Source organism: Histomonas meleagridis (assembly GCF_020186115.1).
Source record: "Histomonas meleagridis strain 2922-C6/04-10x chromosome Unknown contig_48, whole genome shotgun sequence".
In the NCBI taxonomy this organism is placed as follows: Eukaryota; Parabasalia; order Tritrichomonadida; family Dientamoebidae; genus Histomonas; species Histomonas meleagridis.
In genome coordinates, this window is record NW_027150891.1 from 31,577 (window position 1) to 100,633 (window position 69,057).

Genomic DNA, 69,057 nt, shown 5'->3' on the forward strand with positions numbered 1-69,057 from the left:
TATTTTGATTTTGATTCTGTTTTTGTGTTGTTATTATTTCAATAAATGTATCTAATATATCTCTTTCATATTTTATTAGTTCGATTCGTTGAAAGATTTCGATTTTTCTCATGTTTAAAAGATTTGGTATTATTTCAGGATTAATGTTCTTTAAAAATGAGTTTTGTATAAAACCAAATTCTGTTTCAAGTGAAGAAGAATTTGTATTAATTATATTAACTCTTGAATATAAATTCATTGGAATTAATTTAATATTATTAATTTGTGATACTAATATTAACTTAAAATTAGGATTCCAATGAATTATTTTTGTTCCAATTTTCACATCTTTCGAATTATTCGTATCAAATGTTACTAAACTTAAAGGTAAAAATGATGATATTAATGGATGTAAATAATCAACATCTAAAAGTATTAATATTTTACCTCCTGTTATTGCATTTAAAAATATTTTATCAAAATCGATTACATTTTGTGATGTAATAATTAATCGTTTAGGTTGAAATGATGAAATTAAATAATTTAATAATATTCCATCAGTATCAATTAACAAAGGTGTTCTAATTGATGATAATAAATGATAAAAATCTATAACAGTATATAATGAATAAATTTCATCATTAGGTATAACATAATCATCAAAATTATATGAAATTAATTTATCCGAAATATATTGTAAAGGATCTTCAAATTCACATTTAATATTATTTTCATTAAACTCATTTATAATTGTATCTAAACAAATACATCTGTTTTTAATTGACATAGAACCACAAAAATTCAAATAAAAAGCAAATAAAAATGAGTTAATAATCACCTTATCAAGTTTGGATTGGATTTCCTTAGAAAAAGTTTGCCACTTTTCAATAAATGTCCCAAGTCCTTTAAATAATGAATCAATAGTTCTTTTACATGAATCTATTTCTTTAAACTCATTTTCCATTTGTTCTTTAGAAGATATTGAATTATCGACTGCTTTTTTCTCAACTTCTAATTCAGATTTAATTTGTTCGATTGATGATTTTTCAATATTCATCTCTTCAATAAAATCATTTAAATATGATTGTTTATCTTTAAGTTCCAATTTCTTTTCTTCTAATTGTTGTAAAACGCTTTCTTTTAAACATGTGTTATAAATCCAATCATAAAAATATTTTAATGAAGGAGAAATAGAATTAAGTTCATTTAAATCTAATTCATTAGTTTGAAATATTGGTAAAATAATTTTTGTTATATTTGGTTTTAATCTTTTTGATAATTTTTCATTTAATAATTGTATTAAATTTGGATCCATTATTAGTCTTTTACCAGACTTTTCATAATCTATAGGTCTTTCTAATATAATACAAAATATTTTTATTAACAAACGTAATGAATCTAATGGATCTACAGCAGTAATACGAATAGCTTCGATATCATTTATTTCTTCAATGTTTTTATGTGCTTGATTAATTTTTGGTATATAAGTTTCAACTTCTTGTTCAAGTTGAGTTATTAATTCTTTTATTTCATTAATTTCATTTGTTTTCGATTTATAAGTTTCTTCAAGTGTTGATAATCTTAATTCGATTGTTTCTTTCCTAGAGTTATAAGATGTTAATAATGTTTCTGTATCAGTAGTAATTCTTTGTAATGCAGGTGCTAAAGAATCCAATTTATTATCAATTTGATGTGATTCCACTTCAATTTTCTTAATAAATTTTAGTGCGACTTTAATATCTTTATTAAATGATGTAATTTCTTCGATTTCATTATTAATAAAATGTATAAAAGTTTCAATAAAATCATAAAAATAATTAATATGGAAAATTGGTGAATATTGTTTAACTATATCAATCGATTTAATTAAAAGACTTGGTAAACATTTATATTTATCACTATTAATTTTATTATTAGTAACAATTTCATTAAATGTTTTATTAGATAAAGAAGTAATTATTTGTTTATCAATATTATTAAAGTAAATTCTTTCGAATTTTGTTGATGAAATTAAATCGTCATTAAATTCAATATCATCAATTGATATTATTAAATGTATATTTAATCGTAACATATTTGTAATTTGATTATAAGTGTTTAATCTTTCATCATATGTTAATTTAGTTAAGCCCGAAAATTTCATATATAAATCTTCTAAATCTATTGGATCGAAATATATAGTAAAATCATTATTTATTGAAAGATTTATAAGTTGTTCAGTTTCAACTTTTGTAGATTTATTATATCGTATAAAAATAATTGACTTCTTTTGATGTATTAATGCATTAATGATTACGTCATGAATAATTTTAAAGAAATTTGATATTCTTTCATCAAAACTTGAGATTTCTTCAGGTGTAGGCTTATCAATATAAACAAAATCACGTTCAAGAATATAACAAATTAATCGACTCATCGTATATTTACCACTTCCTGAAGGACCTAATAATATTAAATTACTTTGAGGAAATGTTATCGTTGTACATATAAAAGAAAATTGTTGTAAAACATTTAAAGGTAAATGTAATGTAATTTTTTCTTGTAAATTCATATTAAAATTATATATTTTTTCTTGAATAAATTCTCGAATTTCATTTTCATTCTTTTGTTTATAATGAATATTAAATGATTTGAAATCCTTTGAAAACTCAAATTGTGGAAATGGTATACTTTGTAATAATAAATAATCATTAATAATATTCTTTTCTTCATCTTCATTAAACATTGATTTCCATAAAAAGTTTAATTTTTCATTACAATCAGAAATATTTAACTTTTGTAATGAACGAAAATATAATTCATAAAATATTATCCGAAGATTTAATAATTTATCATTCTTCTGACTTAATCTACAAAACATATCAACTGATTTAATTAAATCAATCGATGGATTTAATGGTTGAAATTGATTATATAAAACTTTTAATGTTTTAATAATTTCTTTTGAGTTTTGTAGATCATTTCCATAATATAATAATTTTTGTAACGAAATGTAATTTGCTGATGCTTGTGTAATTTTACCTAATGATACTGGTATTAAATTAGATAAAAATCGATTCGGTAAATTTTGATAATTTCGAGTTGTAATAATGATAATGAAATTATTAATTGTATGTATTTCACATACTTTTTGATCAGCTTTAGAGAAAGTGATAATTTGATGTGTAGTGATAATCATTCGAATGAATTCTAATAATTCGCTATGTTTTTCATTAACATTTTCAAATATTAAAGCAAATTTATTATTATTTTTTACTTTTGACATTAAATTTGTATGAGATAAAAGAAATGAATAAATTTTTTCCGTTGATTTAAACTTATTAGAAGGTATAAAAATAGGAATAAAATTCTTATTCATATTAAACAAAACCTTTAAAAACGTTGTTTTACCACTTTCTATAGAACCATGAACAATAAAATGTGTTAAATTACCTAGAAGTAAATTACATAAATTAAGTGTTGGTAACATTTGTGCAGTAATAACTAATAAATCTTCTTGTAAAAGTGGAAATTGTTGATCATTAATTGGATTTATATTTATTGGATTATTATCCAAAAGTTTAAAATTAAGTGGAATAAGTTTATCATCAGAAATATACATTGATAAAAGTGATGGAAATGAAAACGTTTCCCAAAATTGATCATTCACAGATAATCCAACCCAATCACAAGGAACTTGAATTTTATAAGTTTTTCTTAACCATATTTCAAAATTAGATATTTCAGATTGATCTAAAATACCTATAATTACATCGAAAAATGATTTTACGACAATTAAAGTTGCAGTTTCTTTGTTTACTTCAGTTGTTATAGTTTGAAGTGTTTCTAAACATATAATAGCTGAAAATGTTGTAATATTTTCTGTTATCATTATATGGCCATTTTTCATTATTTTATTTGATTCAGAATAATTTATTATATTATTAGAATGATAAAGTCTTTTAATAATTGTTGGTGAAATTTCACAAAATATTTTTTTACATAATTCTAATGATGAAGAATTTTGCGAATTTTTAATATTCACTAAATTAATTGCATTAGTAAAAGGTATTAATGGATTTATTAATTCACAAATTGGGTTTTGTATAGGTATAGTATTAATATATTGAGCATTTTCCATTATTAAAATTCCACATCTTGATAATAAATAAGGAGAAATATTTGCAAGTGAATCAGTTTCAAAAATTATCTTAAAATCATTATGATTATATGAAGATAATGATATTAATTGTGATCTTTTAATACTTAATGATCCAATAAATTCCGATAAAAAATTATCAAAATATTTTGTAATTGGCGAATCAAATATTAATAAATTTGTTTGATGAGAACTTTTAGTAAAAAGTTCATATAAAATTGATTGGATTTGTCCATTTGATGTAATTAAACCAACAGATGAATCATTATTTAAAGATCCATAAATTATAGGATATTTATCAGATGACGGAAATATTTTCCTAATGAAAAATGGTAAAAGTTGGAATTTAATTTCTGGTTTTTGTAAAACTTTATTTAATACTTCAACAATTAATGATTTTCCTGATTTAGATGGACCACAAATAATTACACAATGGTATTTTAATAACATATTATATAAAGAATAAACTTTTTCAGTAAAATATTTTGTAGGTAATTCATAAGATAAAGAATTTATTTCTTCTTTAATTGCATTTATTAATATTTCATCTTCAATTTTATTTAATTTTGTTTTTAGTTCTTCAATTGAAGTTTCAGATATTTTAAATGATGAAAACAATAAAATTATTAATGAATTCTTTCGTTCATTATTAATAAAATCTTTAAAATATAAATATGAAGCTTTACATAATATATCATCATTTAAATTTTTATTATCATTTTTAATTATTTCAGAAATTAAATCACAAATTTTTAATAAATAAAATAAAGTTAATTCTTTTCTTAAATATTCGAAAAATATTTTTATTGCAGAATTTACAAAGTTTATAAGTTTAGTTGCATTTTCATTTGATTTATTATCAAAACCATTTGAAATTAATTTGTTTTGAATTATTTGATTATAATTATAATTTATTATATTTATTGGTCTTAAAAATGTTTTTAATTGTGAAGGAAAATTCTCTTTTTCTTTGTCATTATAATTATTAAAAGATTTTGAAGTAAATAATATTTGACAACCTTTTTGTAGCTCAACTAATTTAGATGATATCATAATTCGAGGATTACCTGAATTTTGTGCGTTTGATAAATTTCTTAAATTATCATAAATGAAACATAAGTTTTGATGTGATAAATTATTAATATCATTAAATATTAACCATGAACCAGATGTAACAGTTCCAATCAAAATCCTTTGAATAAAATATTCAGATGTATTCATAAATGATCTAAAATTAAATACAAATTTACCAAATAATGAACTTAAATATCGTAAAAATGTTTGTTTACCAATAGATATATCACCTAATAAAATTGGTGCAATTTGATTATGAAAAGAATTTGTGATTTCATTTATTAAATTAGTTTGTTTAATGGTTGGAATATAATTAGGAATTGATCCCCAATATTCATAACCATATTCAAAAACACTATTATTATATTCAATTAAAATTTGATTTGTTTCAGTATTAATTTTAAATTTAATTGTATTATACCATTCAGTTTCTATCGAATAATCTTTTTTCTTTTTGTTTATTATATTTAATCTATCTCTTAATGAAATAAAAGTCATTAAAATTGTTGATAATTTTTGAGATATTTCATTTTTATTATTTAAAATTATATTAATTCTTTTGTTTAACGTTTTTTCATAATCATTAAAAACATTTTGTTTTATATTACAATTCTTAAAACATTCATCAATTTCTTTTGTAAATATTATTTGTAATGTTATAAATAATATATACGGAGGATATTTATTTAACCAATCCATAAAATTATAATCACTAAAACCTCTAACACAAGAGAAAATTGTTGTATAAGTTGAATTTTTCATTACATTTATTATTTGATTAATAATATCAAATTTACCAAATGAAGTAATTAATTTAGAAAAATGAAAATTATATCCATCTTCACCAATCATTCCAATAATTTTTTTGTTATGAAACTCAAAATTTTCTTCACTTTTACCTAATTCAAATGAAGAAATATTCATGAAAATTTTTATGATAATTTTTTCGAAAGTTTCAAAATTTTCAGTAATTATTAAATTTAAAATATCATCATTCGATAAAAAATAAAGTCGAGGAACTTCATTCCGTTTAACATCGAAATATTTATTAAATGTAATAAAGATATTTTCGATTGAAGAAATATTATTATTTAACATTTCGAATAAAGAAGGAAATGAACAAACATTAAATAATCGAGTATCTTTAAATCCATATCTTGAAAATGTTAACCATTTTCTTTTAATAGTAGAAAATCTATTTGATTGATGAGGTAAAATTGATTTAACTTCTTCGGAGTTAAAAAGTGATGGAAGTATCACCCAATTATCTTGAAATCTTTTCCAAGATATTAAAATTAATGAAATATTTTCTAATGTTGTGGATAATGTAATAACAGATTCTTGAATACTTCTAACATAAGGCAAAGATAACATATTTTGTAATTTTGTAAGTGTATCATAAATTTCATTTAATAATGGTTCAATTGAACCTAAATAAATATATTTTTCATCATTATTTTGTTGTTTAAGTTTAGTTTCATTTATCGGTAATTGAACTTTATTCCAATAACTTGTTATATTTTGGAAATCTTTTTCAAGTTCATATTCTCCTTTTGAGATCATTGTTATCTTAGATATACTATCTTTCATATTTAATATTCCTAAATCAATTAATCCTTCAATAGTAATGTTTTGATTATAAGTTGTAGGCTGTTCACAATCTTGAAATAATGCATTCCAATGACGATTTTGTAATTTACCATTAGAAAGTAATTCTAACTCAGATAGATATGGAACAATAGCATTAACTTTATTAGATAACTCAGTAAGTATTGGATAATTTGTATGTGTAGAGTTTTGTAATTCAATTATATTATTATTAATTTTCTCCATATCTGATTTAAAGGTTTCAATATCAATGTTATTAAATGGATTCGAAGTTATTTGTTTTAAAATTATATTCCATTGATTAATAGTGTTAAATAATTTATGCATAAATTTTGTTGCGGTATAAACATCATCAAATATATTAAAGTTTCTAATATCAATTCCGATAACTTTTTGATATTTTTTAATTGCTTCGATTTTAGGTACTAATTTTTCTACTTTTACAATAAGTTTATTAGCTAATGATAATAATGAATTATCAAAATCTTTTAATGATGCAGGAATTGTTATAGCTCTTTCATAATAATATTCGATTTTCCTTTGAACTTTATATACTAAAGTCTTTAATGATTGAATAAACATTCCACTTGTAGATTCTTTAACTTGTAAAGCGGATTTTTGATCAGCCTTAAATATCTCAAATGAATTAATTAATGGATTTAAATTATGTTGTATTTTAAACTTATCAAAAAGATCAAACATTTTATTAACGAATTTTATTTCTTCTTCAATTTTATTTGATACATCGAAAGTTCTTTGTAATAATTCGCAAAAATTCACATAATTTTCTAATAAAAAAGATTTTTGTCTTAAATTACTTGTATAATATTGTAAAACATTACTTATTAATTCTATTTTCATATTAACCAATTTTTGAAGCATTTCTTTAAGTTCATTTATACATTTTGTAGGTATTGGTACAAGTATTGATCTTAAATTACGTGAATCAATATGAATTGCACCTCGAATTGTACCTAATCTAATTCCAGAAACTTTAAGTTCATCATCTTTAAGTTTTTCAAAGATATTTTCAACAACATCAAAATCTATAATTGGTTCTTCATCATTATTTATTAAAAATGAATCAATTTCTTCATTTCTTTCAGATGTAATTTTTCCTTTAAATTTTTCTCCTTTTCGATTAATAATATAATCATTAACATCCCAATTCATTCCAAGTTTATAAATCGGATAAAATATCGTAAAAAATTGGGAATTAGATAATGCCATTTCATAAGATTTTGATATTATTTCACAAATATTTTTCTTAATATTATTTAAATTAGGAAATGATTTAATAATATCAATAAATTTAGGCCCAACTTTCATTAACTCATCAATATCAATTTCATTTTCTTTTAAAAGAGGTCTAACAATAGGTGTTAATAAAATTCGAGGTAAAGAATTTAAAATATTTTCAGAATCAACAAAATTATTTTCAAATGTTTCAAGTAACTCATTTAAAACTGGAGTTAATTTAACTTCTCCATTTTCAGTATAAGAAACATCAACTTGAAAAATAGAAGACATTTCTTGTGATATATTTTCATAAGCATTTTCCCAACATTCCACAAAAGATTTGGAATTTTTTTCTAAAATGGAATAATCAATCATTCTAATAAAAGAGCCAATAGAAATAATTTGTCGATTTAATTCTTTTGTTTTCTCTATACGTGCAAAAGCTTTTTTTCTTTCGAGATTCATTAATTGATCTAAATTTGGGTTTCTTCTTGTTGCACCAGGAAAATCAGAATCATTAACTTGTACAAGTTTCGGATCAGAAATTGATTTATATAATTCTAAAACATTATTTTGTACTTCTTCAATAAATTTATAATATTCACTTCTTAATGTTAAATTATTTTGTTTGTTTTGTTCTTCGAAATCTTTTAATGTATATTTTCGTTGTGGTATAAATGCTAATAAATATTGTTTTAAAAGAATATCAGTGTTATTAATAAGGCGATTTAATTCAATCGAATGTTTATAAAAATTAGGATTCTCATAAAACGAATGTGCTGTTATTGCCTTTTCAAGTTGTTGATGTCTTTGGCTTGTAACAAATCGTCGCCATTGTCTAAATGGTTTCCAATATAAAAACTTTGATATCACTGGTAATTTGCGTAATGTCGAAAAAATGGTTTTTTCTTTTGACCATTGATCAAGAGTAATGTTCTCCGAATTACCATCACTACTTACAAATGTAATACCTTTTGCTGACATAGTGAAATGTTCGCCTTTAACTTCAGCAAATGGAACTTTTTTAAGTTCATATGGTGAAAAAAATGGATCGTTCTTATCTTGTGAATAAATTAAATAGATAAAACAATGACCGCGACCATCTCTTCGTTTGGAAAAATAGGAAAGAACATCTTCATGAAAATCAAGTGCTGATGCTTCTTCTTCTACTTCTTTCATGGCGGTTTTCAAAGCTGGGATATCATGTGGATCACGAAGCTTGCCAAGAGGCTTACGTCCAATGATTGTGGGAATATGGGGATGTGGGTTTTTTGAATGTCGTGGTGAAATGGGTGTTGTTGTTCGATTTCGTAGGGTAATTAAAGCAGGTTGAGAATATCCAATTAATTTTGAATTGCTTTTTTCTGGTGTTGGAATAATATCGAAGTTTGATGTTTGCGCTTCAAGTTCCCTAGATTTGAATAAAGAAGAATTTGGATTAGAAAAATTATTTTTGAAACAATGTTTAATTTTTGGTTTTTCATTTGAAATTTGATTTTCTTCTACTTTTTCTATTTTTTGGACCTGTATATTTCCTTTTTTATTTTTCATGAAGAACACTTAATAACGTATGCGTATGACTTTTTGTGTATTTTACAAATTTCATATCAAAAATTCCATTGCATATTGTGTTGCATCACGCCTCCAAAAATTGTAGCTTCCCTTACTTCTTGTTAGAACATTAATTCAGGAGCATCAAGCAGTAGTTCAATTCATCAAGCTTTAAATCAAAAGAAAAAAGCTTTTTTGATGAGTAATTCAATGATTTATTTTGACTTTTTAATGAGTTTACTTGGTTGACGTTAAATGTAAATAAACTATTGAATTTCTTTCAAATCAAAGAAGAACCATTTAATTCGAATTTTTTGTTCAATGGAAATAAAAAGTTCATCTAAAAATAAACCAATTAGTATTTTATTCAATTGTATCACAAAAGTGAGACTTTGATTCTGTTATAAGATTTTTGAAAATCTTCAAGAAAAAATGAAACACATATTATAATCAATTATACAAAAAATAGATTATTTTTAATGTTAAATTTTTCATATAAACCACAAGAATCATATTATATCATAGAAAAAATGATAGAACATCGAAGGCGTATAAATAACTGCCGAAATGATTCTTTTGAATATACGACTAAATAAAGAACATATTATAATCTAAATTAAAACATTATACAACTCAATTTCTCAAATCATATAAATCCAAACAATAATATATATTATAACAAATTGTGATTGGATGTTGTTACAATGTGCAAAACGATTAGATTTGTCAAACAAGAAGTTGGAGAAATTATTATCGGATTCCGTATTGAATTATTCAATTTGTCGGTTTGGCTTTTGACAGTAATTTTCTCCAAATGCTTTTCATCTTTTCATGGTGCTTATTAAGAAATCCAGTACAAAGCAAATATGGCACAATACCAAACAGTGCCAGCAAAAAATCAGTCCCAAATACTTGTATTTGTACTGAAAAATATTGCGTATATGGAGAAAATTATCTAGATGCCATCATTAAATACATCCAAATGCAAATTTCTAATGCTAATGACAAAAGTGAAGAGCGTATTGTCAAAGATTTCATTGATGTATACACAAAAATTCTAATGCTGAAAAACGAATTACCCAATAGCAATTCTCTTGCGATTTTAACACCTATAAATACTGGCAAAATAATTGAAATAATTAAGTCTTACATTTTTAACTCACCAGAAAATCTTAATCAACACAATGAAGAACCAACAACTTCAGACGTTGAAGATACGAGCGGCAAGAATCACAGGATAAAATTGGATTTGAGTAAAATTCCAAAATTTTATCGCCGTGTAATTGACATCATCACACAAGAAGATAATTCAGTTTCCCACAAACACACTCCAAAATTTAAAAAGGGAGCTATCCGCACTGAAAAAAAATTGATTATCTATCCAATATATGATAAAATCCTCGGTCAAGAGTCTCACAAAGTTGATATTGTCAAGAAAATCGCTCCCTTGAAGTCATATGGAGAAATATTAAAGAAAGCAACAAATGCCAATGAAGAACATGAAGATCGAATTGTCAAAGATTTCATATATGTTTACACAAGTCTTCTGAATCTCAAAAACAATTTAGAAACTTCGAATACCGTCTTTCATACCATAACAATTCTATCGACTGATAAAATTATGGGTGTTATTAAGAAGTACTTCAATAAAAATGAAAACTCACCAGAAGAAACAAACGACACCAACAGCGCGGTGAAGTTGGACTTAAGTAAAATCTCAAAATTTTACCGCCGCGTCGTTGACGTCATCACCAAAGTTAAGGAACAAGAAGAAAATTCAGATATCATCGAATGGGGAAAGATAATAACTGATTGGTATGAATATAAATACCAAGCTACACGTATTGAACATGACACAGAAGTAATTTGTTCAATAGATGAACTCTTGGACCCAAAATTGCGCGAAAAATGTTCCGGCATTAATCGTTCCGACAACTCAAAAGGAAACACAATCGTAAAAAGCATTAAAAAGAAAGAAACTGTGCGAGGATACTCTGGCTTTTTAACTCCCAGGAACAACGAAATGAGCGAAGAAGCAAATAGAGTAGTTATCGCCGTCATCTGAAGTCATGTAACAGTCGTAAACAATAAGTGATTTGCAATGATTTTTTGTGGAAATAATTCATTACAACATCGAAGAAGTGAAATAGGTGAAAACCTGAGTTGAAATGAATGGAATGAATTCGAATCAGAAAAACATTCTGTCGCTTGAATATGTATTTGAGTCTTGACGAATTTGTTGGTACTATTTACCATAAAATCGACTTATTTTCGAAAGTCTTTAAATGTTCTTTTTAGGATTAATTTTATGATCTTATTTCTTCAGCATAAATTGAATTTATTCCAGTGAATATTTAATTTGCTTAAATCAATAAGCGTTCTATGAAATATAACATCAAAAATGTGTGGAGTCCTTATCAAATTAGTTGAATAATGAATTATCGATTTTTTTCTTTGAAACTGTATCAATAATGTATTTCAATTTAAATTTGGTGTTAATAGATTTTTTAGGAAATGCATTATGTGTTTATGGATTTTCTGAATTTAATTATTATGAATCATGCCCAATACAAATTTTCAATAAAGGATAGATCGATATAGTTTTTTGGAGTAAAAAGGAATGAAAATAAATGATGCCCTTATTAATAAATCAGCAAAAATTGGAAATATATATTTCGTGAAACATTTCATAGAAACATATGTCAGATTTCCAACGAATATTTTATATTGTTCCATTACATTAGAAAACATTGAACATGTAAAACACATTGTTGAAGAAAAAAAATTTGAAATATATACCAAAAGTATTTAATTTCATTTTTTTTACTGTTTATATCATTCAAAATATTTTTCATTTTTATTATGGTTTCGGAGAAGCAATTATTACGGCTTATATGAATAATAGTGTTGAAATATCTGAGAATAATAAATTTAATCAATATGAATGTAAAATATATTTTATTGGTTTGATTAATATTCATCTAGATGTTTTAATACAGGCGTTGTTTAATTAGTTTTTGAAATGAGGACAAATTGATCTAAATGCAAAAGATATTTTTTTGTATAATTCAATGATCAATTCATTAATATGATGATATAAAAATATATTTGAAAATTATTCGAATTATCTAATACAGTACTTATTTATGCATAAATCTGTAAATGGTTACATATTTACATTTGAAATCGTGGAATAATTTTCTGATGAATAAAAACTTATTAATACAATAAATGTTGATTTGTTTCGTTCGAAGTTAATTTTGATGATTTTACGATTAAAATATCACAAATTTGCTTTGAATGAGTTGTGGAGAAATAACCGTGTGATATTATTTGAATGAATTGACAAACTCACGAATTTATGCTTTGAATGTATTTTTAATTAGCAAATAATTGAACACAGAATTAACGTATTTTTTATGACGGTTTTTGCTCAGAAAATAACTGTTGTGTTTTCGGGAAAATATTCATATATTAATGTGTTGTTATTTATGGATTATAACAATGCAAGTGACAACTAAAAATTGTTGTTTTATTGTAAATTCGAATTTTAACCATTTTTTGCAAAATAAAAACAATAAATTTCATATAAGCAAAAAATGCAATTTCTTCTTCGATTTTCAAAATAAAACTTCTGTAAATTATATTAATATTATTAATAAATCTATCAAACAAATTGTTTTGAAGAAAAACAATGAAAACATTTGAATATAATTAATTCTATATCAAATTTTAATTTTTCATTTCTTTTTCATAATTTAAATAATTTTACTCATTTTTTATATTTTAGTTCCATCAAATTTTTAATCAATTTCAGACAAATTAATAAATATTTATTCTTTCTTTTTGATTCATTCCAAATAATTTCAAAAATCTATTATTATTTAATTTTATTAATTTTTATTTATTCTTTAATAAAACATAACTTAATTCACATTCGAATCAAAGAAAAAATAAATTACAAATTTATTTTAACAATATTTGTTTTCTTTTTTTCTCATTCGTTACAAACATTTAGTGATGAAACAGGTACATTAATAATAACTAATTCAAGTGAATTTACAAGTGAATATCAAAACTATACGATGCATGTCATCATTACGAATGAAATAACCGAAATTCCAAATGAAGCTTTCTCTGATTGGAAATCATTGATTACTGTTGAAATTGGTAATTCAGTTACTTCAATTGGAGGAAATGCATTTCAAAGTTGCTTTAATTTAGAAAATGTCATTTGGAGAAAGTATAACAAATATTGGGGTTTATGCATTTAGGTATTGTATTGCATTAAAAAATGTAACATTTAAAAGTAATCTTACAACAATTGGGGAAAATGTCTTCAATGGATGCGAAGGACTTGAAACAGTGTTTTTTAATGAAGGTGTAAAAACAATTGGATCAACAATGTTTCAAAATTGTTATAATCTTACATATGTTACAATTCCAAGTACAGTTTCTTCAATATCCACAAATCCATTTCTTCGCTGTTATAGTCTTCAATTCATCAAAATTCGTAAAGAAAATTCATATTATTCAAATTATGAAAATGATGGGGTTTTATATGATAAAGAAATTACGAAACTTATTAGTTATCCAAATGGAAATAACAGCGAAACATTCAAAATTCCAGATTCAGTAACTTCAATTGAATCGAATGCATTTGATTCATGTAAAAATTTATTGTCAATTTCTTTTGGAGCTAATGTAAATATAATCAAAGATTCTGCATTCTATAATTGTTTAATTACAAATGTCATCATACCAAACACTGTTACAGAAATTTATTCAATGGCTTTTTATTCATGTAAAGAATTAGAAACATTAATCATTGGAAAGAATGTAAAATCATTTGGAGCTGATGCATTTTCTTATTGTTCTTCACTTAAGTGAATATATTTTTATGGTGAAACTTCACCATCTATTAATGGAAACTGTTTCAATGGAATTAATGAAATATATGTTATGGTGTATGAAACATATCAAAATGAAAAATTTGGAGAATTAAATATAACCAAAGAAATAATTGATGGATGTTTGCCAATGCCAACATTAATATTCACACAATCGAATTTTTTTGCACAAATTAATACATATACTAAATCAAATACATATACACAAAGTAATTCATTTTCTCAATCAAAAACATATATTAAATCGAATACATTCACAGAATCATTTTCATCTGATGTCACTTTCTCACATTCTTTTGTTTTATCATATATTTTATCATATTCTAAATCATTAAGTATTTATAGTTCTTATTTAAATTCATTTATTATTACTAAAATAAATTCATCATTAAAATATATTCAAACATTCATTGTATATTATGATTATACAGTTATTATTTATTCTAAATATTTCACATATTATTCCAATTTTTATGTTATTTATGAAAACAAAGAAACAAATAATAATAATGAAGATAAGACATATATTTATATTATTATTGGAGTTTTAATTGGAGTCATTGTTATTGTTTCGATACTTGTTATTATAATAATTCGTATTCGAAATCACAAAGGAAAAAGTTATGAAGAATCAAACGAAAGTAGTGAAATAGAAATAGAAACAAATAACATTTCAACTGAATATTTACAAAATAATATTAATGAAGAAGATCCATTTGCGAAAGATTTTAAAGAAGATAATTTTAATGTTCACATTTAATTCGAATAGCACAAAATCAATAAAATATATTTTACTTCATTAATAACATTTTATTGGTTACAAATATTTATATATATATACTTATTAAAACACATTACTTTGGTAATTCCATTAATTTCTCCACCAAATTACATATGTAATTTAACATATTTCTTTGGTATGTTGTACAGTTATTAATTTTTATATTTACAATTTTTTCATTCCATTTTATGATCCCATCGATCATTGCCTTCGCAACAATTAAGCATTCATATACTGATATCATTTTTATTGCACATAACTTATCGAATATATTCATCAATAAAATTCCATCACTCATTCTATACACAACAATTATATTCCATAATCCATCATTAGTGAATTGGATTTTTTTATCTTTTAATTTTTGATATCTAAAAATTATTGAATTTGCAGTTGTTATTACATCGTTAAAAAATTTCGACAACGGAATGTTATTTAAATCATATGAAAGAATTGGCTCTTGTTCAATTCCTTCATCCACCAACAAAAAATATTTTTCATTTTTATTATTATTATTATTATCATTAATTATATTTAATTTATATAATGATTTAAATTTTTATTTATATTTTCATTTGTTATATTTTGTTCATTTTTATTCACATTCATTAATTCTTTAAATTTCTCATTACCAATTAAATTAATTAAATTTATTATTGTTGTTAATTATTTGGAATATATTCCAAATATTGGCAATTTACTTATTCGAATTTCTTGCTTCGAAAATAAATCAAATTTATGATGCATTTATTTTCCTGTTTCTCTTGTTAAATGGTATAGCATTTAGACTTTAAAAGAAGATATTTTAATGTGTTATTTCAAGCTAAGTATTCACCTTGCTGATGTTTTTACATAGTTTTTCAGATCTAAAATGTTTAGCAAATTTGATATTAAAAAAAAATAAAAATAAAATCTGTAGTTGCATTTATAAGATAATCAACAATATCATAAATGACACTCTACCCATTGATATATTTAAAATATTTTAAAGTCTATTAAAAAATTTAAATTACCTTTAAATTGTGATTCTTGTGCGAATATGTGGAACAAATATTTGTTCAATGTTTTTTATCAAGATAAAATTTTTATGAGTCACTTTTTGAATGGAAAATAGCAGCGGTTTTGCCCTGTGGTGTTTGAGTAAACGATACAGAACTTTTGAAAACATTATTCAGTGATTGAAATGAGTCAAAAACATTTTTTGAATGTTGGAATACATATGTTTAATCAAATAATTCCAAATCACTTTCGAGTATCCTGTTTATGCAATTATGCAGCCACCACCATTTTTGCTAAGAACTGCTGCGATGGCTAAATCAAATACGTTTCCAACATTTGTGTTTGTCTTTGCTGAGCAATTAATGGTCTTGAATGCTTTGATTTGTTTCGCAACTTCATCAATTTCGGCTTGAGTTATTGCACCTTCGGCGTTTTGATTCCAAAGATCAGCTTTTGTGCCTACAAGAATTACTGCTGCTTTTGGACAATATTCTACGAGCTCAAGCTTCCACTTGTCAGTAACATTCTTTAATGTTTCTCTATTGTCAAGAGAGAAACAAACAAGTACAACATCGCATTTGGCATAGCTCATTGGGCGCAACCGATCATATTCTTCTTGACCTGCCGTATCCCAAAGATGAAGGCAATATGTTTTACCTTGGAAATTTCTCATTTCGTGATGATTTTCGAAGATTGAGGGTTCATAATCTTCAGGAAAAGGTTCACCTTTGAAAACAAGTAGCATACTTGTTTTGCCAACAGCGCCATCTCCAACGGCAACTATTCTGATTGGGATTGCGTTTTTGGACATCGGGTCTTTTTTGGAACTTTTTGTCAGTTGATTGAATTTTTGAATAGCGACAGGCCTATCGCAGGTTAATGAGTGTCACATTGAATTCTGAGTCTCCTTTCAAAAAGCAGTAAACTTTTTGAAAAAATAATTGTCTGATTTCTGCAAGTTAGATAAAAACAAAAATGACTTTGTTTTATAAATAGTTTAATATTTTTTGTTATTATAATCTCAAAAAAATGAGACTTCTTTTTTCGAGCTTCAAGTTTACTATAGAAAATCAAAAAATATAATTGCATGAATAGAAATCTGATTATGCTTTTCTTTTATTTAACAAATAAAATTTAAAAAAGAAAATGATTTAATTTCACAGTATTTTATTTTGCATTAATATAACGATCATGAATTTGTTTTGACAACCCATTCCTTGTTGCAAACAGGACAGTTACTATTGTTCGATTGTATCCACTTTGAGATACAATGAAGATGGAATACATGACTGCATTGACCTTCTTGAAGTGGACATGGTTCTGTCTTAGATTCTGCTTCACAAATGTAACATGGTGCAATGAGGTTAGAGTGGCAAATAGAGCAAGTATCTTGATTTCCTTCCCATGACACTAAGTAGACTGGTAAAAACTTGCTTATATGATATTGGATTTTTTGTTCTCCAGCTGGAGCTCCAGAAGCCCCTGGCCTTGAAACTGGAGGGCGTTGCCCTGGCGCGCCTGCTGGTCTTGCACCTGGTGCTGGTGGCCTTGCACCAGGAGCAAGTGGTCTAGCTCCAGGAGTAGGTCTTGCACCAGGAGCAGGTGGCCTTGCGCCTGGAACAGTTCTTTGTGGTGGATGAGGTGCAGGCTTTGGAGGCTGTTGTTGTTCTTGGTTTTGATTTGGTGGCTGCTCCATTTTGTGTCACTTTTTTGGGAAAGGAAGACACCTCGAACAAAATGTTCAAAGGAAATGAACAACTTAAAAAAAGGAAAACCATTATTTTTTTTTGAAAAAATATCAACTATGGGTATTATCATGGTCAATGTCCTTCTTTTTGTTATGTTTTTTTGTTTTTCCATATTTTTATTATTTATTTCCAAGAGAAATGTTATCCATAAGATTGAATCAAACATGACACGTGTTAAAAGTAATGGTTTCCTACTTGCTATATCAAATGTATTTCCGAATTACCAAATATCTATTAAAGGCGATGCAATAATCACATTCAGTACTTTGAATGAAAGCAATTTAAGTGAATCATTTGCATACTTCTCTTTTACTGCAGCAAATAAATATTATTCATTATACAAAGTCAAACTCAATAATGATCATATTCAGATTTTTAATTGGATAGATTTTAAAAACATGCAAACAATTAATATAACTTTCTTTAGCACAGGATGTAATTATGAAATTCAGAATATAAAAATTATTTTGTATTATCATGGATCAAATTCTAGAAGTTTCCAAATTTATTTCCAGTTTTTCAGCGTTATATTTTTATTCATTGTTTTTATAATTTTCATGATAAAAGTAATAAAAGAAGCAGAGTTCAAAAGGCATCAAATTGTTTCATCGTTAATGAGTTTATTTTATATTATTTCGAATTTTCCAATAAAATTTTTTTTACAAAATGATAAAATCGAATTAACGCAAACAATTATGAACATTTTACTCGAAGGATTTTATTATTTTTCACATATAATAACATTCTATTTATTGAGAAAATCATTTGGGTTTTTATTAACATTACTATTTAGTTATATTTCGATTTTTTCCATTGTGAATGATTTGATTCCATATGTCTTATTAATAGTTAAAAGGTTTTCATACAAATTTGCGGACGAAAATTATGTTCTTTCATTTTTTATGAGAGTTTCGGCTATATTTGAGTGTTCATTTATTATATTTCAAATTATAATTTTTATGAAATTATTTTTTGATGTTATTTTAAATAGCAAAAACATGAATAAAAAAATGGAAACAACTTATAAAATTAATATAATGTTTTGTTTGGCACAATTAATTATTTCGAATATGTTAAAAAAGTATAATTTTAGTGTATTTATTCAGAAAATCGCTTTAATGATATTTATAACAATGCAATTAATAATAAATTTCCCAGTAATTAAAACAGAATCTGATAAAGATACCGATTTTTTAATTAGCGATAAATCGAGTGATTCATCTGATCAATACTAAAATCAACAAGAAGCAGATTTGTAAACTTCAGAAATTATATGCATTATTCAAAATTGTGATGTTTACTCAACACGAAAATGGAGTGAATGCCAATCAAGAAAAACAATAATTTTGGTTATCGCATATAATTTATCTTTTTTTCATGAATAACATTCTTTTATAAAGTGATGTTTCTATTCTATGATTAATATTAAAATTTGTAATATCATTTTTTGAAGATTTACCATTTCATCTTTTCGAATTTTTTTGGATTTTCATTCTGACCAATTTTTTTTAGTATGTTTCTTATGGAACTCTTAAGATATTTTTGAAAGTTTTTATATTTTTAAGAAATATTCATGTAGATGAATTTCAAATTGATAGCCGGGCTCAAAAAGTTATTTCGGTTAACGGCTGATATCAGCTTCGTTAACTCCTGTTTTCTGTATTTTGTAACACGTGACCAATAGAAAATCTAATTAATCACTTTTTGATATACAATGCTTAATATTTTGTCATTTCACCTCATGTTTGACAGGAACGGTTCCTCTGAAATTTAAATCAGATAATTCAGGAGTTTACAACACATCACTTTTTCATCGTTTTCCAAATAATAAACTTTATCTTAATGTATAATTTAGATATATCAAAACCAATGTTATTTTTCTTTGGCAATATAATATTGATGATATTGTAGCATTTTTAACATGAAATATTTTACTCTTCCGTGGATCACTTCATATTTATGCGATCAAACCCATTTACCAATTGATGTTGTCTTCTCACATTGTTTTTTGCTTCATTCTGACACTTTTTAATTGTAAAAAGGTTTAAAAAAGACGATACAATGCGTTCCACGCGTTCCATTTAAGTTTTACAAGCCATATTCAAGCAAATGGACATTAGCGCAAGCGGTTAGAAAGTGCGCTTCCTTTTTAAGTGATTTATTTAAAACTTTTCCACAAGTTTTTCGACCAAATGCTTCGTTTCATGTTGATTTATACAATTTATTTCGTTAACACATTCCAAATTTTTAGCAGTGACGTTAGTTCAAACTTTTTTGAAGATCAATTATTAATTGTTCAAACACACAAAAATAAAAACTTACTTACATTTTCATTAAAAATTACTTCTACAACTCATCAACTTGGCAAAACAGTTGTATACCACAAAATTCTAATCAATTTTTTTTTACTTTTTCAATTTTTTTCCAACAGAATTTTTTCACCTCAAAATAATTCAATATATTCTAATTATGAAGAAGATGGTATTGTTTATGATAAAGATATCAGACAATTATAATATATCCGCCAGGTAAAATAAATAAATCATATTCATTACCAAAATCAATTTGTAATATTTCAGGATATTCATTTTCAAGATGTAATCAAATCGAAAATATTATACTTGATGAAAATGTTCGATATATATTTAATTATTCGATTATTAATTGTTATAATATAAAATGTCTTTATTATTTAGGAGAATTTTCACCTAATATTGAAATTAAATCATTTATTGATGTTTCTACTAATTTTATTATTGTTCCATTAATATATTTAAAGGATTCAATGAAGAATGTCAATTCTTAAAAATATTCACATTTTCATCATCGAATACATATACAAAATCAAAATCATTTTCTAATTCGAATACATTTACGAAATCATATTTAATTAATTCATCATTAACATTAATGAGTACTTTAACATATTTATATTCGATTACACAAACAATTTCATTTTATAATACACAAATAAATTCATTTACATTTTCTTTATTTAATTTAACACACACATTCATCGAAACACAATTTTTTTATTACGATTATACTATCATTGGTTATTCGACAAATTACAGTATTTATTCATACTTTTTCACATTTTTTTATACAAATGAAATTCAAAGAAACGAAAATCAAAATGTTGTTATCATTACTTTTTGCTCAATAATTGCTGCTATTATTGTTATATCTTTGCTTGTCATTTTACTCATTAAGATCAAGAATAAGAAACATCTAAGTGACGAATAAGAAGAAGAAAATTATGAGCAAAGTAATTACGAAGTACAAAGCTCATTTCAGGATAATAATTTATCATTAATTAATATGCAAGAAGATCCATTCGTTGATGATTTTAAAGAAGAGAAATTTATAAATAAATTTAGGATATTAGTTAAATATTTTTTTTTATCTGCAATAACAGCATTGTTATAAATTTAGATCTAATGAATATGATGAATGTGTCTAAGAATAAAATTTAAGTGAATGAAAATATTGTTGGAATTTTATTTAAATTATTTTTCGCCTTTATAAAAAAAAACACTTTTAACTTATTCAATAAGAACTTTTGGAATCCTTTAGATGGTACTTTAAAAAATTAGTTTTGATTGATAATGATGTATTTAAATACAAACAATGTTATAGTTTCTGTGTAATGATGTTGTTTTAAATGTTTAATTTTTTTCTCCGAATTTGACTGAGTTTGTCGTCATTTATAACTTCACAAACTATCGTCCTGTTTTTTCTTTAGAAAATCCAAAAGTGACAATGTCATACTCACAGAAATGTCACTTTTATAGAAAAGTTGGAATGAAAAAAATCGTAAATATAATCCACCAGAAAGAATTCAATGAATACTTCATTCCTGTAATAAAGTATTACTTATTACCTTATGAATTTCATGAATCGAAAATCAAGCATTTAGATCCTATTATTCAGGCTTCATTAACTTTAATGAAGTTTCCTAAACTTGATGCCAAGGAAGTCATTTCAATTTTAAACAAATGTACTTCAAATGAAAGTGTTTCAAACTCGTTATCAGTTTATTTCCAATTCAACAAAATCGATTTTGTTAATGCTTTTGTTTTAGCTAAAAGTGCGTCTGAATATCCTGGTAAAAATGCTAATGAAAATCTTGTTACAATTTCATTATTCCGATGTTTTATTGCGTTTTCATTCCGACTTAAATCACTTATAACATCCACTTTAAACAACGAAGAAATTCCAGATTTTCCACGTCAATGTTGGGAAATATCGCATTTTATCATTGCCTATCTTATGAATCTTCGCGGTGAATATTTTAATGATTTTATTCAAATTTCTGAACTTTTTATCTCATCCATTTCCAATGTCAAAACCATTCTTAACCTCGAAAAAGACAATCCCTTACGACAATTTTTGCTTACTGTTATTTTTGCTGTCATACCACATTGTCAATATCAAGTTTATCTTGATTTTGCGATTCGAGCTTTTACTGCATGGTCTGACCCACGAGATGGAGATGAGTTTTTAGTTTATTCGCATATGTTTGTCAAAAGTTTAATTCCTATAATTGAAACACTTGATCAAAAACATTTTTATCAAATATGTATATTAATTATATCATTTTTATCCAAAATCACCAAATATTCGCCCACTTTTTCCGATCGATTCTTTCAATTTGGTATTGATTGTTTTGAGCTAATGATTAATCATATGAATGAAATTGAAGAAAAAGTATTTATACCATTTTCATTAAATTTTGTTGTGTTTACTGTTTGGTTAATGAAGACTATTAATTTAGAAGAATGTATTCCACCATTACCTAAGTTAAATGAGTTAGAAATCAATTTACATTTTTGTACTAAAGAAGAATATTTTGAGAATTCTCCGAAAATGCCAATAATCAAATCATTATTATTTGATAATTCATATGTTGAATCATTTGTTACACAGTTTAAGTTATTTTTAACTGTTAACACGCAATATCATTGTACTATATTTGAACAATTTTTAAATATGTCAAATCATACTGAGAAAGAACAAATTTTAATCATTTGTATGTTATTTAATTCATTATTATTAATCCCGAAAATTGAAATATGTCCACAATTAAAACAATTATTATCATTACATTATGATAATTCTGAATTACAACCTTATTTCTATTGTTTAATGATGAGATTATTTTATAATTTATTGACGGATTCATTACAATATGCGAATTTTATATGTGAAAGTGTTTTTGATCAAATCCAAACTACAAAAGATTTATATTATTTCTTACCATTTTTACGTAATGGTATTTCTGATAATAAAACATCAGAATATATCATTGATTATATCATTAAGAATGAGATCTATAATAAAATACAAAAATATAATGAAGTTTATGATGATCATTCTATCCAATTTTATCAAATCATTTGTATTATATCACCACGGAAAATGTTTTCATCAAGTTTCTTACCTTATTTAACAAATTTAACATTAAGAGAACGATATCATAAAACATTTATTCGATGTTATGAAATTGGGTTAAATTCATTAGAAAAATATCCACTTAAATTAGTACCATTAATTAAGAACATGTTAAATATTATGAATCATTCTAAAGATTGTGAATATTTAAGAGAACCATCGACTGATTTAATATTTTATTTATTATGTCAAACACCTAATTTAACTAAAGAAGTCATTGAAAATTTACCATCCGATTTTGATAAAATTGGTTTAATTCCTTATTATACTAATGATTATTTAACTTATATATATTTAACACAATTTCTTTCCAATTTATATCAAAGTTTTCCAATCGAAATGAAACGATTTTCAAATTCAAACTTATTCCAAAACCTAAAGGAATCATTTTTATTCCCTGATAATGAAGCAGTTGTTGAATCGATTATTAACTTTGTCTTAAATAAAAGTTCTGATAATGATTACGCTACTGATGGTACAATCCAAAATCGACAAGCATTAATATTATTACTTGATATTAAAGTCGAAGATCATATTCAAAAACATATAATTAAATGTTTATGTAATTTATGTAATCAATGTTCAATTAATTCATTCGAATGTTATATGGCTGATGCAATTGGATTTCTTTTGAAGTTAATTTCAAATGATTTGTTTTTCGAAGATTGTTTAAAGTTATATAAAACTATTTCGAGTGAGTTCTTTTCGAATTATTCATTACAACAAACTTTTCGGATATTAAAACCAGATGAAAAAGGTTTAATTTATTTATATAATATAAAAATTATTGAAACGTTAAATGAATTAATTGAAAATAAAACATCAAATATTAAAATTAATTCATATTTCCATTTTAATGGTGATGATTCAGGTATTAAAGGTATTAATGTTGATAATCAAACATTTCATAATTCAAGTGCATTCTTTTATTTTCGGAAAGAGAAATTAGGAAATAATATTTCCCCAATTATGGAAATTAAAGTTAATGAAACTATTTTCCAAATATTTTTAGTTAATGATGAATTATATTTTGGGTTATCAACTAAAAATAAAAAATTAATAAAGAAAATTAAACAAAATGAATGGACACCATTAACATTAAATATTAAACATTCGAAGATTTATTTTGATAATAATACTGAAGAATTTGCTTCAATTAAATTAGAATATTTAAGTTCAGTTAAGTTATCATTTGGTTGTTCTTCAAATAATTCATTTAATGGTGACATTAGTTGTATTTCATTATATAAAGGTATTGATATTAAGAAAAGTAATTCATTATATATGCAAATATCTCCTTCGACAATTGATCAATTTGAATTTAAAGGGAAAACAGTACCAATATATAATGTTATACAAAATGTCATGAAAAATGAAGGTATATATAATTATGTATTACCATTATTCTTATTATTAAATCATACAAAAGAAAATCATGAATTATTATTTAATTCATTATTAAAATTACTGAAAAATTTGTTTAAACTTTCGGAAAATTTACAAATTTTATTCGATAAAAGTGGATGTGTACAATTAATCATTGATTTCTTTTATCATATTAAATCAAATTGTTTTAATAAATCAGTGTTAAGTTCACTTAAAGAATTATTCGATACAATACAATATCAAGAATTAAAGAAACAATTTGTTCAATATATTTGGTTAAACTTTGATTTATTTCATCAATTTCCAATTGACACGCAAATTTATTATTTCAAATCGATATTAACAAATATTATTAAAGAAAATCAAAATTTCTTTAAATTAGATTCATTAGATCAATTATTATATCAAGTTCAAAACAATGAAATTATTACTGAACCATTAATGAGTTTTCCTAATTCGATATTAAATGAAACCGAAAACAAAATTGAAGTTAATGATAATGAAGATAAACGAAAAGAATTAAATTATGTTCAATGGTCCATTTTAAGACAAATAAGTGAAAGTTGTACACAAACATCAATATTAATTACATTAATGAATATAATTTGTAATCATTCAGATAATGAAATACGAATTTTAGCAGCACAATTATTTGAACATATATGTGAAACTAATAAAACTACAGTATCTGCATTTTTATCAATCCATAAATTATCAGATATAATCAACATGTTAGAAACTAATAATCAATCGATTCAAATCCATTGTTTAATTATTCTTTATTTATTAAGTAAGTTCCAACGTAATGGTTTAATCGAAGCAATTCTTGAATATATACATTATATTAAAGAAGCACCTTCATTAAATTTAATATATACAACATATTCAATTATGTATGATTCATTAAATAAATATACAGAAAAAATAGAAAATGTACAATATCCCGAATTCTTACCATTGTTTTCTTATATGTCTTATTTGTTTGGCCTTAATGATGAACAAGTAATTCAATATTCGAAACGAATCGAATTTGATTTCATCGAATTTACTGGGAATTATGATAAATTCTTTCATATTTCTTCATGGCCTTATTTTATATTATTGTTCTTTAGTTGTCAAGCACAAAGTTTAACAACAGAAACTTATGTTCATGAATTAACACGAATTATTTTTTATTTTGATGAAAAAAATGATGAGAAAAACATTTTACATTTGATTAATTTCATGCAAAGTTTATTCTTAGTTAGTCCTTATAATTATCAACAATTAATTGATGATATCTTTTTAAATATTATTGAGTTAAAGCCTACTCCATTAATAATGCGTTTATATTTACAAAACTTATTTTATCAAATTGATTCTGATAATATTAATTGTACTTCATTATTAACACCGAAAATGATATTTGAATATAAAGATCAAAATATACTTGAAACTGAATTAAAGTTTAAAAATAGGAATATATCATTAACGATATTACCAGGTGCATTATTAAACTTATTAATGAATAATAATGTTATTAGTATTAATCAAGATCAAGAAATCAAAATAACGAATGGAATCAAAAGTAATATTTCACGGATTAATCAAATGTTAATGAATAATGACATTGATTTATTAAATGAAATTATTGGATATGTAAATACATATCAAAATGAAATGTTACCAATATATATAGAAAACATTGAAAACATTTCGAATTATTTCACAATGAAAACTAATAAATCAAGTCTTCCAACATTAAATGGATTAGAAATGTTTACAAATGTCGCAAGATTACAAAATAATTTGTCGAAAAAACATAACCATAAATTATCTATTTCATTCTTAAGAGATTTATCAGTGAATGGAGGATTTTGGTGGAATCAAAATGAATCAATTAAATGGAAGGCTTCTACAAGAATTGATTCTTATGGTCATAACTTTATCATGAAAATTAATCGTAACTTCGATCAACATCTTAAAGCTTCTGCATTACGTGATTCAACTGATTTTTCAAATACAAATGAAACAGAACAAATTATTTCATTCAAACGTTTACTCGATAAAAATCAATTAAATGTTTCGACAATTAATAATTTACCTAAATCTAAATCAGGGATTTCATTCCGTTGCGTTTATCGAACTTTAACTTTCCAATATGAAGGTTCGATTAGAGTTACTTCCGATTTAATCATTTTCGATGGTGTTAAATCAGCTGATAGCTTTTGTACGCCTATAAATAATGATCGAAAAGAAACAAAATATTTCGAATTAAAAACAAATCAAATAGATTTTGTTTTTATTCGAAATTATCTTCATGAAGATGTTGCATGTGAAATATTTACTTATACAAATCAATCATATTTATTTAACTTTGTTTCTGCGTCTAAAAGAATTGAATTCTTTAATTCAATCAAACAAACTAAGTCAAAAACAAAATCTAAGAACTTTTTCATGAGGTCCTTACAAAAAGCTTGTAATGGCATAGTTCAAACTTTACCTTCTTCAGAACTCATCAAGAAAATCAAGTTGACTGAAATTTGGAAGACAGGAAAAATTAGTAACTTCTCTTATTTGTTTTGTTTAAATACTTTAGCAGGTAGAAGCTTACATGATGTTAGTCAATACCCTGTTTATCCTTGGATAATCAAAGATTATTTGTCAGAAAAAGTGGACTTAAATAACCCAGAAATTTACAGAGATTTATCCAAGCCGATAGGAACGTTAAACAAACCAAGACTTGAAGGAATCATTGAAAATTTGAAAGAATTGGATGACCCCAGTGAACGATGCCTCTATCGTACCCACTTTTCAAGCGCGGCGACCGTTATCGGCTATTTAATAAGACTTGAACCGTTTTCTACAATGCATATTAAATTACAAGATGGTAAATATGATGCAGCTGATCGAATCTTTCATTCGATTTATTCGGCTTGGGATTCAGTCACCTCTGAAATTCCTGACTTTAGAGAGTTAATTCCCGAATTCTTTTGTCAACCTCATTTTTTATCTAATGAAAATCAATTTGATCTTGGCTCGAGACATAATGGTAGACGTGTATCAGATGTAGAATTACCAAATTGGAGTAAAACGCCACACACATTCATACAAATACATCGGCAAGCATTAGAAAGTGAATATGTTAAATCGCATTTACATTTATGGATCGACTTAATTTTCGGTTATGCACAAAATTCATTTGAACATAAGAACGTATTCCATCCATTCTCTTATTCTAGTTGTATTACCCCCGAATTATTAAATGATCCAGCCAAATATATTTTAGCGAAACATTATTGCTTAAACTTTGGGGTCACCCCGTTTCAGTTATTTGGGGCACCCCATCCTCAACATGACCCGCCCCAGTCTATCGTTTCACATTTCAATTATAATTCAATTGTCATTCCTAATTGTAATATATTATATTTTTCAAATCAAATATTAATCAATGATTCATCAAGTGTCTATAACTTAATTCAAAAGTATGAACCACCAATACAATTAACAATACATTTAACAAATGGGATGAAAGTACATGTCGGAAATAATCGGTTAATAATGTTACAAAAAGATGGGGCAACAGCGACAATATATAACATTCTAAACTCTATCATTGTTGGCGAAATATTCATTGAAGCAATGATCTTTTGTTTGGAGCTATTTAACGACATGATATTTATTGGCGGGAGCGACTGCATGATCTATGTGTACTCATTAAATGATGTTAAACTTATTGAGAAAATTGTATATCATTCTTCGCCAATCATATCATTAAGTTATAATCCTTCTTTAGATTTAATGGTATCAATTGATGATCATCATAATGTGTTTATGAGTTCGATAATTGCGCATAAGTTTATATATTCATTTAACTTGAATTGTAATGTGAAAGATAACCATTACATTAATATAATGGAAATCGGTATTATTATAATTTCGTCTGGTTCGACAATTAAATTCTTCGATTTGTGCGGAGAAGAATTGAAAACTTTCGACTTCAAGTCAAAAATTCATTGCGTCAAATCTTTGGTTAATAAAAATAATAAGGGATTCTGCGTGGTGACGGCGGAGGACGAAATCGGTGCAAAACTTTCAGTAATCGATTGTACTGACTTCGAAATGACATTGGAATATAAGGATAAGTTCTTGGTCGATTTCGTCGATTTGTTGCCAAAGCCACAATGCGCTGTGGTGATCGAGAAAAATGAGGATAACATTGCGTTCAAAATGATAGAGTTTTGATATGTTTTTGATGGTAAATAAAGGATTTTGTTTATAATTTTGATACTTTTTTTAAATATTTACTTTTAGAGGGATTATTGAATTTGTAATAATTTGATTGATTTTATGATGATATATATATAGCGAAAAATTAAATAAAAAGTTATGATGATTTATTAAAACTCAAAATTATGCAATATTTGTTCAACAATAATTTTAGGTTAAGGATAGCAATGGTAGGAGATTACAAAAATACCCTAGTTTCCAAATTTCGACTGTATAATCTTTCGAAATTCGATCTGATTTCGACCATACTTTTTCTGGAATTTTGGATTATTTCCTATATAGTAATGTTGCATATTAGATGTGTTTATTTTCTGGACTATTATCCTTTATCATTTTTATTAAAAATTTTGAGAAAAAGTGAAAATATATGAAAAAATCAACTTATTCAATAATAAATCGAGTGCAACTTTTTATATGAAGTGGCGGTGGTCTTTATGAATAAAAATATATGATTTGTTATTTAAAAAAATGTGGGTGTTTAATGAAAATATTTTTTGCATAAATTTTTATGAATGATTGAAATTTTAGTGAAGTGAAAAATATAATGTGAAGTGATTTTTTCTTAATGAATTTTTGAGTGTCTATTTCATGGTTGAAATTTCTTAAGTTAACTGATATCACCGCTATTGTTTCCTTAATATTATCATAATATTCATGCATACATTAGAGCATATTTTGCTTTGTTTTTGTATCACTTTTGGAAAATGGAATTTGGTGGTATTCAGAACAATTTACAAGAATATTTTTTGAAGTACTACATTATAACTTATTTTCAAATAAATTCTTTATATCAAATATTGTTTCTTCATTAATTAAGGGATATTTCCTATTTATCTTTAATCTTTGAGAATCTTCGATAAAACATATCTTATCCATTTATACTTTGGATTGTTGCTTTCCTCTGGGGTGATGGAGAAAAATGAATTTTTGAGCATATATGATCTGGGTTTATAGGTTGAATGTAATGAACAAAGGCATAATTTTCTATTTGATTTTAATTTATCATACAAAAATTCATCCATTGTTGTGCATTTTTGCAGAAATATTGATAAAAATTTTCAATATTTTGTGAGACTTCTTTTTTAAATCCAATAATTTCATAATCTTTTTAAATCAATATCTTCATTTCTCACTATATTTGGAACACATTCGACACTTTTAGCTTCATAAAGTCGTCAAAAAAAATGTGCTTGTCTTTCTGCTTTGATACGATTTTGTCTTTCTCTCTCTAAATTCAAGGCTTGTCTTGATTTTTCATTATAAAAAATATAAATTATGTAAACGATAAATTTTCTTAGAATTTCAATGGCATCTAATGAAATACAACTAAATGCATTCGAATCAGTGATGTTCTGTGAAGTATTCAATTTATTTTTTTAAAGAAACATTAAAAAAAAATTGCACATAAAAAAAATTTACTCCAAATTATCAGCCAGGCCTGATTAAATATAAATTAATTTTAAACTTTATAGTTAGTCGGGTCCCATTATAAAATTATTGCAGAATTTTTTATTATCATCAAAAAAATGAGACAAAAGTATCCATTTCTTTTTAAAAAAATTCAAAAAATATCATCTTCGATCAAAAATGTATATAATTAAAAAACCATATATGTGGAAAGAAAGCAAATTGATCATAAATTATTTTACACATATAAAATTCACGATGTTTTTATTTCTGACATTATTTTCAAATTATTATTTTGAATAATTAAGGTTAATTTTCTACAAGCGATACATTCGTGAAACAAAATGAAACATTTTTAATTAAAAAAATTTTTATTTAAAATCATCATCACATAAGGAAAAAAAATAAACTGATTTTTTAAAACTTTTTGATATTCAAAATATAAATATTTTAATAAATAATTATAAATATATATATATATATATATATATATATATACCCTGATGTCTTTCCAATTCGCGATTTTTACGACCGTTTATAGTATTCAAAAAATAGTAAACGGCCTAGTGTGGCCACTATGCACAGCAATATATTCCCATGAAAACCCCATAAAGACTACACGAATTACAAAAAAAGGCCAATGCTCGAATGTGTTATAACTCAAATATCAAGAGGATACCCAAGAATTTCTAAGATTGCACAAACAAGTAAAATTCCTGATTCCACACTAAGATCCTGGAAAGATAAATTAAAGCATAATCCTGCTTGGAGACCATGGAATAATGATCATGGAAGTGGTCATAGGATATTTACAAACATAGAAGAACAATCAATTGAGGATTTTATTGTCAGTTGTTCTTTACAACCAGGTTTTGTATTTACCAATGAAGACTTTATAATAATCGCTATGAATGCATATCTAACAAAATATCAAGATATTACTAATTTTAAAGGAACGAAAGATTTTTTAGTTTCACACCAATTAATCGCAAATTTTTAGAAGAGAATATTCTTTCTTCTTATAGAGTTTTACATCCTAAAAGGAGACCAAATGTGACTGATAAAGAAAAATCTAATTGGATCGATACAATACAAAACCTTCTTATATCTGTTGATCATAGTAGAATTGTCAATGTGAATGAAACATGCTGGAAGTGTTTTCCAAATGGTATGGTAACTTGGGCAGAAAAAGGATCTGATGGAATATCGATCAACTTAAATTCTTCACCGAAGGCATCGATAACTGTCCTGGCGAGCATACGTTCAGATGGAACCAAAATTCCCCTTTACTTTATAGCAAAAGGAAAGACTGATCTTGTAGAAACAACACAAATTGGTGATGTTTCACCTCACATGTCCACCCACTCAGAAAACAGATGGACCACTGAGGAAACGTTTTATGAGTATTTACTGTTCCTCCGGCAACACTTCAATGACGAAGATCCTATACATTTGTTACTTGACTCATATAAAGCCCACAAATGTCAATCAATTAACACACACACACACAGCGCTATGTGAGCTTCGTGCTACGCACTCGCTCCCACTCGCGCTACATAAACTAAAGGATGAACGGCTAAAATCGATTGAATTCTCATAAATCGGTTGGTTTTGATTGAAAGTAATAAAATATATTTAAATTCATGATGACATTTATATTTAAAATGTGTGAGGCATTAATCCGGCTGAGTTGTTGTTAATCCTATGTGGATTTTAGTGTTTTGTTGTTAATCCTATGCTACCTGATAACTTGATATACCAGGTAGTTACCAGGTAATATTACGATTAGCTAAAGGAAATTTAATATTGTTATGTGAGTTTCTCAAATCTTGTGAAATGACGTGAAAATCGTGAGTTTACGGGAGCTGCTAACTATAACGGATGAGTTGTAAATTCTATGTCGAATGTTGTGTTTTGATGTTAATCCTATGTGGATTTTAGTGTTTTGTTGTTAATCCTATGCTACCTGATAACTTGATATACCAGGTAGTTACCAGGTAATATTGCGATTAGCTAAAGGAAATTTAATATTGTTATGTGAGTTTCTCAAATCTTGTGAAATGACGTGAAAATCGTGAGTTTACGGGAGCTGCTAACTATAACGGATGAGTTGTAAATTCTATGTCGAATGTTGTGTTTTGATGTTAATCCTATGTGGATTTTAGTATTTTGATGTTAATTCTATGCTACCTGATAACTTGATATACCAGGTAGTTACCAGGTAATATTGCGATTAGCTAAAGGAAATTTAATATTGTTATGTGAGTTTCTCAAATCTTGTGAAATGACGTGAAAATCGTGAGTTTACGGGAGTAAATGACAAAAATAAACTTTAATAAAAGCCTTAAATCTTCTGATAATATGTAGTTTTCTTATTTCTTGATACAGTAATAATTTTTTTTAAATTATCTTTTACATTTTTCAATTTTCCAAATCCTATTGTTGAAACGTTAGTGTTAAAATAATTATTATACATTGAGCATAATTCTTTTACTTCAATTTTATTTTCCGGAAGAGTTTTTAAGAAATTCTCAAACGTTGGTTTTGAATCTTGAATTACAATTACTGAATTATTATCTATATCTTCCTCAACCTCTTCAACTAATGGATCCGTTGGTTTTTGTTTATCTTCATAATTTAATGCTCCGGCAAATGATTTAGTTGCTATTAAATCTTCTTTGAGATAATTAACTCTTTCCTTAAATTCTTCGTTCAAAAGTTCAGGAAGATTTTCTGTGAGTGATTCATTTAAACGAAACATTAAAGTTTCAGCATATGTTTTTACTAATTTTGAATTCGACATTTCATGAGCGTCAGGAATAATGTCTATTTGTTTTTTGATGTAATTTGATATAAACATATACATAATATCAATTAATCTATTGAATTTATTTTTCAGTACTGTTTCAATTAGCATAAATTCAGAAGTTTTATTATTTTTTACCGTAAATGTAATTGTAGTTAAAGCATTAATTAATTTTTGTGAAAATTTATCAAGAATTTGCATCGCTCGCTTTCCATTCTTGTTTATATAAACGCTTTCAATTGTTTTGGAATAATCTTTATCCTTCGGACAAATGTTTTTGACTTTATTTACGAACAATTCGAAATACTCATCAATTAAATCTTGATGGTAATAATTAACGGTTTGGTTTATGTATTCTGTCAAATTGTCAATGACGTTTTGATTACAACGAGGATATTTTTCTAATTTCTTTCTTTCTTGAATTAAAAATTTCTGGAAGTTTTCAGCTTTTTTCATGTCATTTAAAACAAGTTGATATTCTTCTTGAGCTTGTTTTTTATATTGTTCTTTGATCATATCTTCAGTTATAAATTCGTTTTCAGGCTTTAGCCATTTCTCCGGGATGTGATGCATATTATATTCTATCTCATCTAAAATCTTATCATAATCTTCCTTCGTGTGTTCTTTCTTTAAATAATAAGTTCTTTTTACTTCTTCTTTATGCTCAGCAACATATTTATTAATTTTGCCGTCAATGTATTTTTGAATTTGTTCTTCGGTTTTATAAGTAACAATACATGTTTTTGGATCTTTTGTGCATGTAAAATTAACAATGCTCATGTTCGCTTCTTTTTATACTTGTTAAAAAAATAAAAAACTACTTTAAAATTAATCTTAATTTCATTTTGGCATTTACTGCTGCAAACTCTTGATTTTCAAGTGATTTCGCATGAACGGAGAAACTCACAAAACAATTTTGAATTTCCTTTAGCTAATCGCAATATTACCTGGTAACTACCTGGTATATCAAGTTATCAGGTAGCATTAGAAAATTCTTCGGTCAATTAATCGTTAGCAGCAGCAGTAAACATGCAAAATTCAGCTCAAATCGCTAAGTTGAAAATTGATGATTGCCAGAAACTGCCATTTATGAAAACTCTTTCTCCAAAATTATTTTGTTAGGTTAGTTAGTTAGTTAGTTTGTCATGTATAAAAATAAATATTAATATCATTTATGTTTAGCAAAAAATTCTTTTTCAATTTCTGATTGTTTATGAGGAGTATTGCCTCGGAGAAATGAAGCAGGAATTTCATCTTGATATGAACGTTGCCCAGGAACGGTAAAAAGTACTTTATACTTATTTGTTTTAGGATTAAATGATAAAATTTTCTCAACAGAACCAACCCATTTACCAGGAATAGTTGACGCCCATTTAATATTATTTGGTTTATTCTTACCAATCGGTATTAGTTTGTATCTTGGTTTAGTAATTACTGTTCCGTCTTGAGCAATTAAAACGTATATGTTTCCTTTCCGTTCATCAATTTTATAACATTCACGGCTGATTTGAAATCTTTTTTTAGTTATGCCATTATGACGCGGTAATATATAGCGTACAAAAGAGCCAACAGGAAGAATTAAATTCTTAATACATTTTTGTTTTTCAGAAGATTCTAAACATTTAAATATATATTCTTTTTCTAAATCTTTATTATCAAACATTTCTTTTGGAGAACAACCGATGGCTGAATGGTAAGTATTATTATAAATATTCAGAAACTTTTTTCATTCTTTCTGGAGTAATGAACGTATATTTTTCATCATGTGATTGATGTTTAGATTTTTCCGTTGGAGTATTCATATCTCTTATTGTTCGCATGAATCTATCAATAATGCCTAAAGACGAATGGTTTTTGTCTGATATAGTATGAACGGCAACTTTATTTTTAGAAAGAAGTTTTAAATTATTTTTTTCAATAAATGCTGGTTCTTCATCTGACGTTAATTTTACAGGATGGAATTTGACAATGAATTGTTTTAATGTTTCATGAACAGCAGACGCTGATTTTGACATCAACGGTAAACAGTAAACGTATCTATTATTTGTGCCAATAAACACGTGCCAATAACGAGGATTTTTATTTTTTCCATTATCATATAAATCATGAAACCAACAATTTGGAACAGTTGAAAATATTTTTATCATATAAGGTTTTATATCTTTTGTTTTAATAAATTTATCCTTCAATCTCCTTGATATTACTTTTTTAATTATCTTTTCACTAACATTTGGAAATTTATTTTGCACGTGTTTTTTAACGTGACTGTAAGTTTTAAAATGTGTTTTGTCAATTTCTTTATTGATGTTTTGACTCATTTAAGAGTTATTAAAACGTTTTTTTAATTATATTAAATGGGATTAGGTCGTATATTCGGTGGAATAAGAAAATTTATTCAAAATGCAGGACGACTTGTAAGAAAAGTTATTGATAAAGGAAAGAGAATTTACGGTAAGGTCTCGCCAATAATCAGTCGAGGAATTGAATTTGGCAAAAAGATTCCAGGAATAATTGATACAGTAAGAAAGCGTAAAGGAGATATAACAGATAAAATAGATAAAATAGTTGATGCCGTACCTGACGGTAAGATTAAAGACAAAATAAGACAAGCAGTTGAAAAAGGCAAAGAAGTAGCCGATAGAGTAATCGATACAGGTCAAAAGATTTCGGATAAAACTCAACCTTGGATTCAAGCAGGAGGAAAAATTTATGGTCAGTTAACAAAACCAAAATATACCGGTGATGTGATACTTGGAGGAAGAAGATATGGTGCCGGTCAACCTCGACCCGCAGTGATGCCTTATGCTCCGGGAGATACTAAGTTTGCATCTTAAAATGAAATGAATTTTTCATTTTTTTATATTTAATAAATGACTGATACAGAGAATGAAGTTTTGAGTCACGAAACTGAAACAGAAATTGTTTTGGATGATGAAAACGAAAATGTTGATGAAGAAAAAACATCTGATGTTAAGATAACAAAGAAAGCAGTCTCGCCGAGGCTCGATCCTTCCAAAAGGTCGGTAAAAGATTTAACACAAGAAGAAAAAGAAATTATAATTGCTAATGCTAAAAAAGGAATTGAAAATGAATTCTTTGACGTCAAATTTTTCAAGAACGGTAACGCTAGAGTTATAGCAAAGAAATCAAAAACTCCAACGGTAAGTCAAAAAGTAATTAAAAACAACAACGACGGTAAAGTTTATTTATCAAACGATCAATTATTAATGGAGCATATAATTGAATTAAATTCAAGATTAGATAAATTAACAGGTAAGCATAAAAAGCTTAAGAAGAAATACAGAAGTTTAAAGAATGACATTTATATTGACTCAGAAGAAATTCCAACAGTTGAACAAACAAAGAATGAAGAACAAAATGAAGAACAAGAACAAAAGGAAGTTATATTTTCGTCCGAAGCTCAAGTTTCTGAACCTCAAGAACAAATTTATAACGTGCCGGTACAACGCGGATGGAGAGCAAGAGTTCAATATTTATAAATCAATATTTTTATTTTTATAAAATGACAAAGAAAGCAGTCAAACGTAGAATTAGAAAAACAAAGAAAAATGTTAAACGTGGATTAAGGCATTTGCTATCGCAAAGTTCGCACGCGAATCGACTAATTACTCAAGCACCAACAATTAACCCAAACGCTAGTGTTAGATCAAATATTCTTCCCTTACCGCAAAATCAAAATAGTAGTTCTGCTAGGTCACAAATGATGGCAAATTTACAAAATCCATTTCTTCCTGTTGCTTTATCACAAACTCCACAAAATATTAATCTTGACGCAATACATAATATGAGAAATCAAAACGATGTTCGTCAACAACAAATTAATGATACGCGAAGAGAGAAACAAGATGAATTAGCAAGAAAAAAGAATTTGGATGAACAAGAAAGAAATATGAAAAAAAGCAACAAAAGCTGCTGAGGCAAAGTATAACGAAGAAAAGCAAAAACGTGAAATGGCAGAAAGAGAGATTGAACGTCAGCATGAATTAGCAAACAAAGCTCAACAAGAAACTGAACGTTACGCAAAAGCTTTGGCAGAACTTAAAAAAACTCAGTATAGAGGCGACATTGATTTATTAAAAGATCAAAACGCAACAATTCAAGCTCAATTAGCTGAAGCAAAAATGCTTACTATTGAACGCCAACATGAAATAGAAGCTAATGAACAAATGCGAATTAAAAGTAGCTTGCAACGTGAGTTAGAAAAAGTAAAGAATGAAAATGAAACTTTACAGAAAGTTTTAAAATCAGAAGATTATAAGAATGCAAATGAAATGCGAGCACAGACACAATATGAATTAGAAAGAGCACGTTATGAAAATGAACTATTAAAAGCTCAAAATGAAGCTAAAATAAAATTTGAACAAGAAAGAATTAAAAGAATAACAGCATTAACTCCGAGCAATATCAGGCGTTAGATAATCAATACATGGAAAGCATTAATGGTTTATATCAACAACAACTTGCTGAAGAAGAAAAACAACGACCTGGATTAAGAGCAAGAGCAAGATTTGAAAGATTGAAAGAAGCGGAAATTGAGCAACAACGAAAAACAGTTGATGAAGAAATTAAAGCTCAAGAATTAGGAGCATATCAAACAGCCGTAGGACCAAAACCAGAAATAAGCAAGACGCATAAAGAATCGATTGTTAAGAACGCTAAGAAAAAAGTTCAAACGAAGGAACGTGAAAAAGAAATCAAAAGAAGAGAGGAATTACAAGCAACCGAAGAAAATAAAATAGCTCTTGATGCTGAATTAGAATATTTAAATTCTGCCGAACATAAAGCACAAATACAGAAAAATACAAATTTGAAAATAGCAACGTTACAAAATCAAAGAAGAGCTCAAGATGTTGAGTTAGCGAATGAGTATACAAAAAAGCAATGGAAAGTCAAGCACAAATTGAAATACAACAACAAATGTTTAGCGGTAATCTATCACCGACAAGAAAATTAGCAATAACAAATCAATTACAATCAGATATTGCACAACAAGTCGTAAATCAAAATAATCAAAGAATACAACTTGAATATAATATTGATGCTTTGATTAATTCAATTGGAGATGATAGATTTAATCAATTTTTAGCAGAAAATCAACATAAATATGCTGGATTTACTAGAACAAATAAGAGTCAATTAGCACCTGATTTACTACTTCAATTTTATAATGATTTAAGAACTTTTTCTAATAGAAGATTGTTACCATTAACAAATACAGTAACGATTGAAGACTTAGATTCTAATTGATGTTTTGATTTTTTTATCACTATAAAATGTTTGCACCACAAAATCAACAACCAAATGTTATTGATGCAATGACTGGAAACCTTCAAGATTGGTATAATGAAGTTGATGAAGCAGTTAAAGCTTCTGAAATCATTCCAGGCAATTATGAATACACGACAGCTACTTCTTACGGCAATGTTGGAGATATAAACGAAGGAGATACAACATACGTTGACATTTTCACGGATAGATTTAAGATTATTGGTTTAGATAATTCATATATTACTTTAGAACAAGAAGTACCAATTACCGTTCCGTCACAATCAAATCTTTTGTTTAAAGAATATTATGTCGGTTATAAATGTTCATGCGATGCTATAGATCAATACAGAATTTATTCAAACACAGATAAAATTCAAGACGTTCATAACGCAAGGTATGAATGGTTCATGCTTTCTAATTCTCTGTCGGATGAAGCTAAAGCCGGTAATGATTGTTTCGCAACTATTGATAAAATCAGAGCTCATGATTCAATGGTTCCTGGCGTTTACTGTGACTTTAGCGCTATTACCTCAGCAAAAGAAGTTATAGTTAAGATTCCATTAAGAATTCCAATAAGTTATTTCTTAATGTTATTTAATATGCGATATTATCCTAACTGGAGCGGCAAGCTTTCAATCGAACTGATGCCTTCATATCAAAATATTGTTATTGCTCCTGTATGCGATCATGAATCATTAGTTGCTGCAAAAGCTGTAGTTGAAGGAGATTATTTATGCGACCTTGGATTTAGAAATGTTAATGAATCAGTAAAGAGCAACATTAAAGCAACAGCAGGAAGCGGTTCAACAACTTACGCAACAATGGATGCTCCTCAAAAATTTGTTTGCAATAGCCAAGTAACAAAAGATGTTAAAATTAAGCTTGCAACATATCTTTTGAAAATGGATGTGTTTAATGCTCTTGCTGCAAAATATATTCAAGTTCCGATGCTATTTCCAATTCACGTTTGTCAAGTAAGAGATTTCACACAACCACTCGGAAGTAATTCAACAAGTGCTCCAACATCATTTAACACAGCAGCAACAATAGGACTTAAACATTGTGATACTATGTTTACTGTATTCAGACAAAGTCAATATTCACGTACATGCTTCTTGAATCCACAAATAAGATATAGTTTTAATATTGACGGTAAAAATCTATCCGAGAGAAGCATATGAAACCGTTGATGACCCAAGAAATCTTAATATGTTACTTGATGCTGTGAATCTTAATGGAAGTCTTTTGAGTTCATTAGCAAAAGATATTAAAACGTCAGTTCAACCGTATTATTACAAGAACACATATAATGCTTCAGGCGTTAATACTCAAACAAGAGCTTGGCATGGTAAAGATAATTCTAATTTCTTCATAGGATTACCGTTCGCTGAGGGAGAAGATTTTATGGGTGGAATATCAACAACTGGGACGGTACAGATTGAATTATTTGGCGATCGTTTGGCAAATACCGCAATGAAAAATGTAAACTTTATCGCACCGACTGGAATTTATTTTGAAGATGCACTGTTGAAAGTTCGAGCAATGAAGCCTGACGGTAGAAGTCAAATTGAAATTACCAACGCATCAATCGAGCAGATAATTGCCGGAGGAGCAAGATAAAAATATTATTGATTTATAAAATATTGTTTCGCTCCGAAGGAGCTCAGGCTCAGAGAGCCGTTCCGAATCTTAAGATTTTTTTATTTTTGTCAAAATTATTTGGTAATTCGTCTTCACCTTCAGCAACTGTAATTTCACAATTGCCTGGATTCCACATTAATATGAATCTTCCTTTTGCTGTATTTGGCATTGGCTCGTAAATCTTAACATTAATTCCACAATAGACATTATATAATGATTCCAAACCGAAACGTTTCGCTCTTTTAAACATTTCAGGACGTACAGCAATTACATATTTATATATTACGCAATCATTAATGTAGAAATAAATATTTTCTATAAACGGTAATTGTTTTGTTGTTATCTTTTTTGTAAGTTTTAGATGTTTGATGTAATCGAAAATATTTAATGGAATCAGAGATTCTTCCATTTAATAACAGTAAAAATAAATTTTTATCACTTATAAAAAATGTCAGTTCCTAAAAGTAGTGTTTTATCCTGCAATCGAGGATTTCTTGCAAGAGTTGGAACTAATATAAATTCTCCGAAACAAAGTCAAAGTCAAAACGTTAATGTTGTGGTAAAAGGAGTATCAAATCCTTATGAAAATGTAGCGGTTTATCCTAATGTTAATGCAACAGAAAATAATCCTGATGTCAAAGAACGCTCAGTTGAAACCGCTAATGAAACTTTAACTAATCTTGAGCAAATAATTCACGACAAAGATTTATTAATCCAAGCGTTAGTGTTATGTTTAGATATTGTAGAAAATAATCCTTTAATAGTTAATAAATATGTAATTGCCGAGGAAGAAGAGTTAGTTAAACTTGTTCAATTATTATGTGATACTCAAGAAGTTGAGTTAGTGAAGGCGGACACCGACGCCGGATGTTGCAAAAGCTCAACGTTAGATTATGTATCAAAAATATATGTAAAGAAAGACGGTAATACTTATAATTTGAAATATAATTACTCTGACGTCTGTGAATTCTTAAGCGAAAGAAAAATATCAACAAAATTTGTTAAGTCATCAGGAAAAATAAGTTATAAATAAATTCAGTCGAAACCATAAATTCTTTTTAATTTTTGCATAATAAATCTGAACTTGTTTATTATTAATATCGCGTGCATAAACTAAAGCATAACCGCGCTTATCATAGCAAATGTTCAATTTTCTGAACTGCAAACCGTTCCAAAAGTAAAACGAATCTGTTTCATTGTCATAGTAATAATCCTCAAATAGATAATTGTTATACTCTCTAACTTCAATTGAATCTTCGTTAATTTCATCAAAATATTCATAATCTTTCCCAAGGTATGATGATTTATTTGAATTATTTTCTGATGAAGAAACCCAGCGGAGATTATTAATGCGAAAATCTGTTCTGTCATGATTAATATGATCTATAAAAGGTTTATTTTCAGGATTTGGTATAAATTGTTCTGCTATTATTCTATGTTTAAGATATTTTCTGCCGTTTAAGCGACATTGAACGTATCCGCCTCGTGTTTCATCGACATGTTCGCTAATGATTCTTTTATTTGATTTTCTTCTTATTTGAAACGGAAATTCTGTGAATATTTGATAATCAGCATCTGCAACACAATCAATCCAACTCATTCTATTTTATAGAAAATAAAAAAATAAATTTTTTTAAAATTAGCTTTAATTTTTTATTTTTGCAAAATCAGCCGAAAAATAAATTTTTTTTAGTTCATACTTATCAATTTCTTTATTGGATCACTTGAATTTTCACAGTATTGTTTTATTTTTGGCGTGCAGTGATAGTAATAACTTCCGTCTTCATGCTTACCGATAAAATTTTCGGGAGATTTAAAATACACTTCAGTGAAAAACGTGCTCAATCTTGAACTTACCGAGTTCATTACCAATAAATCCTTTATCTTTTAGTAATTTAAAATCTTCCTCCGACACTAACGCAGAATCAACCTTTGAGTAATAAACTTTCACAAGATCTTTTATAAGATTCATTTTTTCATTAAAATTATCTAATACACTTTTTGCAAATTGTGGATAAGTGAAACATTCGACATAAGGATTAATTGTATCAACAAACCCTGAAATTCCATCTGCATTATAAGTGTATTTTAATACATAAGGTGCGAATTCATCAATATACTTATTAACGTTATTTACAAATTTATGTTTTATAATTTTTGGTTTTTGAATCGAAAATCCCCAGCAGCTATTCATCAAAAATTTAAGTGTTGTTGATAATTTATCTTTTCCCAATAATTTGGCTTTCATTCTTGCATCATATAATTTTTCTATTAACCCATTTATTTTTGTGTTTTCTTCTTTAAAGTTTCCGTTAGCATCAGGTAATCCAGCAGGAATTGATTGAACACTTGACATATACGCTCCGCATTGATCAATATAATAAAGTTTTTGTTTTAAATAAATCTTATTCCAAATAATTTTTGGAAAATGAATTTCAGATCTTATTTTATCTGCAATCTCTCCAGAAAATGAATATACATTATCAAAACATCCGAACTCAAACATTATCTTTTGCATTAATTCAGAAAATTTATAATATCTTGATACATTAATTCTTTTTCTTAATTTCAACGAATCAATAACTTCTTGAAGTTCTTTTAATCTCTCCGGGATTTCATTTTCTTCTGGAATGTATCCAAAGAAACTTTTTGTTTGATTAACTTTTTTAGAATAAATCGATAAAGGTTTTTTATCAGTAACAAATATTTTTCTATAAGAGTTAAAAGATTTATTTTTTGATTTCTTATAACTCCATGAAAGTTTATTTATTGTTTGTTGATTCATTGGCATTAAAAGTTTATGTTGTATCATTAAATAAATCAAACTTCTTATACCCAAACATTTTTTAGAAAATGAATATCTTTTGTCGTCAAACTTTAATAACATCATTTTTCTGTTATGATTTTTAAATCTTGAATCAGCATTTATTTTATCATAATTCTTTATATAACATTCTGAAACATTAACTTTAGAATTTAGCATATAATGGTCTTCGATAATTATTAATTTTATTTCTCTGTTGTAATTCTCACCAAAAACCTTTACGCGTGTATGTTTGGTTTCTGGATAAAATATTTTGACTTCAATTTTGATTTTCAATAAATCAGAAATTCTCTTTAACTCACTTCTTGGAACAGTTCGCGTTTGAATAAAGCTCTTCAGTAATTCTAACTCATCTTCTTTCAATACTTCTGAAGCAATAAATGCTTGAATTAAACATGATTCATTTATATTAGAATCATTAACGTCTGTAAATATTCCAAATCTTCTTAAATCAATATCTGATGTGTTGATGTAAGGAAAGAATCCTGGATTTATTCTCTTTCCTTTCTTGAAATCTCTAAATTCAAAATGAATGGTTTTAATAAATAACATATGTTCAAATACAACATCATTTGTATCACCAATGATTCTTTCATTACTTAATCCAGCACGTAAAAATTCAACGGTATTTTTATTTGCATGCAAATATTGTTCTCTTCCGTCTTCATCAATTAAAGTCATTTTAATATCTTTATTAATTTTAGTACCACATGTTTCAATCGCATACATCAAAGCAGAAAGAAATGTATCAATACTTGATTTGTTTTCAAATGTAAAATCTTTTTGCTTCATTAAATTTTTGGTTATTTTATTTGTTAAATTATATACTTCACGTTTAAAATCTTCTGATTCATTTTTGAAAAATCCATCTTTCTTTTTACTGAAACGTTCGAATGAATCTTTATTTTTTCGGTTCATTATCACTTAAAGGAAGATTCATTAAATTATTAATTTCTTCCGGAATATATTCAGATCTTCCTCTTGATATTTTATATCTTAATTGATTAACACTCAATCTTTTATAACTTTGATGTTGTTCGTCATAAACTTCAAGCGGTGTTGAAGTATTTCTATAATCAAAATTTTTCGGTAAAGTGTATCCGTATTTTTCAAATAAATTTATAACTTCTTTTTTGCTCAATCTTTTTGGCATTTTATCAAAAATAAAAAAATAATTTTTTTTAAAACTAAGTTTAATTTTTTTCTGAAATTAATTCTTTATACTGCTCTTTAGTAAGAAATATATGGTTATTTTGTAAAGCAAAAATCATTCCTTGATTTATTGCATCAGCTATATCATCTTGCTTTTTATATTTTTCAAAATTATATGGCATCTGAAATGAACTCCAAGCATTAAAATAATTTTCTTCAACATTCTTTAAAAAGTTTCTTGCAATATTAACGCTTAGTTTCTTATGAGCTTTATTTTTGATGTTATATTCTAAACCTAAATATAAAAATTTTTCTTTCGGATCAAATAAATGAACATTAACATTAAAGGTTAATGAAAGAGTAATGATACTATACATTAATTCCATGGCAACAGTATTTCCCGGGAATTGTTTTTCAATTACTACTATATCAATATTATTATTTCTTATTATATTTCCAATATTTCGATTTATTAATCTGCATCTTTCGATGGCATTTTTGGTTTTTGATATATCGATAACATCAAAAGTAATAGCAGGAAAAGTAATGATGGCGTAAGCAAGATTTTTAACTCCAATATCGATTGATAGTATCGGCATTTAAGAGGAATAAAAAAAATTATTTTTTTATTTTATTTTTGTAGCATAAAGTGTATTATGAACGTTTGTTATTTTCCAATTTCCTGTTTCTTCAAGCATTCCTTTAATCTCATCTTTTCGAATCATGCACTTTTTAACTGCTTTCCACATTTTAACGATTGACATAACAGGAATTCTTTCTTTATTTGGAAAATACTCTTCAACGAAATCATTAATATCTTCTATTTCTTCAACTTCTTCTTGAATTCTTTTAATTTCATCTTTTAATCTTTCTTCTTCTTCTTTTCTTCTTTCCTCTATATCTTCAACTGAATATTCATATTCTTTCATCAATTTTTCACATTTATCACATTTCAGTGAATGATACTTAGCGTTGAAATTATAAACTTCAGCCGAAAAATTCATTGAAGCTTCAATAACTTTATCAACATCATACATTTCAATATTAAACTCATTAAATTCCTTTCCTCTTAAATCTTTATTTTTAATTCGCCAGCAATACTCAGCTAATAATTTATAAAAATCATCAATTATCTTTAATTCAGACCTTTTACGTAATTTTAAGGCATCAGCATTATATGTTAATGCTTTACGTTCGAGTGCTGAGTGATTACAAGAAAAAGGTTTGAGTTTTTCTGTTAATTTTTCTAATTAACGCTTTTATTTCTGTTGAATCACTTTTTTTTTTTTTTTTTTTTGGAAAACTTTTGACTGAAACATCAAGTGTTAATTCAGGAATACTTACAGCAGGAATTGATTTTGCAAATTCTAAAATTTGTTCTAAATATTGTTGATTTCTTTCTAATTTAACTTCAACGGGAAGTTGATGGTTTAAGATTTTTTTTTTTATATTCTTTAATAGTATTTGAATAATCATTTACTGAATCATTAATTTTATTTTCAATCTTTATATTATTTAATTTAGTTAAGCATAAAGCAGACGTTTGATTTTCCGAAACAAGAGCAGAACAAGAATTTTTCATTTTATTTTTTTTATTTTTTTTATTTTTTTATTTTATATAAAATGGAAAGATTTTTTGATATAAAGAAAATAAATGAAAATATTGACGAAGAAATAGAAACTGCAAAAATTCATTTAAATGAATTATATATTCAGTTACTGATTACTTTTATTGTAGAAAATGATTTAATAGAAAAATCACCATTAGAAATTTGTAAACAATATTTAGAAATTAACGAACCGAAGGATAAAAGAAGTAAAAAGAGTAAGAATATCATTGCAGAACAACATAAAAAAATAAATGAAGTGTTAATTTATGTGAATGAATCATTAAAAAGAATTCGCGATATTATTGCCGAAACGGCATAAAATGCCTTGAGGCTCTAAGAGCTGAATACAGCTAACAGAGAATCAGATATAATAGCGGTGACTTTTCCAATAATCATATTATTTATTTTTGCCGTTAATGGTGTTTCGTCATCTAATATAGTTTCATCATAAAGCACTGTATCGCCAATATTATATTTTGATGAATCAGTAACTTTAAAATAATAATCTCCGTGAGTTGCAAAATCAATTGTATCTTGATTAATCGATATGTCTTGTTTAATTGTGTCTCCTATTTGAAAAAATTTCACCAGAGTTATGTTTTGATGTACAAATTCCGATAAATTCTTTATAAGTTCCTGATGATTTAACACTAGGAATACAATTAGTAGAATCAGTAACTGAAGTATAATTATTATTATTTAATTTATATACGTTACCTGTTATAAATACAGGAGAGCCAATATCAAAATCATTTAATGTTAATGTTTCGTCTATCGGCGCATTATGCACAATAGTTTTATTAATCTGACCTCCACCACTACTTGATATAATAGCTTTTCTGTATGTACCATCTGATATATGCCAAAATCCTAATTCATTTTCATATGATGCTATTCTCCAAGTATAAATACCTGGTGCTTCTGTTGAATTATTATGAAAAACGAAATCTAAAAATCTTCCTGTTTTTAATACAGAATTTTGATAAGGAACAATATCAGCAGGTTGATGAGTATGAGATGATGGAGTAAATGTTGATGGTTTATCAGTAATATCATTATAACTATGAGTATGTGTATTTAAAGAAAAATTATTAACAGGTATATCATTAATAGAAATACAATTTATATTATCATCAATTCCATTGAAACTAATAACACCATCATTATTATCAAGTTTACCGAAATACATAACATTGCCGGCAGTTCTTATTCTCCAAGAATAATCACTATTTAAATCATTATTATCATGAAAGTCAATATATTGTCCAACTTCCATTACACCATCTGATTTAATAGTCGCGATTGATGGAATATTTACTGTTGAATTAGAACCTCCTCCAATACTGTGTGAAATATAATATCCGTTAATGGAATTTGCGACAAGACTACCATTAATAGCTAAATCATTATTAATAATTTCATGTGTATGATTTAACGAAGAGTATTTATCGTCATGATTATGTGTTGTTAATGAGTATTCATTATGAGTATGATTTAACGAAGAGTATTTATCATCATGATTATGTGTTGTTAATGAATATTCATTATGTGTATGATTTAACGAAGAGTATTTATCATCATGATTATGTGTTGTTAAAGAATATCTTTCGTCATGATTATGATATTTTAATGAGAATTCTTCAGGTATTTTTCCATTAATTGTTTCACAATATAAATTACCATTAACATTTAAATCATTATCAATAGTATCATGAGTATGATTTTTTAATGAGAAATTATCAACAGAAATATTATTAATAGAAATACAATTTATATTACCATCAATAAATATATCACTATTTACAATAAGTTCACCATTAATAGTAATAGCATTATTAAATTCTGTATGATTATGATTTAATAAAGAATATTTATCATCATGATTATGTGTTGTTAATGAAATATTATTAGTATCAATTCCATTAATACTATTACAACTAATATTACCGTTTCTAAATATACTTACATAATTGCCATCACAAACTTTGAATCTTAGACAAGTATCAATATTATCATCAGAACCTACGTAATGTTCTATTACGCTACAATCATCTCCATTAGGCAATACACCTATATCCATTCTAATAGAATCACCCGGCATTGCATTAGTTCTATGAATAAACAATCCTTTATAAATATTTGTATCATCTGAATATTTACTACAATCAATATTAATATTACGACTTGCTGTCAATATTCTACATGAAATATCATTACCTACTAATAAATCTTGTTCAATCTTAGTCCAATCGCCATATTCATTATATGATATTCCCTGTTAAAGCCTTATTTATATCAGTTAAATTATCATTAGTTAAATATTGATTGTGAGTATGATTTGTTAAAGAAAAGTTATTAGTATCAATACCATTAATAGTTGTACATTCTATATTACCATTTATTTTTTTATCTTGATTCATTGCCGTGTAAATTTCATAAATATCTTCTTCTTCATTTGTTTTGACATAATCTTTATTAAAAGTAATACCTGTTAATTTATTGTTAATATTAAATATATCATTACTGATAACAGATAATTCATCTAAATCAATACCATTAATTGTTGTACATTCAACATTACCGCGACAGCTAAAGCTATCGGAGATCAGCGATCCATTAACCTTTAAATCTTGATTAATTGACGTGTAGATTTCATATATTTCTTCCTCCTCTTCATTAGTTTCTAATAAATCTTTATGATAAGTTATTCCTGTATAATTATTTAAATCAGCAGCTATTAAATAATTATCATGTTTATGATTAACGAAACGTTTATATATCTGACAATCGACTAATAAAAGACCTAATTCATTTGTTCTTTGACCTTTAGAGACGTCTTTATAATAATACTTCAAATTTTTAAATATAATATTCATTTCTGGGAAATAGATTTATTAAATAATTATATTCATTAAATTCTTGGTCAATATCTTCAGCGTTTGGAACTTCTAAATCTTCCAACATTCCACCTGTCGATATATCATATTCATCAAAAACTACTGATTTCAATGATGGTAACGGTAAATAACCTTTTGACTTCATAACATTAATCCCAAAACTATTATATAAAAAATCCTGCCCACCCAAAATTTTTTATTTGACTTACAATTTGAGCTATAGTATATGCTGTATCAGCAGCTGTAAAAAATGTATCTATTATATCAAATATACTATCAACAAAACTTTCTTTATATGTGGATTCACCGTCTTCTCCTGGAGGTCCCATTAAAATTTCTTGTATGTCTTCATCATCAATGATCATTTGTTTTGTTAAATAGTATTCTGTTTTTTAATTCTCCATCATTATTAATTATACCATAAGTATGTCCGCTATCCTCTAACATGATACTATTACCATTAGGAAAATTTATTAATAAATTATTTTCAGTAATTCCTTCATCAGTAGTATTATCATAAGTTGATATACTGACTCCGTTTTCGAATGATATAACGTCTCCGGTAGATAAAATTCCGTCTCGAACTAAAGCTATTTCTTCTGTGTTAATATCATTAATCGTACCATTAACTATAAGATCTTGATTTATTAAAGTATATTTTTCAGTAATATCCTCTTCTTCTTCCTCATTAGTAATCGTTTCTTCATTATAATATATTCCTGTTAATTTATGATTAATACTTTCTAAGTTAGCATTAGTTAGATAATCACTATGAATATGATTTAACGGAGAGTATTTGTCGTCGTGATTATGCGTCGTTAGTGATATATCATTTGTAGAAATACCATTAATACTATTTACTGTTATATTACCGTTATTATTAAAACTAATTGTACTTCCACCTTTGCTTAAAAACTTAATGTATCGGTTATTGCTCTAATTCTCCACGTATTATCTTTATTATAATCATCTCTATAATGAAAATCAATATACTCACCGACTTCCATGACTCCATCTGATTTAATAGTCGCGATTGATGGAATATTTACTGTTGAATTAGAACCTCCTCCAATACTGTTTGAAATATAATATCCGTTAATGGTGTTTGCAACTAAACTTCCATTAATAGCTAAATCATTATTAATAATTTCATGTGTATGATTTTTTTAATGCAAAATCATCTGTTGAATAACCATTAATGGTATCAATAATTAAATTTGTAATTGAAACATTATTACTATCTTCATTGATTTTTACGAATTGTTTATATAAATCCAATACTTTATTTATATTACCGAACATTTCAATTATATATGCATTTTTCATTATATTTTTTCCAGTAAGTATATCATCAACTTTAATATTATTATTGATATACTTTTAAATTTTTTATACTATTATCTAACGGTGATATTACAACATGATTTCTTCCGTAAGTGAAAACAAATGATTTGTCATAACTATTTATCTGTAATGTACATATACCATTTGATAATGTATCAGATGTTTTTTGATTATTACTGTATACAACACTGTTTTTATTCATTAATGCTCTAACTATATTTTCAATTTTTTTCAAACTTTGAATTTGACATTTTTAATAAGATAAAAATGTATAAAACTGAAAATCAATTTACAACAACTGCGTCTCAGTTACCGATTGAAGAAAATTATACAAATCTTGATTTAGATAAGTATGAAGTATTAAATCCTCAAAATGGTTATACTTTCCGTTATCCTCAACGTTGGTTAGAGTCTCCGTCACAGAATAAAGCTATTGGCATAAGAAGATTAGATATAACGCCGACCGCTCACGTTTTCTCATTACAGTTTGAAGTAACTAAACCTGAAAGCGTCAGTGGTTCTTCACCTAATCCACGTATCATTAAAATTCAAGTTATGGCGCAAAATACTTTATTTGAAATTTTAACGTCAATTTGTAATAGTTTTAATAATTCATTTGCGAGTTATAGATTATCTTATGAATACGAAGACTCAGGCAATTTATATTTTGCTTGTACTTATGTAGGCTCGGATGAAAGCCAAAATCTTGTCGCAAAATTCGCGATTGTTGATTCAGGAAGTACTACATCTAATTTAGAAAGTTTTTTGAAATTCTTAAATCAAGATGTAACGTCAGAAAGTATAAGTTATTTGTCAACTCAAACGGAAGTAATGACTTTTAATAATGTTTGGAACAGAGAGTATTTAGAATTTCATGCTTCATTTAGTGATTCGAAGAGACGATTCATTGGCATCAAAGGTGATTTTTATGAAAAACCTACTGTATTATATAACGCGCCAACTGATGGCTCAACATTTAACATTAGATTTACAACAAACGGTAAAAATAATATTTATCCGAAATATTGCAGGTTTATTATTCAATTAGTATTTCTTTATAATTACAGAAAAACTGTTGTACTTTAAGAGTAAAGTGACCTTTTAATATCTTCAGGGATTTCTTTTTTATCTCCTTCCTCTTCGTTAAATACAACATATATTTTTATCATTGTATTTACGATTGAATTTAAAACGTAAATGGTTCCAATAACACACATCCAAACACCAATAAAAAACATTTTACATAAATTAAAATGTTAAAAAAGTATCATTAAATTTTTGAGGGTTAACTTTAACCAAAAAGTGAACCCTCAACGAATACGAGTCACGCCAGGGCTCGAATCCGAGTAAATTAGCGTTTTTCGAATGATTTGACATGAATATTGCATGTTTGCTCGAGTTACTGAAAGGTTAACTTTTTGTGATTTTTTAACCCTTGAATTTTTTATATATGTTATTCATAAATTTTTACAATATATAAAATGTATAATGCAGTAATTGATTATACAATTTCTTCCTACGACGCTGAACATTACAATAGAATTGACGTAAACTTACCGTCACCGCCAACACGTCAAGCAAAAATGATTGTAACATCGTTAACGACTAAATGTTCTATTGTTGTTATTGAGAAAGATGATTTTATACAGATTAACGGTAAAAAATACTATTTCAATAATGATTACACTGACTTAAACTCTCAAACGTTTATATTACTGTTGAATTCTTTAATTCAAGAATCAGGCGTTACGTCTGAAGTCGACGAAGCCGGTAGAATTGTATTTACTTCTTCAAATGCCTTTACAATAAATAATGCTTCATATAATATAATTCAAATATCAGGATTATACTCACAAATTCTTCCTATACCATCAACATGGTGCCCTGCACCCGGCTCTGAGAGCCTTAATGGTACAGATACATGGCGCTCTGGCGCCGGGGATCCCAAAGGATCCTTTGAAATATTCGCTGAATCAGTCGGAAATACTTTATCAACTCCAGTATTATATCTTTTGTCGAATGTTGGAAAAAGTTCTTATAGAAATTTAAACGAAACCATTAACATTTCAAAAATCGTTCTTAGAATCAATAACTCTTTTTTCGGCAAATTTTCCGATTATTGTATCAAACGCTGATTTTGAAATTGACATAAATTCTAATGATTTGTCACATATACAGTTGACACTCGTTGACGCAAACCTTCACGAAGTACATTTACTGAATCCAATGTATATAACAATTTCTGTTCAAGGCATACAGGATGAAGATTTATTTGTCGGTGAGATTCAAAATCAAAAATGAATTTTTATGAAACATTGTTTCGCTCCGAAGGAGCTCAGGCTCAGAGAGCCGTTCCGAATCTTAAGATTCTTTTATTTTTTGATTTATAATAACTCTTCGTGCTTTAATGTGAATACTAAACGTTGCGTGTGGACTTTGAAGCTTAGAATAAACGGACCATAAATTATTAACATCAAATATTGATGCAGGACTTTCTTTTATTAAGTCATAAAAATCATCTTTTGAAATTCCATTAAATAATACAATATCTGATAAAGTTCTTTTTATATCTTTTGGTATACTTTTTGTTGTTTGCACACAAATGATAACGTTAATATTAAAGTGTCTGAGTTTTTTAAGTAATCTTGACATCTCCGTTTCTTTACTTCTCAGCAAAGGATGATTAGCAAAATCATCTAATATCAACAAACATCTATGCGGATAAGTTTTCCATTGATACTTCGCTAACTTCTCGGAAATGTATTTTAATTTCTTCTTTGAGTTATTCAAATTATATTTCATAAATAATCTTTCTACTTCTTCATCCGTTTTCTTAAAATCAGAATTGATATATTTGATGATAGAATTATATTTTAAAATTCTCCGAATATATTTATTAATCCAGTCTAACAAATCAGTATCTTTTATCGCAACAAGTTTCGTTTTCTTTATTGCTTCTTTATAAGTATTTACTGTTTCATCAAATTTTGAGGATGTACTACAAATAGTTATTAGTTCGAAAAACGGTTCGTTAAATAATACTTCTTGTTTCGCTCCAAGTTTAACGTAAAGATATGATTTCCCTGAACCCATCGGCGCTATAAAAGCAGTTATTCCGTTTTGAGCAAATAAAAATTTTTCATGAATGGGTTTTATCTTAGCATTTTCTAAAATTTCTTTGTTCTGTTTTTCTAATTTATCAAACAATTCTTCTATCTCATCAAATTTTTTTATCATACTTCTCTTTAAAGTAAATTTTTTCGCATTATTTTTTTATTTATAAAAATAAATTTTTTACCGTTAATAAATGGATTCATTCCAAGATTATTTAATATCAGAATATAAAATTAAGTCGCAAGACAAGTCTTGCTCCGGCAAGACGCCTTACGCCGCTGTTGATTTTAAATATAATCATAATACAACAGTGAAGATAGACAAACCAACAAATAAACCTATACTTCATAATAATATTCTTGTCGGCGTTAAATTTTATGATAAGAATTTAAAACTTCTTGAATCAGTAAATTTAAAGTTTACCGATAACATTCTTACTAAAACAAATGAAAAGAAACTTGTAAATATTGCTCCTGCAGAATTAAATAATAAATTTATGAAAGCCAGAAATGATATTGTCAAGAAGATCACAAACGAACTTGTTGAGAAACGTGAAGAAATCGATAATAGAATTATATCATTAAATGCATATATTGGTAATCAAAATATAGCAATTTCAAAAGAGTTTGAAGGAGAAAAAATAACTTTTCCGGAAAATACAAACAATAAGAAATCGTTTGATATGTAAATCATGTGAAAATGACTATCATATAACGAGATAAATTTATTTTAAAATTTCAATGTCAGTTTTTCACTTTTTCAATGAACGCCTTACGTTCGATTCCCGTACAGTGCGTTTTTTGTTAATGTCTTACGTTCGATTCCCAAACCTATTGAATTTTATTTTTGAACTTTTTTTACTCGTTCTACCTTAACGTTCAACTCTAACGTTCTTCCTTAACGTTCGACTCTAACGTTCTTCCTTAACGTTCACTTTATCCTTCGTCATAAACACCGTCATAAAATTCGTCATCAAATATTTTTTACATTTGCCACTAAATTCAATGACAATTCAAAAAATTTTACGTTTGACACTAATTGATAGCATCATTCAAATTTACATTTTCAGTACTCATTCAAATCTCATTACTGCCCGCCAATTTCTAATCCTTAACGTTCAATTACCACCAAAATTTTTTTCATTGTAAAATAATTCAATACTTTACTTTTTACAACATTGAAAAAAAAATGCTCCTGTGTCGAGAAACGCGTGTCAGATTTTTTTTTTAAGATTTCAATACTTTTAAAAACTTTTTCAGAACTCATTCAAATTCATTTCCCGCCAATATTTTCAGTACCTATTCAATTATTAATCGTTTTGCCACCAAATTAAATGACAATTCAAAAAATTTTACATTTGCCACTAAATTAAATGATAATTCAAAATATTTTTTACAACAACTTCAACCGTCAGTTTCGCGTTCTCTCAAAATTGAATGCTCATTCAAATTTTCTATCGAATTAGCTGGCTCACAAAAATCATTTTGATTGTTGTTGCGAGCGGAGCGAGCACACTCAGGGGATTGAAGGGGGCTGAGACCTCCGAGAGGTCCGAAGGGCACCTCCGGGGTCGAAGACCCCGAAATCCCCCCCAGTGATAAAGGTCGGGAATGATCACGGGATCCCCTAGGGCCTGCGCTGGCAGGGGGCCCCTAGGGACCTCGGGATCAGTCCCGACCGCATTATATACCTACCGGAAATGTTATGAAAAGACATGTTATTTGAAATTGTAAAAAAGTGGTTCCATAAAAAATTCAATAGTGCTGTATCTCGAACCAACGACCTTTACAAAAAAGTGACACTCGAAAAGTGACACAAAATTTCTGAGGGTTAAAAAAATAAAAAAGTGAACCCTTTTTTGAACCCTCAACGAAGTAAAATAAGCGTTTTTCGGATGATTTCACAAAATCAAAAATTAAAGCTAATTTTTAAATAATTTATTTTTTTATTTTTAATAAAATATGAGTTGGAAAACTTGCGTTGTAAACCGAAATTATGAGATTAACACAGAATACCCTTATGCCATTAGAAGAAAAAAAAAAAAAAAAATCATTAAAGAATTTTCAATTAAAACTACCGGTTATATTGCATGTAAATTAAACAGAAAATTATATCTTAAACATCGTATTGTTGCATTACAATTTATTCCAAATCCTGATGACAAACCTTTTATAGATCATATAGATCACAATCGTTCAAACAATCACGTTTCAAATCTCCGTTGGGTTTATCAGTCAGAAAATCTAAAAAATACTTCTTCATATAGCGATAGAGCTTTTGAATTCTTCGACGAAATCAATGAAGATTCAATTGAAATTTTAGAATACGGTAACCATAAATTTAAAGATTATTATTATGATCCTGAGCTTGATTCTTTCTTCTTCTGGAACGACATTAAATTTAGAAAATTAACAATCTGTTATGATAAGCGCGGTTTGGCATTTGTTAGAGCGTATGACGTGAATCATAAAAAAGTACAAGTACGTTATAAAAAATTCATGAAACTTTACGGATTATTATAAAACTTAGTTTAAATAATTTATTTTTTTTGTCATATTCTTTTTGCGTGATTTTTAAAAGGTACTTTTTTGATAAAAACCTTCAGTTAATAACAGCTTTAAGCTCCAAACACAACTTTCCACATAGGATTAACATCAAAACACTAAATTCTTACAGATATATCAACTTTCAACTTTTGCGTTAAATCCTTCAAAAAATGCTTATTTTCTCCGTTTCGTTGAGGGTTCAAAAAAAGGGTTAAAAAATCACCTTTGAAAATTAAAAGGTACTTTTTTGATAAAAACCTTCAGTTAATAACAACTTTGAGCTCCAAACACAACTTTCCACATAGGATTAACATCAAAACCTCAGTTAATAACAACCTTCCACATAGTATTAACAACAACTCAGCCGGATTAATGCCTCACACATTTTAAATATAAATGTCATCATGAATTTAAATATATTTTATTACTTTCAATCAAAACCAACCGATTTATGATAATTCAATCGATTTTAGCCGTTCATCCTTTAGTTTATGTAGCGCGGCTTGAAGCGAGCGTATCACGCGAAGCTTCAATAGCGCTGTGTGTGTGTGTGTCCGAACGCTAGAAAGAAGTAGTTAAGAACGATGGTGATTACACAATTAATAATTATTAATAAACGAATTATAGTCACTTTTGCAGGAAGGTTTCCCAACGGTAGGAAGGTTTTAAATATGAATTCGATTATTTTCCCTTCATTCGACTCTATCGTTGGGAAACCTTTCTGGGTCCACTTTATTTGGTCGAATCTATTATTTTTTTGGTTTAATCGGACGATATTCAGAAATATGATGAAAAATCTAATAGATAATATCCTAAACCTTTCAGTTTTGATTCATTATTATTATCATTAGAAATGTGTTTTGGTTGATTTTTATTATTTTTTATTGTTAAAGAAAAAACTTTTTAAATACATTCCACTTTTGAATACTTTACATGCTGTTTGAATTAATAACTGAATTTGAGGGAGTTTCACTTTTTGAATACTTCACATATTCGTCAAAAAGAATAATAATGTTTCACAAATGCACTTATCTTCTTAATTTTTCACAAAGTCATAAATTTTGATGAACGCTCCACCGATGAACCAACCTATTTAGTTGGAGGATCAACTTCGTCAAGAAATTCCAAATCTTGGAGTCGAAGGTATGATGCAAAAGTACCATGTAGGGAGAAAAATGGTATATAATCTTTGCATCGAATTAGGAATAGAAATTCCTAGAAGAGGTCAACGGCTCCATGACATTCCAACTGAATTTGTGGCTTATATTCAAAGATTCTAATTTTTATTCAATCTTTTTTCTTTTGTATGGAGCTTTCGCCCAGCTTGTTAGTCGAAGCCTGGAGTCCGATGTTAGAGATTGATCACTATAATGGAAGGGTACCCTTCTTGCATTTTTTGTATCGATGCGCATTTTTTTTAGTTTTTTCGTTGTTTTTGTTGTACCACAACCGTCAGTTCAATCAAAACAGCCCAGCAATGCGTAGCTTTTTCAATATATACCGATCATAACCGTCGACAGTACCCATATTCCCACTAACTTGACGATATTGGTATAAACTACTCAATTAATTTTTTGAGGCTATCAAAGTTATCAAAAAGTTCGAATTTCCTCTTGCTATATTTTTTATTGTTAGCAGATAAAAAGTGACAAAAAATAAATTGAGTAGTTTATTCGAATGGGTCCCTTTAATCGTTTCCCAACCCCCTCTCCATAAAATACAATAATAAAAGCACAATAACTATTTAAAAAAAAAAGCTTGTTATATAAAATTCATCATTTTCTTTTTACATTTATGACAAGTAGAATTATTTTCTATATCTTCAAATTAACTAAACTTTAAAATTACATCAGTGAGAAGCTGATCAATTTGCTTCTCAAGCAACTGATATTTCTCGTTAGTTACAGAGAACGTTGCTCCTTTTACTGACGAGTTCGAATCAGATATACTGAATGTTTCTGATTGTTTTTGGTTTGAAAATGATCCGGACCTTGCAGAAAAAGAAGTTTCGCTTTCACTTCTTGGAACCACAAGGCTTTGGAATTGCTGACTTTCAGAGCTTTCTTCAGCTGGTGGAGATTCATCTGGAAATAGTAATAAACAAGAAAAGCAAGTATTATAAGAACAATGATCAAGGAGAACGTGGAGGTACTTTTTGTTCTCCTTGAAGCATTGAACAACATCAATTTCAACAATTCCATAACGTGTATATCCTGAACCTGTTGCTGTTTCGAAACGAAATGAAAGACGTAATGGTCTTACAAGCTTCCCACTGAAGTGAGAAGATACATCATATAAAAAGCATATTGGTTCTGGAAAAATCACTTGATTTTGGACAATGGCATAAGCTTTTGTTTTAATGTGTTTTGATCCTTGTTTAGCTTTGAAAAAGATTCGATACTGATTTGGAGGCATGTCTATTAATTTCATATCTGTGAGAATAACCTTGATTTTTTTCTTTTTAAACATTAAAATGATTTAGAAATGAACGTTTAAATTACGTTGACTATTTTCACACAATAGTGAAAAATTGACTATTTTGAGAAATGACAACTGTCAAACGTCACAAAAAAACCAATTTTCCCTGTGATTTTAAGTATCTCTCTCCAAGCTATTCCAAAGCAATATCTCTTTTCACATTCATCTAATCAAAAATATGAGAAAAACAGAGGATATACCCACAACGAAGACAACTGTCAAAACAATTTTTTGAATACATATTTGGCTGTCTAAAATTCGGCCTATGGTTTTTATGGGACTTCTTTGAAAAATTCAATACCAATAACCACCTAATGTTGGTGATTTCAATTGTATCACATGTGAAAGCATGCTTTTAAATAGTTTATTTAATTGAAAAAATGAGATCTATCGGTTTCGAAACCATTTTTAATAAAAAAATACAAACATTGTTTCAAATTGATTTTAAAATAAAAAGATTATTTATAAGGAAATTAGAATCTGTTATATATCAAGTAAACTATTCATCATACCCTTGAATTGTTCATTTTGTTTTATGGAAAAATATCCATCTGAAGAATCGCAGCAAATTTTTTATTCTGATTTATCGAAAAAAATCTAGCAGAAGTTACTGTGGGATATCCCACTTAAATATTTCGCATGCAAATAATAATTCATATTATTCTATTTTGAAGCATAAACCAAAATATCATTTGGAATTTGAAGAAAATATTTAACGAGATATAAATTTCTCTTTCATGTTGATTTATTTCTAATATCATTATTAATTTTTGTACCCTTTTCTTCAAAAAATAGTAAAATTCCAAAATCATCGTCATTAATACTTTATACAAATACTAAATCATTAATTTTCTCAAATTCTAATTTACAACAAAATGACAAATTTCAAAATATTTTTTACACCTTCAAATGAACAAGAAAATACAAATAAAACTTTATTTCCTATTTAAATTCGTTAAATGCGACTTGCGCCAATTCCTTCACCAATTTTTCCTTACACAATTCCTCGATTAGCTTCAATCTCTTTCTTGGCACGTTATCCAACTTGAATCCTGTTTCACTTACTCCGAATATTTCCATGCACAACGAGATGTAATTACCCAATGCCTTTGCGGACAACGTCTGTAATTTATTAAATGGTGTCAATCTTCCATCGAATGAACTATAATGCCAAACAGTGTATAAACCTTTCAAAGTTGGCTTAACGATCAAAACGATTTGTTTCTGTTTTATATATTTTGTAATTTTTATATCGAAATCCGATTCATTAAATATTATTTTAATTAATGAATTATTCGACATTTCATTAATTCTTTTTGCGCCTTCGATATCTTTAGCCATTTCAGGACATAAAAATGCGGCAATAGAAAACGTCGAAGGTATTATAGGGACAGAAGTTCTTAACAATGGTAAATTCCTTTTTCGATTTGATTCATCATCGAATAACATTTGTTGTCCAATTTCTTCCAAGAATTCCTTTAAACGTGGCGACATTCGATTATAATGTTCATCTTTAAATTCGAATGATATGTCATCATTTAATACATGTAAAATTGGTATTATATTTATCTTTAAGTTTTCTAACTCGTCGAATTTATGAATAATTTCATTAATTAACGTTTGGTCATTTTGAGGTTTAATTTCTAACATATTATAATTATCAAGTAAACCAAACATCGAAAGGAAATCGATGACACGAGGACGTTGATATTGTGATAATTCATTAAATTTGGTATAAAAACCATAGCGAACCCAATCGAGCCATTTAACATAATCATCTTCATAATGACTTCGTAATGTTTCATCTTGTTCAGCTAATTCATCCATTGTAACATTCGAGAAACCATTAATAGAATTACCTAAAAGATTTATATATGGAATCGTCGATATCTTTGGCTTATCTAATTCAACAGGTGTTACTTCATCAGATAATTTCGGTGTCGATTCATTATGATTTATATATTCATCATTAATTGACCAAAATGTTTTACCAAATATTCCACGCATAAACATTATTAATGGTTTTGATCCGTCGATTTTCTCGATGAATGATATTAATACTTTATTTTTAACTGTGAAATAATAAATTTTTGCGTCTTCGATTTCTAATTCTTTAATTATTAATTCTTCATTTATCAAATTAGATGAATCTAATTTATGTGAATAGAAATCATTACATTGTAAATGGATATTACATCGTGATGATACTATATCATATAATGATTGTATTAATTCTGCTTTATCTTGATTCCAATTTCGATAATTTTCCTTAAGTTGGAAATCAACATATTTAATTAACTCAATAAATGGTACTCCTATTACATCAACTTGTATTAACTTATCACCAAATTCGATCAATGATAAAAACATTGATAACGTTGCTACAAGTATCGAAGGGTTTGAATGATTTTGTATTATTTGTGATACAATTAATTGTACAGTATTATAATTAACTAATGTATCACTTAATGAAGGATTATTACGTATTGCAGAACTAATTAATGTAATACAACTTGAAATGAATTTAATTCCATTCTCATTAGTAATATATGGAGTAATGTTCTTAAAGATATCATTAATCTTCTCAAACATTATCGATAAATTATTGGAATAACTTAATAATGTAAACTTCGTCGGATAATATTTGTCATTTAACATGTTCCAGATACAATTAAAACCTTTGATAATCGTCGGCTTTAATTCTTCAAATTCTTTTATGTTCGTTTTAACTATTTCAACAGAACTAACAAATAATGATGTAATGTTACTAAATAAACTTGGATGCGATGACTCAAATGTACTCGTTAATTCAAACTGTGGTATCATTTCAAGTGCTAATTTAGAACAATAATATGTACCAATGGTATTAAAGCCAAGTAAAAAAATCCCGCGATCTAAAAATGCTAATAAATTAAGTTGACTTTGTGGTCTAACTTGACTACAGACAAAAGATAACAATTTGGCAATGGTGGACTCGATGCCTGTGCAGTCAAAACTTGAAATTAGTTTCAATATATTTGATATGTTATTACTAATGGAATCATTACAAAGTGATAAATCGGGTGGATATAACATAAGAAATCGCCCAAAGAGTTTAAGGAAGTTTTGGGCAGGATATCGATTTATCAAAAAATCAGATGTCGATTCTGCACAATCTACGGCTTTCGCTAGGAGCTTACTACAGATAACAGATACCTTACGGAGTAGAACTGGCGATTTGATAACTTTTTTGCAATCAATACAATTAATGGTTCGATCAAAAAAGAATACATAAAGCTGTGGAGTAACAGGTTTGTCTCTGTTAAGTGCACTGCCAATGTTGAAATCATCATTTATGGAGATGTTGAAGATGCACGAACATATGTATGAATATAATTGAATAAGACGATCGCCCCAGACATCAATATAACTCTCGCGATTACTCCACTTGTGAGAAAAAGAGGTAAAACGATCCCATAATGAAGGGTCTTGAACTCCAGAAATATATAATGAGCGAAATAGAACATCAGTGGATTTGGTTTGAATTTCGGCAAACAATGGTTTCATGAATTCAACTTTGTTGTAAATGTTGGATTGTAACGAGTCACAGATTCCAATTAATGTATTGAATAAAATCAGCCAAGTGTCTTTTTCAAGGTCATGAGCACGTAACGTGAATATAAGTTTGTAGTTATTGAGTATTTTAAGGAGCAAAGGTCTATATGTGCGAGTAAAAAATTCTCCATCAATTATTAGATTACATTGAAATGGAGTTGAAAGTTGCTTAATTATGCGCCTGAGAATAACATTCTGATGTTGTATGTCTCCAAGAGATGATGGATCTTCAATCCATTTTTTATAAAAATCAACAGCAACATCAATTAAATCAGCATCCCCTGTTGGAAGGCAAAGAGTTACTCCCATTAATTCCATCAAAAACTCAATTCGCTTTTCTGTTGTTAAAGGAATTTTGTTGATGTTTTGCTTAATGCTTTGAATTATTTGTCGACAAGAAGAAATTGCAACTTCTTTTGGATATGAAGTAAGTATATACTCCTCTGAATCATCATCAATTAAGTCGTTGTCTAGAAGACTTGGAAGAAATAAATAAAGTGGCTTTTGCTCATCACTTTGAGACATTGGCAAATCTCAAGTTGATATTCATCGGTTAACCGATTAGTTTTTGAAGATTATTGTGCCACTTTTCATTGAAAACCTGAGATTCAGGGCGCCCTAAAAATTGGGTTACAGTGCCCAGATATCATTTCAATTTTACGAAATACTTGTATTGAATTTTCTTTCGATTTTTAATTCAATTTTTTTTTTATGATATGAACATCAATTTTTTTTTACTTTTTTCCTGAAATTTGAAATTTAAATTTTTTAATCACCATTTTTTGATGTTCTTCAATAACAACTCATTTTGAATTCGAATAAATATCAAAAATTTGAAATCTTTAAAAATTAAATATTTTGACTTTTTGGGAGATTTCCATTATCATGCTTTTCATAAATAGATGTAGCTTAATGTAGTGGCATTTTTAATATCATTTCTGGCATTTTTTGAAATAATTTCATCAATTTTTGATAACAATTATTTTCACCTCACTTTTTGTTTTATGTCTTTTAAAGATAAACTTAATATGTTTCGGAATTTGACTAACTCAAATCCACAAGCTCCTTATAAAGAACCTCAACCTCGTAAAATCATTTCAATTAATAAGCCTACGAATGATGTTAGAACTAACACACAACAAAATTCTTCGACACATTCTGAAGCAGACTATTCAGAAGAAATTAAGGATATTATGTTCAAGGATAAAAAAAGAGAATTCAAGGTTATTGAGCCTGATTTTAACCAGGGTAAACTTGATTCTGTTTCAGTTCAAAAGATAATAAATGAATGTTCAAAAGGAAAAGATATCAAAAAAATATATGCCCAGAATATAAAGAAAAACCAAATAATGAGGGAGCCAGTACAAGTTGCTTCTATGAAAGAAGGCTGCAAGACCCCCATTTTTATGTTCGATAAATTACAAAAAGTACTAGAAAGAGCAGGAACCCGACCAATTATTTTCGTTTCAGCATTAGGAAAATATCAACAAGGAAAAAGCTCTACAATAGCTGGATTTACAGGAAATTTAAAACATAATGTAGGAAATTCAAGCAAGGAATGTACAGACGGAGTATATATTGACGGACCTTATACACTTCAAAATTTTTATGAAAGATTTAATGTTAAGCCAAGGGAAAATATATCATATAGAAAATATGATAATGAAAAAATGGAACCTGTCATATTCTTTTTTGATATCGAAGGATTTGGTGGGCAAAAGAATAGACTCGATATTAATGATCAACTTGGCGCATATAGAGATTTATTAATACCATTTTTAGCTATGTCATCAGTATATTTTTATGCTGCTGATATGAATACACTTGTGGATGAAATAAAATGGATTGTAGAAGGTTTACAAATATCTTCAATAACAAATAATGATCCATCAAATAGAGGAAAATTAGGATTGATAATTTCAATGAAAAATGTTATGTATCCTATAATATCAGAAGAAGCTGATATACAAAAATATGGAGAATTCGACCCAAAGAATTCTAAAACATACGGTGCATTCGATAAATATCAACATGATCATTTCATTAATGTTGATCAGTTAGAAGACAAAGGAATGACATTTTCGTTTGTGCCACTATATCCACCAATTGATGAAAAAACATTTTTACGTTCATTTAATTATTTCGCTGAAAAAATGATAAGAGCAATTGAAAATGCATCAGAAAGTGAATTTATCAGAGATTGTTCTTCTTCTATGGAACTCGTAAAATTAATTCAGAAGTATGCGAATTCACCAAACTTCGAAAAAAATATTCAAGAAGCAGAATATAATAATACAATTCAAAGATTTGTATTAAATTATGGTGGGTATGATAAAATAAATGGAATTTTTGAATACGTTTCACGAGAATTCGATTTACATAAAGATCATATTCAAAGTCTTGATTTGAATTCCATAAAACGTAAATATGTAAATATGCTTAAAGTGAATATAGGTGAAATATTAGGAAATGCACAATGCTCTGATGAAGCAAGTCGAATAAAGAAAGAAATGATAAATTATATCTATGATTATATCGATAAAAAATATAAGGAGGCCATTGATGAGGGAAATAAACGTCAAGAAGAAATCAAGAGTGTAATGCGTGATGAATGCACCAAAGAAGGTACTAAATTCATTAATGAAATTAAAAAAGAACTTGAAAATGAATCGAAATGGGATCAATATAAAAATAACAAACAATTTTATATTAATAAATTCATCCAAAAGTTGCAAAATCAATATGGTAAAAAATATTCTTTTCCTCCTCAATCGAAATTATTTGAGGATGTATTAGAAGAATTCAAAGAATGGATAGAAAAGGATATAGATGTTACTTATGACAGATTAGATAGATATTATGAAAAAATTAAAGTTGCAAGGACCTTAGGAGAAAAACAAAAAGAAATGAATCATATTATAGAAATGACCAAGCATAAGTCTCTTGCCATGACTGAATTTCAAAATACAATAACTATAATAAATCAGAAAATTCAAAATAGCATTGATAGTATATTGAACGAATATGCAGAAAAAATTAAAGACAAAGAATTTTATGTAAATACATATAAAAATCAAGATGATGTTTTGAATGAAATTTATCAAAAAATTGAAGATAAGTTATTTGATGAAAATTATTCTCAATTGAAAAAGAATTACATTACAAAATCATTTGAGGATAGTAAAGATAAAATAGAGAAAGATCTTGATATGTTATACCAGAAGGCAAGGATTAATCATCGAACTGTAGTCATTGAAAGTTGCGCGTATAAAGAGGTAGGACACAATCGTCACATCATCATATATAAAAGAGAAGTATACAAATATCCTGATGGCGAAGTAGAAGAACAGCCATGGGTCGCATTAAGAAGAGAAAAAATTGGATTCTGGCAAAGGAATAGTTACTCATATCCACCTTCAAATTTCGATATCAAAACATTTGACGCAAATAAGCTTGCTACAAATCAACAAAAATAAATTCAAAGAATAAAGAGCTTTGCTAATATAATAATGTCAAAAAATTTATAATATATTATCTTTTATGTATTTATGGAATAACATTGTGTATGTCTATATAATTCCTCATATTTCATACATTTCTTGATACCTAATCTTATCTTTAATTGATCCTAAAGTGGTTGCAAAAACGACGAGCAAGTGGATAATTTTTTGACACTAAATGCAATTAAATAAGCGGTTACCTGCTCCATCTTTTCTCCGTCAAAAATAAAGTTCAGAACTTCATTTTTAGTAATTTTTTTACTATTTTTCTGTATGACTAGATGCATTATTGTGATGTTAATGATATTTGAATCAAGTTCAGAGGTGTTTTTCTTTGTATGTCCAATCTTATTGTCTAAATCATACATTATTAATACTCCAGTTTATATTTTCGATCTAACTTTCTTTATTATGTTACGTCCATGATGATATTTTATGGAAATTTGAGAATCGTTTAGCTCTGCAATATTTCATTTATTATTTCGACTCTTGTTTCACTCATCCAATGTGGTATTTTTATTTGTGTTTTAATTTTCAAACGGCCTCTGAGAGATGGCTCATCGTTTTTGCAACCACTTTAATCCATATTCAAATTTTTTGTACCATTTTTTAATTGCTTGCTCATGATTGTGTAAACGATTTAACGAATTTCGTTACTTTTTTTATAACTTTAAAAGCCACTGGTTTACTCCATTTTACCAAAAAATTTGTTTTCTTTAATGGTTCATACCATTTTGATTTGTTGTAGACGCCCTAGGATTAAAATGATATTGAATTTAGTAAAAAGTTTCCATGAAACCATTCAAATTAATTTTTCAATCGTTTTATATCGTTAAAATTTGGGAAGGGTTAGGTTGACTCACTATTAAAAATCGATCAAAACATTTAATTGATTCAAATTTGATATAGTCACTTTGCTAATCGATTCTTAATATGAAATATGTCTTAATTTCCCGATGAATCGAAAATTGAATATAATATCCCAAGACCATGAACAATTTTTTACCCTATGTAAAAAATAAAAATTACAGATTTAACCTCACCAATTCATTCTCACTAATCAAATAAATCTCATAATTTTCATTATTCACATTAATTCATATCATTCTCATTAATATTATTCTTACATTTCATATGATTTTTATCAAAATTTAGAATAATTTGATTATAAATTTTGATTGATATTCTTTATAGACGATATAATTCAGGTGCTACTTTTATTCTTGGGTTCGTTTAAAACAACATGTTGAAGCATAATGACCTTTTTTATGTCTGTTACTGCGGCAAGGTGATCTTTTTCTTCGAAAGTGCTAACCAACATTCACAGATGGGACTGTTGGTTGTGCACCAGGAATCACTAATACATCTCTATATTTTTCCTATGGATTCATCGAGAACCAATTGTATCAAATTTGAAAAATCATTTAGATTTTTCCCGAACAAACTATTTGAATCATTAATGAACTTTCCTAGTGTCGAATTTTGTACTTTTTCGAGATATTTTTTAAATGGATATATGACATATCTACATTTACATGCTCATATTATAATCTTTCTCCAAAAAAATCACAACTTTTTGATATAACTGTCATTTAAAAAGTGGAACACCTCACAATTATTTTTGTGTAATTTAGTTATTGTTGTTCTATATAGAAAAAATTCAGAGAAATATTTTCAATTTACATTTGAATGATTTATATACTTCGTAGGAAATTATTTGAATGAAATTAAAAAAATATCAATTGGTGCATAAAACAAATTCATGTATAAAATATTTATGTATATTACATGATCATGTATAACATATTCAAATATAATATCATTAAATAACATCATGTATAACAAGCAATTATAGATAAGGGAGATAAAAATCGATCCACAATCCTAGAAAAGACGAATTTACAATGGAAATAAGATATATAAATGGTCACCAATAATAATTAAAAATAAACATAACATATGATATGATATCGATAATAAATCAGAACATGTGATGAAATTTGCCTAACAATTACTGATAATTCAATTTAGGTTGAAACAGTTAGGGGTTATATATTAATTAAAATTTCCGATAGGTTTGTCCTTATGCAAATTACAAAGGACTAAAATGGCATCAAAATTAATCAATGGTCGAACAATTGCATCCATCACACGCCAAGCATAGTTTTATAGCAACTCAAACACAAATTTACACTAATTAATTTTATTACCCTGATGTTTTTCCAATTCGCGATTTTTACGACCGTTTATAGTATTCAAAAAATAATAAACGGCCTAGTGTGGCCACAATGCACAGCAATATATTTCCAAAAAAACCTCATAAAGACTACACGAATTACAAAAAAAGGCCAATGCTCGAATGTGTTAAAACTCAAATTTCAAGAGGATACCCAAGAATTACTAAGATTGCACAAACAAGTAAAATTCCTGATTCCACACTAAATTCCTGAAAAGATATATTAAAGCATAATCCTGCTTGGAGACCATGTAATAATGACCATGGAAGTGGTCATAGGATATTTACAGACATAAAAAAACAATCAATTAAGGATTTTATTGTCAGTTGTTTTTTACAACCTGGTTATGTGTTTACCAATGAAGACTTCATTATAATCGCTATGAATGCATATTTAACAAAATAGCAAGACATAACAAATTTTGAAGAAACGGAAGATTTTTTAGTTTCACACCAATTTATCGCAGATTTTAAATTGCGAATTGGAAAGACATCAGGGTAAAACGATTCATTAAAGTTGAAAAATAAGAATTATTACATACACTGGCAAATTTCGCTCCTTGTGGAGGAAAGTGAAATACCTTAGTGTCGTACTTATTTTGAAGTTCATCAATAATATTTTGATTAATATGACTTCTGAGTCTATCCATCAATAAGACATTCTTTTGAGCTCCATTCATATCTCCAAAATGTTTTATCCAGTCTTCCATTTGAGTTAATCCCATACCAGATACACCTTTACACATTTAATAATTATTTAATAATTATTATCTTTTGACCATTTTTTGTTTGTGTTTTTTGTGGTATATGTTGGATGAAATATGGATCAACAATTCCATTTGCTGAAATTGTAGTTACTCCCGTATCTCGATGATTTCCTAGTAAAATTACTCCTGAGTCCATAGCTGAAGGATCACAAAATTTTCTTTGAACAACATTCTCGTTCCATAAGCCAGTTTCATCCATTGCATGAATACGACTTAAAAAACCGTTAACGGTCTATCAGTATTCCATTCAGACCGTTAATCGTTCAAATAAATCATATAACAAAATATCTTGCTAAAAATGGAAAACAACGAAATCGATAAACTTAAATCTATGGAACAAATAATTTTTGGCTTAAACAGTGAGAATTTCTCACAATCAATAATTTCAATCATTTCTATGCTTGAAGAAAATTACATTTATTCTTTTAACCAAATTATTAGCCAGATGTTATACTTTGCATATGTAATCCGAACAAATGATTTTGATATATTTTTACATTTCTTGAAAGAAATTGATGCAAATGAGGCAAATAAAAATATGTGTCGAATATCCAATTTTTTTATACATTTTCTCCTTCATAAAGAAACGCAAGAATCATATTATCTTATTGAAAAAATGATTATACAAAGTATGATTGATCCAAAAGAAATTAAAAAGCAAATAAAAACAAATCCATATTTTATGCATTATATGTCTTTTGAAGAATTTGAAAGTT

At 27.0% G+C, this 69,057-nt stretch overlaps 10 protein-coding genes across 10 annotated transcripts; 7 read left to right on the forward strand and 3 right to left on the reverse strand.

Annotated features, from left to right (window-relative positions):
- Window positions 1–10,403: 10,403 nt before the first annotated feature.
- On the forward strand, window positions 10,404–11,654 carry GO595_006763 (uncharacterized protein; the record flags this gene model as incomplete). Its single annotated transcript, XM_067920152.1, has 1 exon — window positions 10,404–11,654. One exon carries the CDS (start codon window positions 10,404–10,406, stop codon window positions 11,652–11,654), a length of 1,251 nt encoding a protein of 416 aa, XP_067772983.1.
- Window positions 11,655–16,541: 4,887 nt separating this feature from the next.
- On the reverse strand, window positions 16,542–17,090 carry GO595_006764 (Ras-like GTP-binding protein RhoL; the record flags this gene model as incomplete). The annotated part of the gene is made up of 1 exon (XM_067920153.1): window positions 16,542–17,090. The coding sequence occupies one exon, from the start codon at window positions 17,088–17,090 to the stop codon at window positions 16,542–16,544; it is 549 nt and encodes a 182-aa protein (XP_067772984.1).
- A 378-nt stretch (window positions 17,091–17,468) lies between these two features.
- On the reverse strand, window positions 17,469–17,975 carry GO595_006765 (RING-box protein 2; the record flags this gene model as incomplete). Its single annotated transcript, XM_067920154.1, has 1 exon — window positions 17,469–17,975. The coding sequence occupies one exon, from the start codon at window positions 17,973–17,975 to the stop codon at window positions 17,469–17,471; it is 507 nt and encodes a 168-aa protein (XP_067772985.1).
- Window positions 17,976–35,703: 17,728 nt separating this feature from the next.
- Window positions 35,704–36,183, forward strand: GO595_006766 (uncharacterized protein; the record flags this gene model as incomplete). Its single annotated transcript, XM_067920155.1, has 1 exon — window positions 35,704–36,183. One exon carries the CDS (start codon window positions 35,704–35,706, stop codon window positions 36,181–36,183), a length of 480 nt encoding a protein of 159 aa, XP_067772986.1.
- Window positions 36,184–36,219: 36 nt separating this feature from the next.
- On the forward strand, window positions 36,220–36,849 carry GO595_006767 (uncharacterized protein; the record flags this gene model as incomplete). Its single annotated transcript, XM_067920156.1, has 1 exon — window positions 36,220–36,849. The coding sequence occupies one exon, from the start codon at window positions 36,220–36,222 to the stop codon at window positions 36,847–36,849; it is 630 nt and encodes a 209-aa protein (XP_067772987.1).
- Window positions 36,850–37,796: 947 nt separating this feature from the next.
- On the forward strand, window positions 37,797–38,324 carry GO595_006768 (uncharacterized protein; the record flags this gene model as incomplete). Its single annotated transcript, XM_067920157.1, has 1 exon — window positions 37,797–38,324. The coding sequence occupies one exon, from the start codon at window positions 37,797–37,799 to the stop codon at window positions 38,322–38,324; it is 528 nt and encodes a 175-aa protein (XP_067772988.1).
- Window positions 38,325–38,643: 319 nt separating this feature from the next.
- GO595_006769 (uncharacterized protein) lies at window positions 38,644–39,819 on the forward strand (the record flags this gene model as incomplete). Its single annotated transcript, XM_067920158.1, has 1 exon — window positions 38,644–39,819. The coding sequence occupies one exon, from the start codon at window positions 38,644–38,646 to the stop codon at window positions 39,817–39,819; it is 1,176 nt and encodes a 391-aa protein (XP_067772989.1).
- A 28-nt stretch (window positions 39,820–39,847) lies between these two features.
- Window positions 39,848–40,258, forward strand: GO595_006770 (uncharacterized protein; the record flags this gene model as incomplete). The annotated part of the gene is made up of 1 exon (XM_067920159.1): window positions 39,848–40,258. The coding sequence occupies one exon, from the start codon at window positions 39,848–39,850 to the stop codon at window positions 40,256–40,258; it is 411 nt and encodes a 136-aa protein (XP_067772990.1).
- An 11,431-nt stretch (window positions 40,259–51,689) lies between these two features.
- Window positions 51,690–52,241, forward strand: GO595_006771 (uncharacterized protein; the record flags this gene model as incomplete). The annotated part of the gene is made up of 1 exon (XM_067920161.1): window positions 51,690–52,241. One exon carries the CDS (start codon window positions 51,690–51,692, stop codon window positions 52,239–52,241), a length of 552 nt encoding a protein of 183 aa, XP_067772991.1.
- A 5,352-nt stretch (window positions 52,242–57,593) lies between these two features.
- GO595_006772 (uncharacterized protein) lies at window positions 57,594–58,235 on the reverse strand (the record flags this gene model as incomplete). Its single annotated transcript, XM_067920162.1, has 1 exon — window positions 57,594–58,235. The coding sequence occupies one exon, from the start codon at window positions 58,233–58,235 to the stop codon at window positions 57,594–57,596; it is 642 nt and encodes a 213-aa protein (XP_067772992.1).
- Between the last annotated feature and the right edge of the window lie 10,822 nt (window positions 58,236–69,057).